The sequence below is a fragment of the Trachypithecus francoisi genome, unplaced genomic scaffold, assembly GCF_009764315.1.
Source record: "Trachypithecus francoisi isolate TF-2019V2 unplaced genomic scaffold, Tfra_2.0 Lachesis_group0, whole genome shotgun sequence".
NCBI classification, from domain to species: Eukaryota; Metazoa; Chordata; class Mammalia; order Primates; family Cercopithecidae; genus Trachypithecus; species Trachypithecus francoisi.
In genome coordinates, this window is record NW_022681453.1 from 195,732,447 (window position 1) to 195,799,643 (window position 67,197).

General features: G+C 49.6%; 1 protein-coding gene and 1 pseudogene across 1 annotated transcript; one reads left to right on the top strand and one right to left on the bottom strand.

Moving 5' to 3' along the window:
- Positions 1-326: 326 nt before the first annotated feature.
- On the bottom strand, positions 327-32,356 carry LOC117078956 (annotated as a pseudogene).
- A 4,522-nt stretch (positions 32,357-36,878) lies between these two features.
- Positions 36,879-39,576, top strand: LOC117084479 (RAF proto-oncogene serine/threonine-protein kinase-like). Its single transcript, XM_033213219.1, is given in 2 exon segments — positions 36,879-36,978; positions 37,083-39,576. Coding segments are annotated over 2 exon segments (1,713 nt in total). The 5' UTR covers positions 36,879-36,893; the 3' UTR covers positions 38,711-39,576.
- The last annotated feature ends 27,621 nt before the right edge of the window (positions 39,577-67,197 follow it).

Genomic DNA, 67,197 nt, shown 5'->3' on the forward strand with positions numbered 1-67,197 from the left:
CCTGGCCTCAAGTGATCTTCCCTCCTTGGCCTCCCAAAGTATTGGGATTACAGGCGTGATCCACTGCCCCCAGCCTGGTTAATATTTTTTAGTGATCATGGTGTATATTAGAAATTCTTAGAAAGTAAGAAATGCTACAAAATGTTTCTAAATGTAGTGCCATTTTCTTGAATACTGAATGAATTCATTTATAAGCCAGTTAGTAAACCACTAGCAACTTCAGATTGTCCATGTTAGCAGAACAGCAAACACGTGGATGAATCAGTGTGGCCAGTCACAGCACCAGCCCTGCCCCAGCTGACTTACTCCTAATCACTGGGAAATTATTTGTTTTTTTCCTTTAATCTCTGGGTGACTCAAGTGTGTAGTCACCAATCTGGAAGAAGGTCAGGATCTTGAGTCCACTGAGATAGGCCCCAGCAGGGACCATGGCTGAAAAGGAACCCAGACTCAGTTGCATCTGCAAGGAGGACTCACTACAGGAAAGAGGGAGTGCTTCTGAGGGAGGGAGGTGCTCCCTGCCTCCGGCCTCCGGCCTTGTTCCCGTGAGCGGTCGTTTAGAGCAGGGGTTTCATCCCTTTAAGGTCTTTGTATTTGCACAGGAGTCAGTTTGTTTACTGCTGCCACTTTAGTCAGTAACCTTTAGCCTACTAATGGTGCTTATTTTATTTTTCTTTTCATCTTTTAGTGTTACTAGGCCCTGCTGGCAAACAGAATTGAGGGGAGCCTGCCCAGCAGGGAGGAACGAGGAGCCACAGCAAGGATCCAGCGTCTGGGACTCAGCTGAGCCTTTCCTGCCCCAAGGCAGGTGGCCTGGGGAAGTCCTTGATCTTGAACCAGCCGGTGATGGTCTGCGGGGAGCCCCACCTTCAAAGTCAGAAATCCCCACGATTCCTCTGGGGCCTCTTCAGCCGGAGGAAGTTGATGAGCCTAAGAGGCTTCCTGGAAAAGCTGCCCGGGGCTCCCCAGCCAAGGCTCCAGCTCTGAAAGGCAGGGTGAAACGGGCTAGAGCGTGGAGTTGCCCACGGGGGCAGTGGAGCGTGGCACACTCAGCGTGGACTACAAGGAACTGAAGGACAAATGAGGGAACTCTCAAAACAAGCTATGGAGTGAAAAAAAGAAAGTCACCAAACCACGTGTAGCACACACTGCCATTTATTAGAACGCACTCGCATAAAAACACTGAACCAGTGCTTTGGGAGGCCGAGGCAGGAGGATTGCTTGAGGCCGGGAATTCCAGACCGGCCTGGGCAACAAAGTGAGACCCTGTCTCTAGCACCCGTAGTCCCAGCTATTCTGGCAGTTGAAGCAGGAGGATCACTTGAGCTCAGGAGTTTGAGGCTGCAGTGAGCTATGATGGCCCCACTGCACTCTGGCCTGGGCCACTGAGTGAGACCCTGTCTCTTTAAAAAAAAAAAAAAAAAAAAAAAAGCAAACAGGCTGGGCCTGGTGGCTCACACCTGTAATCCCAGCACTTTGGGAGGCCAAGGTGGGTGGATCACCTGGGGTCGGGAGTTTGAGAACAGCCTGGCCAATATGGTGAAACCTGTCTCTGCCAAAAATACAACAATTAGCTGGGTATGGTGGCGTGCACCTGTAATCCCAGCTACTTGGGAGGCTGAGGCAGAAGAATCGCTTGAACCTGGGAGGCAGAGGTTGCAGTGAGCTGAGATCACGCCACTACACTCCAGCCTGGGTGACAAGTGCAAAACTCTGTCTTAAAAAAGAAAACAAGACAAAAACAATAGCAAAACTAGTAACTGGAGAGGGTTTCTAAAGAATAAACTGACCTGATGGACAAAGATATACATGTATATATATATGCACCATATATAAACACAATTGAGAGTCTTTTTTTTTTTTTTTTTTTGAGACGGAGTCTTACTGTCACCCAGGCTGGAGTGCAGGTGCGTGATTTTGGCTCACTACAATCTCCACTTTCCAGATTCAAGCGGTTCTCCTGCCTCAGCCTCCTGACTGGCTGGGATTACAGGTGTGTGCCACCACGCCCAGCTAATTTTTTGTATTTTTAGTAGAGCCGGGGCTTCACCGTGTTGGCCAGGCTGGTCTCGAACTCCTGACCTCCACCCGCCTTGGCTTCCCAAAGTGCTCAGATTACAGGCATGAGCCACTATGCCCGGCCACAATTTAGAGTCTTTATAAAGATAGGCTCCAAATAAAATTCAATGTCTCTCCCCAAGGACATAGAAAAGAGAGTGGTCACGGCCAGGCATGGTGGCTCACGCCTGCAATCCCAGCATTTTGGGAGGCCAAGGCAGGCAGATCACAAGGTCAGGAGTTCAAGACCAGCCTGGTCAATATGATGAAACCCCATCTCTACTAAAAATACAAAAATTAGCCAGGCGTGGTGGCAGGCACCTGTAATCCCAGCTACTCGGGAGGCTGAGGCAGGAGAATCTCTTGAACCTGGGAGGCAGAGGTTGTAGTGAGCCAAGATCGTGCCACTGCACTCCAGCCTGGGCGACAGAGTAAGACTCTTGTCTCAAAAAAAAAAAAAGAGGCACCTTGAGTTTCCTAAGGGTAGAGGCCATGTCAGGTGAACATCCCTTTTATTCACAGGAAGAGGGAAGGGAAGAAGCAAGCATCTGTAGCAGGTGTCTCGTTCCAGGCTCCGTGCTGGGCGGCCTGAGAGCTCACAGCAGCCTGGGGGTTAGCTCGGTGTCTTGTTTTACAGATGCCGAAACTGATGGGCTGCAGTGAGTGATATGAGAAACTTCTTTCAGAATTACGTGCTGTGTGAAACATTACGGGACTTAGTTACTTAAATATGTTTGGAAATTCAAGACCACAGATTAAGAATGTAGACATTATGTCATCACACTTGGTTTTTAATCACAGCTCCTCCGCCTATTAGCTTAAGGACTTTAAACGTATTATTTAATGTCTCTAAGCCTAGGTTTTCATATTTTTAAACTAGTGCTGATTATAAGCTGCCTCTTAGGTTGTTGTGAGGATTGAATAAAATAAAATGAGTAAAGTAGAAAAAAAATAGGAAATTTGCTTCAGGGGACAGTTGAAAATCTGGGTTGAGGCTGTGTGTGGTGGCTCACGCCTGTAATAACAGCACTTTGGGAGGTTGAGGAGGGCAGATCACCTGAGGTCAGAAGTTCGAGACCAGCCTGGCCAACATAGCAATGTCCTGTCTCTACAAAAAATAGAAAAATTAGCCAGGCATGGTGGCACACACCTGTAATCCCAGCTACTTGGGAAGCTGTGGCAGGAGAATCGCTTGAATCCAGGAGGCAGAGGTTGCAGTGAGCTGAGATTGTTCCACTGCACTCCAGCCTGGGCAACAGAGCAAGACTTTGTCTCAATAATAATAATAATAATAATAGTAAAAAAATAATAAATAGGGAGTTACAGGGATCATGCGGACGGGAGGCAGGACGGGATTGCAGCTGTGACACAGATGGACAGAGCAGCTACGGAGGCCCACAGAGTGAGTTTTTGCTCCAGAATGATTGCAGGAATAAAGCAGGAAAGCTGAGAGGACCCACAGACCCCCTGAAGGAAGCAGATTGCTCCTGCAGGACCCAGGAGACACCCCAAATACTGTGCTGGTATCCATGGCTGAGAGACTCTCAGACAGTTCACATCACAGGACTCTGTGCAGAGAACCCCCAGTACCAGCCTGGAGCCTGGTAGACCTGCTGGGTGGCTACATCCCAAAGACAGATGACAATCACTATAGCTCAGCTCTCAGGAAGCCACATCCATAGGAAAAGGAGGAGAGTAGTATGTCAACGGAACACCCTGTGGGACAAAAGAATCTGAACCACAGCCTGGAGCCCTAGACCTTCCCTCTGACAGAGCCCACCCAAATGAGAAGGAACCAGAAAACCAACCCTGGTAATACGACAAGACAAGGTTCTTTAACACTCCACAAAATCACACTAGCTCACCAGCAATGGACCCAAACCAAGAAAAAAATCCCTGGTTTACCTGAAAAAGAATTTAGGAAGTAAGTTATTAAGCTAATCAGGGAGGCACCAGAGAAAGGCGAAGCCCAATGTAAGGAAAAAAATGATACAAGCAGTGAAGGAAGAGATGTTCACGGACGCAGCATAAACACAAAAACAATCAACTTCAGGAAACACTGGACACGCTTAGAGAAATGCGAAACACTCTGGAAAGTCTCAGCAACAGAGTTGAACAAGTAGAAGAAAGAAATTCGGGGCTCAAAGACAAGGTCTTTGAATTAACGAAATCCAACACAGACAAAGAAAAAAGAACAAGAAAATATGAACAAAGCCTCCAAGGAGTCTGGGATTATGCTAAACACCCAAACCTAAGAATAATCAGTGTTCCCGAGGAAGAAGAGAAATCTAACAGTTTGGAAGACATATTTGAGGAAATAATGGAGGAAAACTTTCCTGGCCTTGCTAGAGATCTAGACATCCAAATATAAGAAGCTCAAAGAACATCTGGGAAATTCGTCGCAAAAAGATCATCGCCTAGGCACACAGTCTATCTAAAGTCAAGACAAAGGAAATAATCCTAAGAGCTGTGAGGCAAAAGCACTGGGTAACCTATGAAGGAAAATCTACCAGATTAACAGCAGATTTCTCAGCAGAAACCCTACAAGCTAGAAGGGATTGGGGTCCTATCTTTAGTCTCCTCAAACAAAACAATGATCAGTCAAGAATTTTGTGTCCGGCGAAACTAAGCTCCATATACGAAAGAGAGAGGTTTTTTTTTTTGAGACAGAGTCTCGCTCTGTTGCCCGCCCAGGCTGGGGTGCAGTGGCACAATCTCGGCTCACTGCAAGCTCCGCCTCCTGGGTTCAGGTCATTCTCCTGCCTCAGCCTCCCGAGTAGCTGGGACGACAGGCGCCCACCACCAGGCCCAAATAATTTTTTGTATTTTTAGTAGAGATGGGGTTTCACTGTATTAGCCAAGATGTTCTTGATCTCCTGACCTTGTGATCTGCCCGCCTCAGCCTCCCAAAATGCTGGGACTGCAGGCTTGAGCCACCGCACCCTGCCTAAGAGACAGTCTTTTTCAGGCAAACAAAGGCTGAGAGAATTTGCCACTACCAAGCCAGCACTACAAGAACTGCTAAAAGGAGCTCTAAACTTTGAAACAAATCCCGGAAACACATCAAAACAGAACCTCTTTAAAGCATAAACCTCACAGGCCCTATAAAACAAAAACACAATTTAAAAAACAGAAACAAAACACAAAGTCATATAGACAACAAATAGCATGATGAATGGAATAGTCCCGCACATCTCTTTTTATTTTTTTTTTGAGACGGAGTCTCGCTCTGTCGCCCAGGCTGGAGTGCAGTGGCCGGATCTCGGCTCACTGCAAGCTCCGCCTCCCGGGTTCCCGCCATTCTCCTGCCTCAGCCTCCCGAGTAGCTGGGACTACAGGTGCCACCACCGCACCCGGCTAGTTTTTTGTATTTTTTAGTAGAGACGGGGTTTCACCATGTTAGCCAGGATGGTCTCGATCTGCTGACCTCGTGATCCACCCGCCTCGGCCTCCCAAAGCCTCGGCTGGGATTACAGGCTTGAGCCACTGCGCCCAGCCTCACACATCTCAATACTCACATTGAATGTCAATGACCTAAATGCTCCATTTAAAAGATATCGAATTGCAGAATGGGTAAGAATTCACCAACCAACGATCTGCTGCCTTCAGGATACTCGCCTAACACATAAGGACTCGCACAAGCTTAAGGTCAAGGGGTGGAAAAAGACATTTCAGGCAAATGGACACCAAAAGTGAGGTGGGATAGCTATTCTTTAATCAGACAAAACAAACTTTATTTTATTTATTTATTTATTTATTTATTTATTTATTTATTTATTTTGAGACGGAGTCTTGCTCTGCCACCCAGGCTGGAGTGCAGTGGCCGGCTCTCAGCTCACTGCAAGCTCCGCCTCCCGGGTTCACGCCATTCTCCTGTCTCAGCCTCCCGAGTAGCTGGGACTACAGGCGCCCGCCTCGTCGCCCGCTAGTTTTTTGTATTTTTTAGTAGAGACGGGGTTTCACCGTATTAGCCAGGATGGTCTCGATCTCCTGACCTCGTGATCCGCCCGTCTCGGCCTCCCAAAGTGCTGGGATTACAGGCTTGAGCCACCGCGCCCGGCCAAAACAAACTTTAAAGCAACAGCCGTGGAAAAAGACAAAGAGGGACATTATATAATGTAAAAGGTCTTGTCCAACAGGAAAGTACCACAGTCCTAAACATACATGCACGTATCCCTGAAGCTCCCAAATTTATACAACAATTACTAATAGACCTAAGAAATGAGATAGCAACCCAGTAATAGTGGGGGACTTCAATACTCCACCGACAGCACTAGACAGGTCATCAAGACAGAGAGTCAACAAAGAAACAATGGATTTAAACTATACCCTGAAACAAACGGACTTAGTATATACACAGAACATTTCATCCAACAGCCACAGAACACACATTCTGTTCAACAGCCCACGGAACTGTCTCCAAGACAGACCATACAATAGGCCAGAAAACGAGCCTCAATGAATATAAGAAAATTGAAATTCTGTCAAGCACTCTCTCAGGGCCACAGTGGAATGAAACTGGAAATCAACTCCAAAAGGAACCTTCAAAACCATGCAAATACATGGAAATTAAATAACCTGCTCCTGGATGATCATTGAGTCAAAAATGAATTCAAGATGGAAATTAAAAAATTCTTCAAACTGAACAATAGTGACACAACCTATCAAAACTTCTGGAACACAGCAAAGGCAGCGCTAAGAGAAGAGTTCACGCTCTGGAACACGGCAAAGACAGCGCTAAGAGGAGAGTTCACGCTCTGGAACACGGCAAAGGCAGCGCTAAGAGGAGAGTTCACGCTCTGGAACACGGCAAAGGCAGCGCTAAGAGGAGAGTTCACGCTCTGGAACACGGCAAAGGCAGCGCTAAGAGAGAGTTCACGCTCTGGAACACGGCAAAGGCAGCGCTAAGAGGAGAGTTCACGCTCTGGAACACGGCAAAGGCAGCGCTAAGAGGAGAGTTCACGCTCTGGAACACGGCAAAGGCAGCGCTAAGAGGAGAGTTCACGCTCTGGAACACGGCAAAGGCAGCGCTAAGAGGAGAGTTCACGCTCTGGAACACGGCAAAGGCAGCGCTAAGAGGAGAGTTCATGCTCTGGAACACAGCAAAGGCAGTGCTAAGAGGAGAGTTCATGCTCTAAATACCTACATCAAAAAGTCTGAGGCTGGGCATGGTGGCTCAGGCCTGTAATCCCAGCACTGTGGGAGGCTGAAGTGGGCAGATCACGAGGTCAGGAGATCCAGACCATCCTGGCTAACACGGTGAAACCCCGTCTCTACTAAAAATACAAAAAATTAGCCAGGTGTGGTGGTGGCACCTGTAGTCCCAGCTACTTGGGAGGCTGAGGCAGGAGAATGGCGTGAACCCAGGAGGTAGAGCTTGCAGTGAGCTGAAATGGCGCCACTCACTCCAGCCTGGGTGACAGAGCCAGACTCCGTCTCAAAAAAAGAAAAGCCTGAAAGAACACAAACAATCTAAGGTCACACCTCAAGGAACCATAGAAACAAGAACAAACCAAACCCAAACCCAGCAGAATAAAGGAAATAACCAAGATCAGAGCAGAACTAAATAAAATGGAAACCAATAAACAAAACAACACAAAAGATAAATGAAACCAAAAGCTGGTTCCTTGAAAAGACAAAAAAAATGGATAGACCATGAGCAAGATTAATCAAGAAAAGAAGAGAGGGCCGGGTGCGGCGGCTCATGCTTGTCATCCCAGCACTGTGGGAGGCCGAGGCAGGTGGGTCGCCTGAGGTCAGGAGTTTGAGACCAGCCTGGCCAACATGGTGAAACCCCGGCTCTACTCAAAATACAAAAATTAGAGGAGAGTGGTGGCGGGCGCCTGTAATCCCAGCTACATGGGAAGCTGAGATGGGGCAATCACTTGAACCCGGGAGGCGGAAGTTGCAGTGAGCAGAGATCACGCCATTGCACTCCAGCCTGGGCAACAAGAGGGAAACTCCATCTCAAAAAGAAAAAAAAGAAAAAGTAAGAAGAGAAAAAATTCAGATAACCTCACTAAGAAACAAAACAGGAGATACTACAACTGACACCACAGAAATGCCAAAGATCGTTCAAGGCTACTGTGAACACCTTTATATGCATAAACTAGAAAACCAAGAAGAGATGGATAAATTCCCGGAAAAATACATCCTCCTAGCTTAAATCAGGAGGAATTAGATACCCCAAACAGACCAAAAACAAGCAGAAAGATTGAAATGGTAATTAAAAAATTACCAACAAAAAAATAGTCCAGGACCAGATGGATTCACAGCAGAATTCTATCCGACATTCAAAGAAGAATTGGTACCAATCCTACTGAAACGATTCCACAAGAGAGAGAAAGAGGGAACGCTCCCTAAATCATTCTGTAAAGCCAGCATCACCCTAATACCAAAGCCAGGAAGATTAAAAGAAAACTAACCAAAAAGGAAAACTACAGACCAACATCCCTGATGAACACAGATGCTAAAATCCTTCACAAAATATTAGCCAACTGAGGCCGGGCGCAGTGGCTCAAGCCTGTAATCCCAGCACTTTGGGAGGCCGAGACGGGCGGATCACGAGGTCAGGAGATCGAGACCATCCTGGCTAACACGGTGAAACCCCGTCTCTACTAAAAAAATACAAAAAACTAGCCAGGTGAGGTGGCGGGCGCCTGTAGTCCCAGTTACTCGGGAGGCTGAGGCAGGAGAATGGCCTAAACCTGGGAGGCGGAGCTTGCAGTGAGCTGAGATCCGGCCACTGCACTCCAGCCCGGGCGACAGAGCGAGACTCCATCTCAAAAAAAAAAAAAAAAAACAAAAAAATTAGCCAACCGAATCCAACAACATATCAAAAAGAGAATCCACCATGATCGAGTGGGTTTCATACCAGGGATGCAGGGACGGTTTAATATACGTAAGTCAATAAATGTGATACACCAATTAAAAACAAAAATCACACGATCATCTCAATAGTTGCAGAAAAAGTATTTGACAAAACCCAGCATCGCTTTATGATTAAAAGTCTCAGTAAAATTGGCATACAAAGGACATACCTCAATATAATATAAGCCACCTAGGCAAGGTGCGGTGGCTCCCCCCTGTAATCCCAGCACTTTGGGAGGCTGAGGCGGGCAGATCACCTGAGGTCAGGAGTTTGAGACCAGCCTGACCAACATGGTGAAATGCCGGCCCTACTAAAAATCCAGAAATTAGCTGGGCGTGGTGGTGGGCACCTGTAATCCCCGTTACATGGCAGGCTGAGGCAGGAGAATTGCTTGAACCTGGGAGGCAGAGGTTGCAATGAGCCAAGGTTGCACCCCTGCACTCCAACCTGGGTGACAGAGCGAGACTCTGTCTAAAAAACAAAACAAAAACAAAAAATAACAACAACAACGAAAAAGAATGACACAACGGACTTTGGGGACTTGGGGGGAAGAGTGGGAGGGGAGTGAGGGATAAAATACTATGAATAGGGTTCAGTGTGTATTGCTCGGGTGATGGGTGCACCCAAATCTCACAAATCACCACTAAAGAACTTACTCATGTGACCAACACCACCTCTTCCCTAATAACCTATGGGGAAAAAGATAAGAATATATAGAAAGTTAAAAAACAATTTTGAAAAAGAAAATCTGGGTTCACAGTTGGTGGGCCAGTGGCACACGCCTGTAGTCGCAGCTACTTGAGAGGCTGAGGCGGGAGGATCACTTGAGCCCAGGAGTTTGAGGCTGCAGTGAGCTATGGTGGTGCCACTGCACTGTAGCCTGGGTAACAAAGCAAGACTCCATCCCTCAAAAGAAAAAAAAGATCTGATTCAAATCTAGCATTATCTGGCTCCCAAGCAACTAACAGCAGCAACGACTAGCAATGGCCGCTGCTACTCATGGCTACCTGGGCTAAGCACTTTACAAATGTGATGTCGTTTAATCCTCATAAAGATGACAGGTTTTTTGTTTTTTGGGTTTTTTTAGATGAAGTCTCACTCTGTCGCCCAGGCTGGAGTGCAGTGGTGCCATCTCAGCTCACTGCAACCTCCGCCTTCCGGGTTTCAGCAATTCTCCTGCCTCAGCCTCCCAAGTAGCTGAGACTACAGGTTCCTGTCACTATGCCTGGCTAATTTTTGTATTTTTGTAGAGATGGAGTTTCACTATGTTGCAGGCTTGTCTTGAACTCCTGGCCTTGTGATCTGCCCGCCTCGGCCTCCCAAGGTGTTGGGATTACAGGCGTGAGCCACTGTGCCCAGCTGGATAGGTTTTATTATTTACATTTTACAGCTGAAGAAAATGAGTTGCAAGGGAGGCCGAGTAAGCCCAAAGTCACCTAGGTCTGTCTCATTCCATTCTCTTCACCATGTCACTCTATGGCCAGTCTCCTCCACACCCAGGAGTCTCTAGCCTACTCCCGCAGGGGAGATGCTGTCTGAACCTCAAAGAATTGGAAAGGGAGAGGGCAGCCACACAGAGCTCCCGCTGACATCCACCACTCTAGACTGGGTTAGTGGATCAGGCTGACTGGTGTTGGGGGCCAGGGGTACATGGAATCCTATGGCCATCTGGATGTCAGCAAGCGCAGGGCACAGTGGCTCACACCTGTAATCCCAGCCAGAGGAGGAGGATCACTTGAGACAAGGACTTCAAGATCAGTCTGGGCAACATAGTGAGACCCCATCTCTACAAAAGTTAAACATTAGCTGAATGTGGTGGCCTGGACCTGTAGTCACAGCCACTTGGGAGGCTGAGGTGGGAGGATCGCTTGATCCCAGGAGGTGGAGGCTGCGGCAAGTTTTCTGATAGAGATGCTCTTCAGAGTCTGGAGGTCAAAGAGACAGAAAGACGGACAGGGATCCTACTTGTGTTGTGGGATGAATTGTGCTCTCCAAAAAGTTATGTTCAAGTTCTAACTCCTAGTACCTGTGCACGTGACCTTGTTTGGAAATAGGGGTCTTTGCAGATGTAATCAAGGAAGATAAATTCATAATGGATTAGGGTGGGCCCTATACTCAACGACTTACAGGAGGAGGGACCCCTATGTGGAGATAGAGGTAGGGATGGAGCGATGAGCTACAGCCCAGAGCATATCAAGGATACACAGCAACCCTGAAAAGCTAGAAGGAGGCTAGGAAGGACTCTTCCCTAGAGCCTTCAGAAGGAGCATGGCCCTGCTGACTTAGGACCTCTGACTGCAGAACTGTGAGAGAATGAATTTCTGTCGTTGTAAGCCATCTGGTTTGTGACTACGTGTTACGAAAAGCTGGAAAACGAATACAGTTTGGTCGTTCCATAGGGATTGGATAATCACACCCAGAACATGCTAATTATTGTCAACATGTCATGTGGGCTTGGGTAGTGGGACAGAGTTTTATCCTTTTCTTTCTTTTGTTTTTGAGATGGAGTCTTGATCTGTCCCCCAGGCTGGAGTGCAGTGGCACGATCTCGGCTCACTGTAACCTCCGTCTCCCTGGTTCAAGCGATTCTCCTGCCTCAGGCTCCTGAGTAGCTGGGACTACAGGTGCATGCCGGCACACTCAACTAATTTTTGTAGTTTTAGTAGAGATTGAGGGCAGGTTCCACCATGTTGGGCAGCCTGGTTTCGAACTCCTGACCTCAAATGATCTACCCGTCTTGGACTCCCAAAAGTGCTAGGGTTACAGGCATGAGCCACCATGCCTGATTGTGAGTTTCATCCTTGACCCTAATTTATTTTATTATCCTCTTGGATGAAAATGAAGAACGTCTACCATTCAAATGGGTAGATTGTGCAAAACCTGGAGAGATGGTTAGTACGGAAGACAGGATCTATATTCAAAAACACCTCAAAGAACAGCAAAAATGCACTAAGACCTACAACGTGAAATGCAACTGGACAAAGTTCTTGATGTAGGTTCAAGAGTCAGTTGCACGAATGGAGGATGAGGAATCCCTGGCTTGATGATGGCTCACGTAATACAAGGTGTTGGCTGCAAGCTGAGTATGAGTCAACAATGCATTCAGTCATTTGAAAAGCCAGTGCATCTGTAAGTGACTTCACTGCCAAGCAGAACTGAGCTGAGCATGCCACCGGCCTCTGGGCGGATCGGATCACACCTGGAGCTTCATTCAGCCCTTGGTGCCGAATGTTAGTGCCACATGTAGGACACTGCTCAGCATCCAGGAAAGACAGCCAGAAAAGTGAGGGGTCTGGAAACTGTCATGAAAGACGATCAGGAGAATTCGTGTTGTTCTGAGGCAGAAATTTAAAGAAAAATAAGTACTGCATTTATTGACTTGAAGGATAGTAACAGGCTGGGCTATAAAAAGGGTGTGGTGACCTAGTCTGAGAACAGGCTCCAGACACCCGCGAGCATGGTGAAAAAACAAAAAAACCCCAAGACCAGATTCCTTGGCTGTCTCTCCTTCTCTAAACTAGTAATTGTGACTATGTTTGCCAATGCTTGTACTTAGTAAGATTTGTAAGTTTCTGTTTTCTTCGGACTCAGCTGCAAGGTCACCCGCTACGCAAGGCCACAAGTCGTGCCAAGTCAGTAGTTATGCCACAGATTAGAGAGCCTGCCACCGCATGGTTGGCTGCCTTCGTGCTGGCCTCTGTAAGCTAAACCCTGTCTTTGTTCAATGCTCAGCTTTTTGGATACGAATCCTCTGAGCGGGTGCACCTTAAATAAATACCCTCCTGTTTCCCTTATCGGTCTCTCCAGTCTTCTGCTCCCCACAGCAGTTTCCCCTGAAGATGAGAAGACGTGGGAAGAGGGGACATCTGTACACGCTGGCCTGCTGTCGTGAAGCACAAGGAGTGGGTGTTCTAGAAGAATGGTTCTTAACTAGCGGCTCCTGTGCTGGTGAGGACAAGCAGTAGTCTCAGTCTTTTTTTTGAGACAGGGTCTTGTTCTGTTGCCCAGGCTGGAGTGCAGTGGCACAATCTCAGCTCACTGCAACCTTCACCCCCCAGGTTCAAACAAGCACGTCTGGCTAATTCTTGTATCTTTAGTAGAGACGGGGTTTCACTAAAACCCGAGGCCAGGCTGGTCTCGAACTCCTGACCTCAAGTGAGTCGCCTGCCTTGGCCCCCCAAAGTGCTGGGATTACAGGGGTGAGCCATCGTGCCTGGCCTAGCCTCAGTCTTCAGACACAAGGAGAACTGTTGGTTTTGCAGCATCTTCTCTCTTTCTAATGAAAGCACCCATATTTTTCTTTGTGAGACCACTCTGCCCCCACTTTGTCCATGGTTCCAGGGGTCGGCATAGGACTGGGATTTAGCCAATCTGAGTGCTCTGTTCCTTTGGCCACAGCGATCTATTCAAGGGTGGGTACGTGACCCAAGCCAGACTGAGTGTCTGTGTTAGTCTGTTCTCACACTGCTGTAAAAAGATACCTGAGGCTGGATGAGTGCAGTGGCTCACGCCTATAATCCCAGCACTTTGGGAGGCTGAGGCAGGTGGATCACCTGAGGTCAGGAGTTTGAGACCATCCTGGCCAACATGGTGAGACCCGTCTCTACTAAAAATACAAAATTAGCCAGGTGTGGTGGTGCGTGACTGTGGTCCCAGTTACTCAGGAGGCTGAGGCGGGAGAATTGCTTGAATCCAGGAGGTGGAGGTTGCAGTGAGCTGAGTTCACACCACTGCACTCCAGCCTCAGTGACAGATCAAGACTCCATCTAAAACCCTGAGACTGTGTAATTCATAAAGAAAAGAAGAAAGAATTTTAATTGGCCAGATGTGGTGGCTCACACCTGTAATCCCAGCATTTTGGGAGGCAGAGGCTGGTGGATCACCTGAGGTTGGGAGTTCGAGACCAGCCTGACCAACATGGTGAAACCTCATCTCTACTAAAAATTCAAAAATTAGCCAGGCGTCTTGTTAGGTGCCTGTAATCCCAACCACTGCACTCCAGCCTGGGCGACAAGGGCAAAACTCCATTTCAAAAAAAAAGAAAGAAGAAGTTTAATTGGTTCACAGTTCTGCAGGCTGCACAGGAAGCACGATGCTAGCCTCTTCCTGGCTTCTGGGGAGGCCTCAGGAAGCTTCCAATCATGGCAGAAGGCGAAGGGGGAGCAGGCACATCACATGGCAGGAGTAGGAGTAAGAGAGAGAGACCGAGGGACGGTGCCACACACTTTCAAACGGCCAGATCTCTCGAGAGCTCACTATGGAGAACAGCACCAAGAAGTTGGTGCCAAACCACTCATGAGAAATTCATCCCTATGATCCAACCTCCTCCCACCAGGCCCCACTTCCAACACTGGGGATTATGGTTCAACAGGAGATTTGGGTGGGGACACAGATCCAAACCATGTCAGTGTCTATCTGAGGCATTTGGTTGCAACTACCAGGTAGAGACACTCTTTTTCCCTTGGGAGCACTAAGCTGGCAGTATAGAATCCTGCAACTGCTGGAGGCCAGTGTGCTCAGGTCTGAGAGGAGTCTGTTTAAGAGTGAAGTTAACACAGGGAATGGAGCCAAGAAATGTAGACAGCAAGATCTCTGTTGGTGCCATGTGAACACCTGGATCCAGCCATGCCTGAATTCCATCTGTGAACCTCTTGGACATGACACATTATGATCCCCACTGATTCTTTCCCCATCTGAGTTCAGGCTTTGTTGTTTGCAAGCACGTGTCCTAGTTCCTCACATCCACCTGCAAGTATAGCAAAAGCTGTAGGATGAAAACATCATTCGGTAGGAATTCTAATGGCTCACACTTTTTGAGCACCGTCCATATGTAGACATTGTGGTAGATTTTTTTTTTTTTTTTCCCCGAGGCAGAGTCTTCCTCTGTCGCCCAGGCTGGAGTGCAGTGGCACAATCTCAGCTCACTACAATCTCCGCCTCCCGGGTTCAAGCGATTCTCCTGCCTCGGCCTCCTGAGTAACTGGGATTACAGGTGCCCGCCACCACGCCCGGCTAATTTTTGTATTTTTAGTAGAGACGGGGGTTTCTCCATGTTGTTCAGGCTGGTCTCAAACTCCTGACCTCAGATGATCCTCCCGCCTCGGCCTCCCGAAATGCTGGGATGACAGGCGTGAGCCATCACGCCTGGCCGTGGTAGATTTGTATAATTTGTAATACAGTTATACTTGAACATAGTTTTATGAGTTTACTTGGTGTGAAAACCCCTGTCCTTTGCAACTCAGACTCCTTTTTCTACTCCTCAGAGGAGTAGAAACCAATACCCCAAAATATGGTGCTTTGACATAGGGCACTGGAGAAGCCTCGAGGTCTCTCTGACCTTTCCCCAAAGAAGCTGAAGTTTTTTAATTGGTCAAGATCCAGACCCACAGGGAACAATTATTTGTAAAGCCAGGAACGTAACCAAACCTGAACAGAACTCTCCACAAAATAGTGTGTAAACTGACCTCTCTTCCTAGATCCATTTACTTTCCCTAGTAATCCTTTATCCCCCTCTTTTCCTGCATCCCATAAACTGTGTTGCCAGGATGCTGTGTGAGCTTCTGAACCCCACTGGGGCGTGGGTGCTCTGACTCTCCCCATCTGCATGTAAATCAATTTTATGCCTTTTTTCTATTAATTAACTGGCCTCATGGCAATGATTTTCAGGGAACCTCTATGGAGCCTTGGCCCCTACAGTGGCAACCACTGTCATTTTTTCCAGGTGATTCATTTTTTCAGACAGGTCTCTCTCTGTCGCCCAGCCTGGAGTGCAGTGGTGTGATCTTAGCTCACTGCAGCCTCAACCTCCAGGAGCTCAGGTATGCTCCTGCCTCAGTCTTCTGAGTAGCTGGGCCCGCAGGCATGCACCACCACACTTGGCTAATTTTTAAAATTATCTGTAGAGACGGGGGTCTTCCTGTGTTGCCCTGGCTGGTCTTGAACTCCTGGGCTCAAGTGATCCGCCCACCTCAGCCCCCCAAAGTGCTGGGATTACAGGTTTGAGCCACTGCGCCCAGTCTCAGATAAATCTATTGAGTTTTCACTGCGAATGATTAGGATGTAGCTCATTTTGGCTCTCTCTGTCTCCGCCACGCAGAACACTTTCCATCCTCCTCTTCCTCCTGATTTAGTTACTTTGCGATTTTGTTTAGATGCACATTCACTGCTTATGCTTTTTTTTTTTTTTTTTTGAGATGGAGGCTCGCTCTGTCACCCAGGCTGGAGTGCAGTGGTGTGATCTCGGCTCACTGCAACCTCCACGTCCCAAGTTCAAGCAATTCTCCTGCCTCAGCCTCCCGAGTAGCTGGGATTACAGGTGCCCAACACCATGCCCAGCTAATTTTTGTATTATCAGTAGAGACGGGGTTTCACCATGTTGGTCAGGCTGGTGCCCTTGGACATTCAAAGGTGTGGGCCAAGCTAAGTTTGGGAGAAATGTAGTTCATAGTTTAAATGATAATAGCCCTTTCGGAAACTAAATTGCCTTTGTAAAACTAATCAAAGGCCCCCGGGTTAGGAGGAGGAAAGGGGCATGGATTCCACCAAGATGTGGGTGCTGAGAGCTGACTCCCAGCAGAAGTCACAAGATTTGCAACTTCCCCAATTGCTCCTGAAATAACATCACTATTGTTAAGACCTAAGATTGGCCTTTTGAGATCTCTTCTCAGGGTTTCACGTTACTGATGACCGGAAGGCCCCACCCAAACCAGCAACCCCTCTATGGCCACTACCCAGAGGCTGACTCAGAACACCAGGGCCAATTTCCACGCCCTTGTGATTTTGCCCCCACAACTGACCAGCAGCCCACACCCCCCAGTCCCCTGCCCACCAAACTCTCCATACCAGTCCCCAGCCTTCGAATTTTGGGGCAGGCTGATTTGAGTAATAACAAAACTCTGGTCTCCCGTTTCGCTGGCTCTACGTGTATTAAATTCTTTCTCTATTGCAATTCCCCTGTCTTAATAAATCAGCTCTAACTGGGCAGTGGCAAGAAGAGCACCCTGTGCAGTTACAGATTCTCGTGGTTTGAGGAGTCAGTCAGAGGCAGGCGTGGTGGTGAGCACCTGGATTCCTGGCTACTCGGGAGGCTGAGGTGCGAGAGTCACTTGAGCCCAGGAGTTTGAGGCCGCACTGAGCTGTGACTGTGCCACTGCACTCCAGCCCGGGCGATAGAATGAAAAATAAACTAAAAACTATCTCTGAAAAATAAATTAAAAAGTGAGTCAATGATCCCAGCCCACATTCATGGGGAGGGTATTACACAGGAAATACCTGGAGGCAGGGATAGCTGAGCGTCCTCTTAGAGGCTGCCTCCCAAAACAGGCGAATGAATTATTAGAACATGTTCGGTAGCGAGTGTGGAGAGGGCCAGAGGCAGCGGCTCATGCCTGTCATCCCAGCGCTTTGGGAGGCCAAGGCAGGAGGGTCACTTGAGGCTAGGAGTTTGTGACCAGCACGGGTAACATAGTGAGATCCTGTCTCCCCGCCAAAACGTTTTTAATTTAAAAAAAAAAAGAAGTGCTGAGAGAGGAAATCCCAGGCTGCTGCAGGCACAGGCCAGAAGAAATGCCAGCCTCTGCCTGTGGAGACCAGAGAGGGCTTCGCAGAGGAAGAAGCTCTGGGTTGAGACTTAGGCGATGAGAAGATGTCCCAGGAGACCAGAGGGTGTAAGAACATCCCAGGCAAAGGGAAAGCAGTGCAAAGACAAGTGTGGAGAAGCTTGGCGGGTTCAGAGGGCACAGCATGGGCACAGCCTGGGGCAGAGGGTGACAGGAGGGTGGGGGCAAGGCTAGCTCCCGGAGGACTCACCTGCTGTCCTCAGGTGTTGCTGCTTTATCTTGGAGGCGCTGGGGAGCCATGGCCAGGGTTAAGGGAGTGAGACACCAGGCCTGTGCTTTAGTGCGCTCTGTAGTTACTGGCTGTGTAGAGGAGCCTGAGGAACAGAGGTGGGAGGCCGGAGACCAGGGAGGAGGCTGTGGCAGGTATCCAGGTGAATGTTGGGGGCTGGTCTGGGGCAGGAGCAGAGGGAGAGGGAAAGAGGAGATGACTGGGAGGTCAACGTGACCAGTGGGGCGTCTACAGTGCCAGTCCAAAGGGCTGAAGTGGTTTGTGGGGCAGGTAAAGGGAGGCAGGGAGAGGAAGGGCCAAGTGTGAATGGAGGGAGACGAGGCCCGTTGGCTGCAACTGTGAATGGAGGGAGACGAGGCCCGTTGGCTGCAACTGTGAATGGAGGGAGACGAGGCCCGTTGGCTGCAACTGTGAATGGAGGCTCAGCGAGGTCCGTTGGCTGCACAGGCAGACGGCGAGCAGGCCAGGTCTTGCTCTGGCGTGGTGGGAAAGTTGGCAGGGTTGGGTGGTGACCTTGGGAACCCGAGAAGAGAGGTCAGGGTGGAGATGTCAGGCGCCATTTTGGCCCCAGGAGGTCCATCCCTACGCCCAGTTGATCACTCTGCTCTGTGAACGCAACCATGGCTCAGCCGCAGACCCAGGATTAGAACTCCACAAAAAGGGCTTCTTCGCTTACTGAGGTGGCTCAGGCCTATACTCCCAACACTTTGGGAGGCTGAGGCAGGTGGGTCACCTGAGGTCAAGAGTTTGAGACTAGCCTGTCCGACATGGTGAAATCCCATCTCTACTAAAAATGCAATTAGCTGGGTATGGTGGCAGGTGTCTGTAATCCCAGCTACTTGGGAGGCTGAGGCACGAGAATTGCTTGAACCCGGGAGGCAGGAGTTGCAGTGAGCTGAGATCACGCCACTGTACTCCAGCCTTGGTGACAGAGCAAGACTCCACCTCAAAAAAAAAAAAAAAAAAAAAAAAAAAAAACAAAAAAAAACCACTTGAACACTCCCTTCAAACCTACCCCAGCGGCCTCCGGAGCTCGGCCCATCCTCACTCTTCAAAGTTCGTGGAAGCCCTCAGGCCTTGGGCTCACTGCTCATTGCTGACCGACCAGCCTTGTTGTCCTCCTTCGCTATGTGACCGTGGGCAGGTGACTCATTTCTTGGTCTTCCCTCTTGGAAAACAGGAGGCTGGACCAGCTGCTCCCGGTGGTCCCTGCTAGTGATGACTTGCCGGGATTTCATCTCCCCCGGACTCTGGGTTCTCTGGGCTCTGGGCTGTGGCTGCAGCATGGATGGTAATGCAGGTAATGCAATGTGACGTGCATCCCAGCACCCCGATGGCCGTCTGCTCTCCCTCTGCTCAGGCCCGCCCTGGGGAGCCGCGGAGGCTGTGTTGAGCTCAGCTCCTCATCTTAATTCTGCAAACCTGTTTTGAGGTCTGGTCTGGCTCCCAGCTGAGCACTGAGTACTGTGGGTGGGGTCTCTTGGCCTGGGGTCTGCCCAGCACACCATGAATCATCAGCCAGACAGGGTCTTTCAGATGCTGGGCTGCCCACCCTGTTCTCCAGGCGTGATCATTTCTGCTCCTCAGAGGTCATCTTTAAGGAGGTACAGAGAAGAGCGTCCCGTCTTCAGGGTCACGTGTTGTACTTTGTACATCCTCCGTGGTGAGGTTCTTTTCTAGATCTAGCCCGAATCCTTCAGGAAGGCTTAAAACAAAACTGCACTTTAAGGGCTTCTGAGTGGAAGAATCAGATTAGATCCACTCCTCTCAGCTTTCCCTCACCGGAAGTGGGGGCTCAGCCCTCCAGGGGGGCAGGGGACCCGTTCCTTTCACCTCCTGCCCTGCCTGGCTAGGTCAGCCCACACCTGCCTTGGGCCAGAGCTGTAGTTGCTGTTGGCAGCCAAATGGTCTGAGGCTGTTAGGTAACAGGTCTTGGCCAGACATTCTGGTTCCGCAGGTACAGCCTACAAGTTAAAAATTGTTCTAAAAATGTAGGGCAGCTGTTTAAACACACACAGCCCTGGGGAGGGGGGAGGTTGTGGGACAGAGGCCACAGTCAGTGGAAGGATGTGTTTTCCGCAGGGACTCTGGGCTCAGAGCTCTGACTCCAAACCAAGCATCTGACACTGCAGGGACGAGTGGCCCAGACCTGCTGCCCAGAGATAGGATTTGCAGCCCAATGCCTCCCTTCCTTCCTTCCTCCCTCTCTCTCTCTCTCTCTTTCTTTCTTTCTTTCCCTTTCTCTCTCTCTCTTTTTTCTCTCCCTTTCCTCCTTTCTCTCTCTCTCTCTCTCTCTTTCTCTCTTTCCTTCTTTCCTTCTTTCTTTCTTTCATCTCTCTGTCACCCAGGCTGGATACAGTGATGTGATCTCGGCTCACTGCAAACTCCGCCTCCTGGGTTCAAGTGATTTCTTCTCCTTGGCCTCCTAAGTAGCTGGGATTACAGGTGTTCACCGCCATGTCCAGCTAATTTTTGTATTTTTAGTAGAGACGAGGTTTCACCATATTGGTCATTCTGGTCTAGAACTCCTGACCTCGTGATCCGCCCACCTCAGCCTCCCAAGTGCTGGGATTACAGGCGTGAGCCACCGCACCTGGCCCCTCTTAGCCCTTTTCTCTGGAGTCAACTCCGTCTCCCTTTGTGGCCTGTGTGTAAGTGCCTGCCCTAGGAGCATGCTCTCTCAACCTGCATCTGCACTGGCCTCTTGCTTTTTTTTTTTTTTTTTTTGAGATGGAGTCTTGCTCTGTTGCCCAGACTGGAGTGCAATGGTGCAATCGCTGCTCACTGCAAGCTCCGCCTCCCGGGTTCAAGTGAATCTCCTGCCTCAGCCTCCTGAATAGCTGGGATTACAGGCACATGCGCCACTACACTCAGCTGATTTTTTTTGTATTGTTAGTAGAAACAAGGTTTCACCATGTTGGCCAGGCTGGTCTTGAACTCCTGACCTCAAATGATCTGCCCACCTCGGCCTCCCACAGTGCTGGGTTACAGGTGTGAGCCCCTGCGCCGGCCAGTCTCGCTCTTTGTTATTTTAATGTCTTCCTCCAGTTCCATGCTTTTAGGCATCTCTAACCTTCCCCTTCTTCTTTCCTCTTTCCCTTCTTCTTTCTTCTCCTCTTCTCTCTCCCTTGCCCCCACTCCTCTGTACCCACTAGGTAATGGGATGCGGTTTCCTTTCTCCCCTCCTTAAACTCAGCCCCCACCTTAAGCCTCTGGAAATCAGCCTGGTAGAGGGAGGCAGCCTCTGGCCCCTCCATCTGCGACCTTGGGGAATGCCTGTCAGCTCTCCGGGCCTCTGGCAATGGGGACCATAGTACCCATTTGATCCTCTGCCTCACAAAATGGCTGGGAACATCACAAGAGGTCAGTTGGTTCATTTGTTCCATATTTATTTAAGCACGTGCAATTTAGCCAGGCACTGTGGTGGGTTCCGGGGTCCATAGGAGGAGCAGAAGAGTACAGTGTCCCTAACTCCGCTCATCCGAAAACCACAGAGGCCTTCGGAAAAGATAAACTCGTCCCTCCTCCAGATCTTCAGGGTTGGAGTCTGCAGAGGCGGGCAGAGGGGGTGGGGGTGACGTCTGTATTTTGTTGGTTTTTTTGTGACTTGGAGTCTCACTCTGTCGCCGAGGCTGGAGTGCAGTGGTGTGATCTCAGCTCGCTGCAACCTCTGTCCGCTTTCTGGGCTCAAGCGATCCTCCCACCTCAGCCTCCCAAGTAGCTGGGACCGCAGGAAAGCACCACCCCACCTAGCTAATTTTTTTCTATTTTTAGTAGAGACGGGGCCTTGCCACGTTGTCTATGCTGATCTCGAACTCCTGGCCTCAAGGGATCCTCCCTGCCTTGGCCTCCCAAAGTGCTGGGATTATAGGCATGAGCCATGGCAGCCAGCCTGATGTCTGTGTGTGTGTTTTTGTTTTGTTTTGTTTTGTTTTGTGTTTTGAGATAGAGTTTCACTCTTGTTGCCCAGGCTGGAGTGCAATGGTGCGATCTTGGTTCACTGCAACCTCCGCCTCCCGGGTTCAAGCGATACTCCTGCCTCAGCCTCCCGAGTATCTGGGATTGCAGGAACCAGCCACCACGTCTGGCTAGTTTTTTGTATTTTTAATAGAAATGGGGTTTCACCATGTTGGCAAGGCTGGTCTCGAACTCCTAACCTCAGGTGATCCTCCCGTCTTGGCCTCCCAAAGGGCTGGGATTATAGGTGTGAGCCACCGCGCCCAGCGGACGTCTGCTTTTATAGCTCTGCAAGTGAGCCAGGCTCCTGGGCGTGGAAACAGCGTGTGCCTGAGTGAAGGAGGACGGGCTGGTGGGCGACCGAGTCGGCCCAGGGAACCACTAGACGGGCCAAGGCTGGGGACGGGGGAGTAAGTGGGAGAAGCTGGAGACAGGAAGCAGAGGGGTTTTCCTCCTGCTCCTTGCTGGGTGGGCCATGCACATCTGTGTCCAGGCTGGCCAGAGATCGAAGGCCTGTGATGGATTCTCTTAAAAAGTGATGAAAGTACCACAGAGGAAATACAATAGCGCTAACCGTTTCTTCATGATAGGGGCTTTCTTCCCTCAGGTATATTTTATAGGATATTTTCCTCAAAGATTAGCCTTTTCCTTATTTGTGTTGTGTAGAGGGCGATCCTAAAAGTGGGCCTAGGTTTTCCACGTCGTTTTTCGGTGTGTGTAAATTTTTAAAAACAAGGATTGCTCATTTCTTTAAATATTGGTGTGCTATTTGACGTTTGTGAAGCAGTCATAAGTGTGACTGCCTGGAAATTTAAATGTATGCTCGTTAAGAAATGATGGTCGGCCAGGCGCGGTGGCTCAAGCCTGTAATCCCAGCACTTGGGGAGGCTGAGATGGGCGGATCACGAGGTCAGGAGATCGAGACCATCCTGGCTAACACGGTGAAACCCCGTCTCTACTAAAAAAATACAAAAAGCTAGCCGGGCGCGGTGGCGGGTGCCTGTAGTCCCAGCTACTCAGAGGCTGAGGCAGGAGAATGGCGTAAACCGGGAGGCGGAGCTTGCAGTGAGCTGAGATCCGGCCACTGCACTCCAGCCTGGGCGACAGAGCGAGACTCCGTCTCAAAAAAAAAAAAAAAAAAAAAAAAGGAAATGATGGTTGGGTGCCTGTAATCCCTGCACTTTGGGAGGTTGAGGCAGGTGGATCACCTGAGGTTGGGAGTTCAAGACCAGCCTGGCCAACATGGTGACATGCTGTCTCTACCAAAAATACAAACATTAGCCGGGGATGGTGATGGGCGCCTGTAGTCCCAGCTACTCGGGAGGCTGAGGCAGAAGAATCACTGGAACCCAGGAAGCAGAGGTTGCAGTGAGCTGAGATGGCTCTACTGTATTCCAGCCTGGGGGGCAGGGTGAGATCCCTGTCTCAAAAAAAAAAAAAAGAAAAAAGAAATGAGTAGTAACAACAAAAATCCCTAATGCCTCCAACTTTGATGGTTTAGAAAGATCTTTTAAAGTTTTTATTGGCCGGGCATGGTGGCTCATGACTATAGTCTGAGGTGGGAGGCTGGGGTGGAAGGATCGCTTAAGCCTGTGAGGCTGAGGCTGCAGTGAGCCGAGATCACGCCGTTGTACTCCAGCCTGGGTGACAGCGTGGGAGCCGGCCTCAGAAAGAAACAAAAAACAACGGAAGAAACATGTTAACAGTGAGTTTGTTTATCACGTGATAATTATTTGAATATGCAGGCACTGTTGATAGCAAGGGCGGAGAAGAAAACAGAGTAAAATTCCTTCCTGATGGAGTTCACATTCCAGCTGGGGAGAGGTAAGAAGCCAGCATGACCAGATACATAAGAATGCGTTTAGAATGGCAGGTCGTGAAGAAACGCTAAGAAGGAAAAACAAAACAGGAGTGAGGAGTGTGAACGTCAGCCAAGGAGATGGGATTGGCTAAGCTTGGGAGTCCTCCTGAGAAGATAACTTCAAATATGCATAAAAGTAGAGAGAACAACGAAATGAATACCCGTATATCCATGATCTAGTATCAACAAATACTGCCAATTTGATTTTATCTGATTTTCCCCAATCTTTTATGTATGTATGTATGTATGTATTTATGTGCTGGAGTTTTTAAAAGCAAATCCAAGACATCACATGAATTTTCCTGTAAATACTCCAGTAAGCATGTAAACTGATAAGGGATTTTGAAAACATACATCGACCCTGCTGTTACACCCCCAACAAAACTAACAAAAATTACTCAGCATCATCCAACAACCAGTCCATATCTTCATTTCCCAATAGAGTCAAATTATCTTTTCACAGTTGGTTTTGCAAGGGGGAAATAAGCCAGGCACAGTGGCCCATGCCAGAGGAACGCTTCAGCCCGGGAGATGGAGGCTGCGGTGAGCCACGCTCACACCACTCCAGCTTGGGGGACGCAGCAAGACCCTGTCTCAAAAACAGGCAGACAAACAGGTTAATACAGGTTAATTTTAAGTGGTGCCATATATTTTATGACTTTTTCTCTATTTTTCAGATTTTCTACCATAAACATGTATTGCTTTTATAACTTTTTCAAAATGTAATCTTGAAAAAGGAAAAGATAGACTGGAGGAAAAGCTTGCAGCAAATATGACAAAAGACAAGGTTCACAAATAGCTAATAAGACTGATAAGCAGGCCAGGTATGGTAGCTCAGACCTGTCATCCCAGCACTTTGGGAGGCTGAAGTGGGAGGATCACTTGAGCTCAGGAGTTTGAGGCCAGACTGGGCAACATAATGAGACCTTGTCTCTACTGAACTTTTTTTTTTTTTTTTTGAGACAGAGTCTCGCTGTGTCGCCCAGGCTGGAGCGCAGTGGCGCAATCTCGGCTCACTGCAAGCTCCGCCTCCTGGGTTCACGCCATTCTCCTGCCTCAGCCTCCAGGGTAGCTGGGACTACAGGCACCCACCACCATGCCCGGCTAATTTTTTGTGTTTTTAGTAGAGACAGGATTTCACCGTTTTAGCCAGGATGGTCTCATCTTCTGACCTTGTGATCCACCTGCCTCGGCCTCCCAAAGTGCTGGGATTACAGGTGTGAGACACCGTGCCTGGCTAAACTTTTTTTTTTTTTTTTGAGATGGAGTCTTGCTCTGTCACCAGGCAGGAGTGCAGTAGTGTGATCTCGGCTCACTGCAACCTCTGCCTCCTGGGTTCAAGCAACTCTCCTGCCTCAGCCTCCCAAGTAGCTGGGACTACAGGCATGTGCCACCATGCTCAGCTAATTTTTGTATTTTTAGTAGAAACGGGGTTTCATCATGTTGACCAGGATGGTCTCGATCTCCTGACCTTGTGATCTGCCCGCCTCAGCCTCCCAAGGTGCTAGGATCACAGGTGTGAGCCACCACACCTGGCCACATTTTTTATTTTTTATTTTTTATTTTTTTTAGCTAGGCCTGGTGACACAGGCCTGTAGTCCTAGTTACCCAGGAAGCTAAGGTAGAAGGATTACTTGAGCCTGAGAGAACAAGGCTGCAGTGAGCTGAGATCGCACCATAGCACTCCATCCTGGGCAACAGAGCCAGACCCTGTCTCAAACAAAAACAAAAACCGATAATCAGCAAAAAATATGAGCTAAATTTTATTCGAGAGGAAGTTCAACAGTGAATAACACCACGCTGCCACGCTGCGCCAGATGAAACTGACAAGATGCAATCATGTTAACAGCACAAAAGTCCACGCGGAGTTGGTTGGAGGGTGCTCACATGCTGCTAGAAAAGTGTAAGTTATTCCACTCTTGGGAGCAATGTAGCCATAAAGAATTTTGGGCCGGGTGGGTGGCTCATGCCCACAATCCCAGCACTTTGGGAGGCTAAGACAGGTGTATCGCTTGAGGCTGGGAGTTCGAGACCAGCCTGGCCAACATGGTGAAACCTTTTATCTGGTAAAAATACAAAAATTAGCTGGGTGTGGTGGCACATGCCTGTAGTCACAGCTGCTCAGGAGGCTGAAGCACAAGAATCGCTTGAACCCAGGAGGTGGAGGTTGCAGTGAGCCGAGATCACCACACTGCACTCCTGCCTGGGCAATACAGTGAGACTCCGTCTCAAAATAAATAAATAAATAACATAAATTAAAACTATGTACACATACGTTGTTCTTCAACAGCAAAGAGAAGAAAATATCCAGCAAGAGAATAATGAAGAAATAACTGATGGCACATTGGGTTGGTGGCATATCAGGCTGCCATTAAAAATTCTCCTTATGGGCCAGGCGCGGTGGCTCACGCCTGTCATCCCAGCACTTTGGGAGGCTGAGGCAGGCAGATCACCTGAGGTCAGGAGTTTGAGACCAGCCTGGCCAACATGGCGAAACCCTGTCTCTACTAAAAATACAAAAACTAGACGGGCGTGGTGGTGCACACCTGTAGTCCCAGCTACTGGGAGGCTGAGGCAAGAGAATCACTTGAACCTGGGAGGCGGAGGTTGCAGTGAGCCGAGATTGCACCACTGCACTCCAGCCTGGGTGACAAGAGCAAAACTCTGTCCCAAAGGGAGAAAGAAGAAATTCTACTTATGAAGACTACAGGATTGTGAACGAACATTTATGATAAAAATATTCCACAAGCAAAAAATAAATAATGACCGTGACTACAGCAAAACAAAATATGTACACGCCTGGACAAACTGGAAAAACTAGACAGGAAAAAACAACCTTGTTGGGCTAGAATGCTGAGGTCATAGGTGATTTGTTTTTCCTTTAAAGTTTTTTTTAATGCCTTTATATTGTTTATACAATAATTCTTTTGAAGAAGTCAGGATGTGGGTGAAGACTTGGAGTAAGGTGGAAACTGTACCAGCATGCCTCGTCTGCTCCTTCCTGGAAGCCTGTGCCTGCAGCCTCCTGCTCGGGGCTGTCACTGCGCCACACCCTGGGAGATGGGAAGGGAGCCGGGAGGTCAACTCCATTTCCATGCGCCACTGGCAGGCCCTGGTGCCTGGGGCGCTGCAGAAACAGACATGCTGGCTGCTCCCTTTTTCTCAGTCCACCTCCCTGCTGAGTTCTTTACATATTTTATCTCAATGTAATCCTCACAGAGCTCCATGAGGTAGGTGCCCAGTGAGAGTCGGGCAAGTTACCCAACTCTCAAAGCTGGAGAGCTGGGTGAGTTGCCCGAGGTCACACAGTGGGTAGAGAACACAGCCACGTTCAAGGCCCTGCCCTTCACCTGTTTCCCACTGCTGTGCTGAGCTCGCCAGGAGCTGTGCCGCCCGGCTGGCAGTGCAGTGGGGCAAGTTCTTCAGCCTCTCCGGTCTCCTGTGCACTCTTAGGTGATAAGTTGAGGGGCCCTGGGAGGAATCTGCCTCCCTGGACTTGGACTCTGAGCCCCTCATGGGTCTGAACAGTGCAGAGGACGGTGGGACCATCCCCTCCCCGGTCTCACTGCCCAGCCATGCATTCAGTGCACGTCTGCAAGCTCTGTCTACGTACCAGGCGCTACGTGACCTCTGAGATCTGCGTACGGAGACACAGTCCCCTCGGATCAACAGAGAAGTATCACGAAATATCCTTCTTTTTTTTTTTTTTTGGAGACAGAGTCTCACTGTTACCCAGGTTGGGGTGCAGTGGTGTGATCACAGCTCGCTGCAGCCTCAACCTCCTGGGCTCAGGGGATCCTCCCACCTCAGCCTCAGGAGTAGCAGGGAGTACAGTGCAAACTACCAAACCCGGCTAATTTTTTTTTTTTAGACGGAGTCTCCTTCTTGTCCCCCAGGCTGGAGTGCAGCCGTGTGATCTCAGCTCACTGCAACTTCCGACTCCCAGGTTCAAGTGATTCTCCTGCCTCAGCCTCCTGAGTATCTGGGATTACAGACATGCGCCACCACACCCAACTAATTTTTGAATTTTTAGTAGAGACGGGTTTTCACCACGTTGGCCAGGTTTGTCTCAAACTCCTGACTTCAGGCGATCCACCCACTTTGGCCTCACAAAGTGCTGGGATTATAGGCACGAGCCATTGTACCCAGCCTAATTTTTGTATCTTTTGTAGAGACAAAGTTTCTCCACGTTGCCCGGGCTTGTTTGGAACTCCTGGGCTCAAGTGATCCTCCCACCTCAGCCTCCCAAAGTGCTAGGATTACAGGTGTGGGCCACCATGCTCAGCAAATGAAATTCTTTATTCCAATGTCACCTGCTCAGAGAGGATGAGCTGGGCCAGGTACGTAGAGGCCACTCACTGTCCGATCTCCCCAGTGCTTCGCATACAGTTTTCACCGTTTGAAATTCTCCTCGTTGTGAGTAAGTTCCATGAGGACGGGGACCTCGTCTTGCCCGGCTCTACTTCCCAGGGCTTAGTGCTGCCTAAGTGCTTCCTGCTTCCTGGGTTATTGGGATGAAGCGGAGCACAGTAGGGCTGCACAGGACTGTTCCACGAGAAGAGGGCGGAGAACTCTCCCCTGGGACAGTCTGGGAAAGGGAAGAAAATATACTTCTATTGACAGGAGGCCATGAAAACACTCAAGACGCTTCAAACCCAGAAGAGCAGTGACGGGGCAGTTGGGACACAGTCACAGGATCTGGAGGGAGAGATCCTGGCCGCAGCCCTGACTCCACAGGGAAACCAGAACCAGACGGTCCACGCTGGAGGGGCCTCCGAGCTTGTTCCAGCCGACTCTTCACAGCTTCAGTGTCTGGAATTTGCAGGGAAGGGACAGTGAGTGGCTCCTGGTTCTGGGTTTCCCCAGTCATAGACATACTTTGCTGGGCGTGGTGGCTCATGCCTCTAATCTCAGCACTTTGGGAGGCCAAGGCAGGAGGGTCACTTGAGCCCAGAAGTTTGAGACCAGCCTGGGCAACACAGTGAGACCCTGACTCTATAAAAACATTTAAAAATGGCCGGGCCCAGTGGCTCATGCCTGTCTTCCCAGCACTTTGGGAGGCCAAGGCAGGTGAATCACCTGAGGTCAGGAGTTTGAGACCAGCCTGGTCAATATGGTAAAACCCCGTCTCTACTAAAAATATAAAAATTAGCTGGGCGTAGGGGCGCCTGTAATCCCAGCTACTCCGGAGGCTGAGGCAGGAGAATCCATGGACCCAGGAGGTGGGGGCTGCAGTGAGCCGAGGTCGGCGCCATTGCCCTCCAGCCTGGGCATCTGGAGCAAAGGTTGATCTCAATAAATAAATAAATTTATTTATTGCTCAAAGCAATAAATAAAAATAATAAATAAATTTATTTATTTATTTATTGCTCAAAGCAAAGAGCAAAGGTCCATCTCAATAAATAAATAAATAATGACAAGAAAAATAGGCCGGGCGTGGTGGCTCAAGCCTGTAATCCCAGCACTTTGGGAGGCCGAGACGGGCGGATCACGAGGTCAGGAGATCAAGACCATCCTGGCTAACACAGTGAAACCCTGTCTCTACTAAAAAATACAAAAAACTAGCCGGGCGAGGTGGCGGGCGCCTGTAGTCCCAGCTACTCGGGAGGCTGAGGCAGGAGAATGGCGTAAACCCGGGAGGCGGAGCTTGCAGTGAGCTGAGATCCGGCCACTGCACTCCAGCCTGGGCAACAGAGCGAGACTCCGTCTCAAAAATAAATAAATAAGGCCGGGCGCGGTGGCTCAAGCCTGTAATCCCAGCACTTTGGGAGGCCGAGACGGGCAGATCACGAGGTCAGGAGATCGAGACCATCCTGGCGAACACTGTGAAACCCCGTCTCTACTAAAAAATACAAAAAACTAGCCGGGCGAGGTGGTGGGCGTCTGTAGTCCCAGCTACTCGGGAGGCTGAGGCAGGAGAATGGCGTGAACCCGGGAGGCGGAGCTTGCAGTGAGCTGAGATCCGGCCACTGCACTCCAGCCCCGGCGACAGAGCAAGACTCCGTCTCAAAAAAAATAATAATAAAAATTAAAAAAAAAAAAAAAATAAATAAATAAAAATAATAATAATAATGACAAGAAAAATAAATAAATAAATAGATAAAAATGGGCCAGGCACAGTGTCTCATGCCTGTAATCCCAGCACTCAGGGAGGCTGAGGTGGATGGATCTCTTGAGCCCAAGAGTTCGAGACCAGCCTTGGCAACATAGTGAGACCTTATCTCTAAAAAAATAAAATAAAGGCCGGGTGCAGTGGCTCAAGCCTGTAATCCCAGCACTTTGGGAGGCCGAGGCGGGCGGATCACGAGGTCAGGAGATCGAGACCCTCCTGGCTAACACGGTGAAACCCCGTCTCTACTAAAAATACAAAAAACTAGCCGGGCGAGGTGGCGGGCGCCTGTAGTCCCAGCTACTCGGAGGCTGAGGCGGGAGAATGGCGGGAACCCGGGAGGCGGAGCTTGCAGTGAGCTGAGATTGCACCACTGCACTCCAGCCCGTGCGACACAGCGAGACTCCATCTCAAAAAAAAAATAAAAAATAAAAAAAAATAAAAATAATAAAAATAAATAAATAAATAAAATAAAATAGTAAAATAATTTTAAAAAGAGATCAACCACTCTACCCCCAGGCCTCTAAGCACGCGCCAGTCCTCCCAGGCACTGCAGTGTGTGTCCCTCTTGAGGATGGAGAGGTGGCAGAGCCTCCTCACTGAAGACTCCTTTAAAAAAAAAAAAAATTATAGAGACATGGTCTGGGCCAGGCACGGTGGCTCACGCCTGTAATCGCAGCACTTTGGGAGGCCAAGGCAGGCAGATCACTTGAGGTCAAGAGTTCAAGACCAGTCTGGCCAACATGGTGAAACCCCATCTCTACTAAAAATACCAAAATCAGCCAGACGTGGTGGCGGCGCCTGTACTTCCAGCTACTCGGGAGGCTGAGGCACGAGAATCACTTGATCCTGGCAGGTGGAGGTTGCAGTGAACCGAGATCGTGCCACTGCACTCAAGCCTGGGTAATAAAGAGAGACTCCATTAAAAAAAGAGAGAGAAAGGAGAGAGAGTCTACTGTGTTGTCCTGGCTGGTTTCCAACTCCTGGCCTCAGGCAATCCTCTCATCTCAGCTTTCCAAAGGGCTGGGATCACAGGCGTGAGCCACCACGCCTGGCCAGTGACTCCTTTTTTATCAGTCCCCATTCAGGGAGTTTTTCTTTACACCGGGTTACATTTTCTGCTGCTAAAATTATAAATAATTTCATTGTTTTCCTTTCATTACAGAGCACTTGAGAGATATGAAAAATATATACTTGGAAGACATATGAATTGTAAGGAAGGAAAAAGTATTACCAATAAGCCCCCCCCATGGAAATGTAACTTGCTCATGTTTTAGTATATTTTCTTCTGCGCTTTTCTCTCCGCACTTCAAGTCATATATGCAGGTGCCATTGGCATCGCCTGTTTCCTCCCTGTGAGGTTCTGATCTCTTCATTTACCATCAAGAATGCAGCTTCTCAGGAGGTTCATCTGTTGGGTCCAGCTCCTTGCTCCCCAGGCAGGGATTCAGCCCCGCCACACACCGCTGACTGGAGCCGCTGCCCAGTAGGACACAGGTTTCTTCTCCCCAGGGTGCTCTGTCCTGAAACCCTCAAGGAAGAAGAGCTTCTTATCGGTGGAGCACAAAAAGAGTTGCTCCCGGGGAAGGGTGCTTGGAGGGGCAAGACGGAAAGCTGGGGTTGAAACTCTGAGCGGGGCATGGTGGCTCACACCTGGAATCCCAGCACTTTGGGAGGCCAAGGTGGGAGGATCTCTCGAGCGCAAGAGTTGGAGACCAGCCTAGGCAATATGGCAAGACCCCGTCTCTACAAAAGAAAAAAAAAAAAAAGAAAGTCTGGAAGCCCCTGTAATCATGGTTTTTGTGGATCACCATAATCAAGACGGCATCTGGGACAAAGGGAACGGCAGCGCCTCCACCGCATCTTGCGCTAGACACAGCTGGCCCTGTGCCACTTCCATCCAGCAGGGCCTGTTCATGTCCAAAGTAATCTATACAACCCCTCAGGCTCTCCCTCACTTAAAGCTCCAACAGGACAACCATGACTTTGCTTGGCTTTGTAGCTGGTAACTTGTGCTGAAACCTGGCCGGTTCGCCTGGATGCCCTCATGAAGCTGGACTTGTTGCTGATTCTCTGATGTGAGAGCAGGTGGTTCCCATCTCCTGGCTGGGACGCCGGGTGCTTCTGTGGCTCAGCTTGTGAGATCCTGGAGAGCATCAATCTCTGTCCTCATCCAGTTGGCTTAAGGTATCAGGCCAATCAGCATGGCCCAGCAACCACTCCGGCATCCACGGAGCTGGCCCGAGGCCAGGGCCCACCTGCCTCAGCTTCCACATTTCTCCCAAGGCTACATTCCAGAAAGCCTCCACCCAGCCCAGCCAGCCATTCACCTTGCCTCTGGTTTATCAGCATAATCCCCAGGACCAGGATGTTCCCACTGCCCCCTGCATGAGCATTCCATGGAAACTCAAGAACTTTTTACAAGTCGTTCCTTCATTCAAAGCCCCACACGGGTTTCCTGTTCCACCCACACCAAGTCCTTACAGCGGCCATGCTCTCCAATGCCACTGGGCCACAGCGGCCATGCTCTCCAATGCCACTGGGCCACAGCGGCCATGCTCTCCAATGCCACTGGGCCACAGCGGCCATGCTCTCCAATGCCACTGGGCCACAGCGGCCATGCTCTCCAATGCCACTGGGTCACAGCGGCCATGCTCTCCAATGCCACTGGGCTCCTGGCTGTTCCTCCAATATGTCAGGCGCGCTTCTGCCTCAGGGACTTTGCATGGCCCCTCCATCTACGTGGAATGCTCCCACCTCAAGTATCCATTTCGCTACATCTCTCCTTCAAGTTTTTGTTCAAACCTCATCTCAGTGAAACCCACCTTGTCCCCCATATATACATATATATATTTTTTGAGACAGAGTCTCGCTCTTGTCACCCAGGCTGGAGTGCAGTGTCGTGATATTGGCTCACTGTAACCTCCACCTCCAGGGTTCAAGCGATTCTCCTGCCTCAGCCTCCTGAGTAGCTGGGATTACAGGTGCCCGCCACCACGCCCAGTGAATTTTTTGTATTTTTAGTAGAGATGGGGTTTCACCATGTTGGCCAGGCTGGTCTGAAACTCCTGACCTCAGGCAATCCGCCCGCCTCAGCCTCCCAAAGTGCTGGGACTACAGGCGTGAGCCACCATGCCCGGCTGTCCCCCATATTTACCACTGCAGTCTGCGTTCCCACCAGCACTCCTGATCCCCTTATCCTGTCATCCTCTTTTATTTTTAATAGCTCTTATTACCTTCTAACATATGACATAATGAACTCATATACTGTGGTTATTACTGTCAACCCCCACCCTGCCACAGCCAGAATGCAGGCTCCATGAGGCAGGGATTCCTGTCTCTTCTGTTCACTGATAGATCTGGAGTGTCTGGAATGTGCCGCACACAAAGCAGGGGTACAATCATGAGTGAATGAATCGTAAATGAATGAAAGGTATTTAGAATCCAATCTGCTTGTAGGGGAAATTCCTAATGGGAAAGAATAAGTATACTTTTACTGAGGACCAGAGTCAGACATTGGAGGGGTCATGTCTGCCTCAGTCAGGGATCCTGGTTTATTTTGGAATCTCCAGCTCATTCTTTCACTCTGCCCAGGCTGGAAGGGAGAGGAAGTGGGCTCCACGTGTGCACAGGACATCAGGACATCTACCGGCGACACGAGGCCTTCCTGGAGGCTTCTAGGACGGAAACAGGCAGAGACGCCTCGACTTGCCTTAGCCCCATCTTGTATCAATGAGTTTTGACTTTCAGAGAACTTCTGGGACAGTCGCAGGGGTGAGGAGCCAGTCGGGGTGAGCGAGGGCCTGCAGAAATACTCCGCGAGAGGGTCTTCTTCCTGGGCTCAGCTGGGATGGCGTGAACAATGGCCCAAAGCAGCAGGGGTGTGGTGGAAAGAGTTGAATAGCCAGAGGATCTTCGGCTTCCACCTCTGCCACTTACGAGCTCGGCGACAGGTTTGGAAGCCGCTCTGTGGTAGGCAGAATCATGGTCCCGGGGTGTCTGTGCCCTAATTCCCAGAACTTGTGACTGTGTCATACCACACAGCAAAGTGGACTTTGCAAATGTGAGTGAGGTTATATCCTTGGTTATCCCAGTGGACCCAGTCTAATCACAGGAGCCCTCAAAAGTGGAAAACTCGCTCTGGATAAAGGCAGAAGAGACATGAGATACAAAGGAGACCAGAGAGCTTGGAGGCATGAGCAGGAGCCACCATTGCTGGCTTTGAAGATGAAGGAATGGAGCCACAAGCCAAGGGCCGTAGGTGGCCTCTAGAAGCTGAGAAAGGCCCCCAGGTGGCAGCCAGCAGGAAGCAAGCCCTTCATCCCAAACTACATGCAACTGAATTTCACCAGTAGCCTGCACAGGACTGGAAGCAGATTCATGCCCAGAACCTCCAGAGAGGCAGGCAGCCTGGCCTATACCTTGATTTTGGTTTTGTAAAGCAGTGAGCCATGCTGTACCTGGACCTCCCGCTCACAGAACTGTGACCTAATACATTTGTGGGGTTTTTGTTTTGTTTTGTGTTTTTGAGATGGAGTTTTGCTCTTGTTGCCCAGGCTGGAGTGCAGGGGTGCGATCTCAGCTCACTGCAACCTCCGCCTCCCGGGTTCAAGCGATTTTCCTGCCTCAGCCTTACCACCACGCCCAGCTAATTTTTGTACTTTTAGTAGAGAAAGGATTTTTCCAGGTTGGCCAGGCCGGTCTTGAACTCCTGACCTCAAATGATCCACCAGACTCGGCCTCCCAAAGTGCTGGGACTACAGGCATGAGCCACTGTGCCCACTCCATTTGTGTGTGTTTTTTTGTTGTTGTTGTTGTTGTTTTTTGTTTTTTTGAGACGGAGTCTTGCTCTGTCGCCCAGGCTGGAGTGCAGTGGCTGGATCTCGGCTCACTGCAAGCTCCGCCTCCCGGGTTCACGCCATTCTCCTGCCTCAGCCTCCCGAGTAGCTGGGACTACAGGCGCCGCCACTGCGCCCGGCTAGTTTTTTGTATTTTTTTTTTTTAGTAGAGACGGGGTTTCACCATGTTAGCCAGGATGGTCTCGATCTCCTGACCTTGTGATCCGCCCGCCTCGGCCTCCCAAAGTGCTGGGATTACAGGCTTGAGCCACCGCGCCTGGCCTTGTGTAGTTTTAAGATGCTCGATTTGTGTTAAGTTGTTACAGCAACAACAGAAAATAGATCTCCCTGAGCCTTGGTTTTCTCGGATCTCCCGGAGCCTTGGTTTTGTCAGCTGTGACATGGAGATGATGATTATGGCATCCATCTTGCCGACTGGCAGCAACTAAATGAAATAAGCAGGAAGGGGCTTTGTAAACTGTTCTCTACAACACAAGGCTGTAAATGTTCTATAATTGAGCAATCTGCTCCTTATCAGGGCTCATGTCTCAGCCTGGAGAAAGGCAAAAAGAGAGGAAAATTCAGCCAACCACTCACTTCAGATCAGGATTCCAGGTACATTCAAGAAGAGTAATGGAGCTGGTGTGGGAGCTGGTGTGATGCTGGTGTGGGAGCTGGTGTGGGAGCTGGTGTGGGAGCTGGTGTGGGAGCTGGTGTGATGCTGATGTGGGAGCTGGTGTGGTTGCTGGTGTGGGAGCTGGTGTGGGAGCTGGTGTGGTGCTGGTGTGGGAGCTGGTGTGATGCTGGTGTGGGAGCTGGTGTGATGCTGGTGTGGGAGCTGGTGTGGTGCTGGTGTGGGAGCTGGTGTGGGAGCTGGTGTGATGCTGGTGTGGTAGCTGGTGTGGGAGCTGGTGTGGGTGCTGGTGTTGGTGCTGGTGTGGGAGCTGGTGTGATGCTGGTGTGGGAGCTGGTGTGGTGCTGGTGTGGGAGCTGGTGTGATGCTGGTGTGGGAGCTGGTGTGATGCTGGTGTGGGTGCTGGTGTGGGAGCTGGTGTGGGAGCTGGCGTGGTGCTGGTGTGGGAGCTGGTGTGATGCTGGTGTGGGAGCTGGTGTGATGCTGGTGTGGGAGCTGGTGTGATGCTGGTGTGGGAGCTGGTGTGATGCTGGTGTGGGAGCTGGTGTGGTGCTGGTGTGGGAGCTGGTGTGATGCTGGTGTGGGAGCTGGTGTGATGCTGGTGTGGGAGCTGGTGGGAGCTGGTGTGGGAGCTGGTGTGATGCTGGTGTGGGAGCTGGTGTGGTGCTGGTGTGGTTGCTGGTGTGGGAGCTGGTGTGGGAGCTGGTGGGAACTGGTGTGGGAGCTGGTGTGATGCTGGTATGGGTGCTGGTGTGGGAGCTGGTGTGGGAGCTGGTGTGGGAACTGGTGTGGTGCTGGTGTGGGAGCTGGTGTGGGAGCTGGTGTGAGCTGGTGTGGGAGCTGGTGTGGGTGCTGGTGTGGGAGCTGGTGTGGGAACTGGTGTGGTCGTGGGCACCTGTTGCCCCAACTCTTCAAGAGGCTGAGTGGGAGGATCTCTTGAGCCCAGGAGTTCGACGCCAGACAGGGTAACACAGTGAGATCCTCTCTCAAAAAAAAAAAAAAGGCCAGGCGCGGTGGCTCAAGCCTGTAATCCCAGCACTTTGGGAGGCCGAGACGGGTGGATCACGAGGTCAGGAGATCGAGACCATCCTGACTAACACGGTGAAACCCCGTCTCTACTAAAAAAATACAAAAAATTAGCCGGGCGAGGTGGCGGCGCCTGTAGTCCCAGCTACTCCGGAGGCTGAGGCAGGAGAATGGCGTGAACCCGGGAGGCGGAGCTTGCAGTGAGCTGAGACCCGGCCACTGCACTCCAGCCTGGGAGACAGAGTGAGACTCCGTCTCAAAAAAAAAAAAAAAAAAAAAAAGAGTCGCGGGTGCTTGGGCCGCCATCCTAGATGGTGGGAGTAAGAGGAGAACGGCTGTGAGGCGAGGAGGGTTTTCTGCTGCTTTCCCTGGGCCCCGAAAAGGGTCAGCTCCCGGGTTTTGAGGCACGTGCCCTGAGGCGTGTGCTCCGATGCGGGGGCTGCTCGGGGTCTGTCCCCTGGGCTGGGGACGCCGAATGTGACCACCTCCCGCTGCCTCACCCGTGCCGAGGACAGGACGTTGGGGCGGCCTGGCTCCCTGGGTTTAAGAATTGTTTAAGCTGCATCAATGGAGCACATCGTCTTGGAAGACGATCAGCCATGGTTTTGGATTCAAAGATGCCGTGTTTGATGGCTCCAGCTACATCTCTCCTGCAATAGTTCAGCAGTTCGGCTGTCAGCGCCGGGCATCAGATGATAGCAAACGCCCAGATCCTTCTAAGACAAGCAACACTATCCGTGTTTTCTTGCCGAACAAGCAAAGAACAGTGGTCCATGTGCGAAATGGAATGAGCTTGCATGACTGCCTTATGAAAGCCCTCAAGGTGAGGGGCCTGCCACCAGAGTGCAGTGCAGTGTCCAGACTTCTCCACCAACAGGAAGGTCAAAAAGCATGCTTAGACTGGAATACTGATGCTGCCTCTTTGATTGGAGAAAAACTTCAAGTAGATTTCCTGGATGGTGTTCCGCTGACAACACACAGCTTTGCTCGGACGACGTTCCTGAAGCTCGCCTTGTGTGACATCTGTCAGAAATTCCTGCTCAGTGGATTTTGGTGTCAGACTTGTGGCTACAGATTTCGTGAGCACTGTAGCACCAAAGTACCTACTATGTGTGTGGACTGGAGTCATATCGGACAACTCCTATTGTTTCCAAATTCCACTATTGGTGATAGTGGAGTCCCAGCACTACCTTCTTCGACTATGCGTCGTCTGCGAGCGTCTGTTTCCAGGATGCCTGTTAGTTCTCAGCACAGGTATTCTACACCTCACGCCTTCACCTTTAACACCTCCAGTTCCTCATCTGAAGGTTCCCTCTCCCAGAGGCAGAGGTCGACGTCCACACCTAATGTCCACATGGTCAGCACCACCCTGCCTGTGGACAGCAGGATGATTGAGGATGCAATTTGAAGTCACAGCGAATCAGCCTCACCTTCAGCCCTGTCCAGTAGCCCCAACAATCTGAGCCCAACAGGCTAGTCACAGCCGAAAACACCCATGCCAGCACAAAGAGAGCGAGCACCAGTATCTGAGACCCAGGCGAAAAACAAAATTAGGCCTCGTGGACAGAGAGGTTCAAGCTCTTACTGGGAAATAGAAGCCAGTGAAGTGATGCTGTCTACTCGGATTGGGTCAGGCTCTTTTGGAACTGTTTATAAGGGCAAATGGCACGGAGACGTTGCAGTAAAGATCCTAAAGGCTGTCGATCCAACCCCAGAGCAATTCCAGGCCTTCAGGAATGAGGTGGCTGTTCTGTGCAAAACACAGCATGTGAACATTCTGCTTCTCATGGGGTACGTGACAAAGGACACCCTGGCAATTGTGACCCAGTGGTGCGAGGGCAGCAGCCTCTACAAACACCTGCATGTCCAGGAGACCAAGTTTCAGATGTTCCAGCTAATTGACACTGCCCGGCAGACGGCTCAGGGAATGGACTATTTGCATGCAAAGAGCATCATCCTCAGTGGCATGAAATCCAACAATATATTTCCCCATGAAGGCCTAACAGTGAAAACTGGAGATTTTGGTTTGGCAACAGAAAAGTCACGCTGGAGTGGTTCTCAGCAGGTTGAACAACCTACTGGCTCTGTCCTGTGGATGGCCCCAGAGGTGATCCGAATGCAGGATAACAACCCATTCAGTTTCCAGTCGGATGTCTGCTCCTATGGCATCGTGTCGTATGAGCTGATGACGGGGGAGCTTCCTTACTCTCACACCAACAACGGAGATCAGATCATCTTCATGGTGGGCCGAGGGTGTGCCTCCCCAGATCTCAGTAAGCTATGTAAGAACTGCCCCAAAGCAATGAAGAGGCTGGTAGCTGACTGTGTGAAGAAAGTAAAGGAAGAGAGGCCTCTTTTTCCCCAGATCCTGTCTTCCATTGAGCTGCTCCAACACTGTCTACCGAAGATCAGCTGGAGCGCTTCCGAGCCATCCTTGCATCGGGCAGCTCACACTGAGGATATCAATGCTTGCACGCCAACCACGTCCCCGAGGCTGCCTGTCTTCTAGTTCACTTTGCACCTGCCCTCAGGCTGCCAGGGGAGGAAAAGAAGCCAGCAGGCACCACTTTTCTGCTCCCTTTCTCCAGAGGCAAAACACATGTTTTCAGAGAAGCTGCTGCTAAGGACCTTCTAGACTGCTCACAGGGCCTTAACTTCATGGTGCCTTCTTTTCTATTCCTTTGGGCCCTGGGAGAAGGAAGCCATTTGCAGTGCTGGTGCATCCTGCTCCTTCCCCACGTCCCCCATGCTCAAGGCCCAACCTTCTCTAGATGCGCAAGTAGATGTTGATGGTAGTACAAAAAGCAGGCGCCCAGCCCAGCTGTTGGCTACATGAGTATTTTGAGGAAGTAAGGTAGCAGGCAGTCCAGCCCTGATGTGGAGACTCATGAGATTTTGGAAATCAGCTTCTGGAGGAATGCATGTCACAGGCGAGACTTTCTTCAGAGAGTGGTGCAGTGCCAGACGTTTTGCACATAAGGCGCCAAACAGCCCAGGACTGCCGAGACTCTGGCCACCCGAAGGAGCCTGCTTTGGGACTTTTCTTAGGGGACACGTCCTCCTTTCACAGCTTCTGAGGTGTCCAGTGCATTGGGATGGTTTTCCAGGCAAGGCCCCCAGCCAGTCCCCATCCCCGCCCTCTCAGGGAGCCGTCTCCATCATGCTGAATTTTGTCTTCCAGGGGCTGCCCCCATGGGGCGGGGCCACAGGGCCAGCCTTGTTTCTCTAGTCACATCATGTGTATACAAGGAAGCCAGGAATACACGTTTTCTTGATGATTTGGGTTTTAATTTTGTTTTTATTGCACCTGACAAAACACAGTTATCTCATGGCCCCTCAATTTTATGTTATTTTAATAAAATAAATTTAGGTGGGGAAAAAAAGAAAGAAAGAAGTGAAGGGCCCTGACTCCTGGAGGCTAGTCCAAAGCATGTCTCCATCTTCCAGGACTGTGGCCACAAAGCCTCGGGGAAGGGAAAGGCTGGGTCCGAGGGGTGAGGAGCTTCCCTCTGGCTGATCTTCAGGCTTAGTCCTGAAAACTCACATGTCAAGCTGCTGCCCCAGGTGAGGCGAGGCAAGGCCAGGCCTGGGAGGTGAGGACGCAGAGCCTCATGATGGACGCTTCTCACAGCCCTTCCCTCCTCTTCTTGCTTTGGTTCAGTTCAGCAAACCTGGCCCTGCGACGCGTGACAGTGACACAGAAGCCAAGAGGGCCGCAGAGGACGGGGAGGGCAGGCAATGGCAGGCCCGAGCCACCGTGCTAATTACAGGCCGTCAGTCACCTGCATCCCTTGGATTGTTGCTCCCGTCTTCATTTTCTTTCTTTCTTTCTTTTTTTTTTTTTTTTTTGAGACGGAGTCTCGCTCTGTCACCCAGGCTGGAGTGCAGTGGCCGGATCTCAGCTCACTGCAAGCTCCGCCTCCCGAGTTCCCGCCATTCTCTCGCCTCAGCCTCCCGAGTAGCTGGGACCGCAGGCGCCCGCCACCTCGCCCGGCTAGTTTTTTGTATTTTTTAGTAGAGACGGGGTTTCACCATGTTAGCCAGGATGGTCTCGATCTCCTGACCTCGTGATCCGCCCGTCTCGGCCTCCCAAAGTGCTGGGATTACAGGCTTGAGCCACCGTGCCCGGCCTCCCGTCTTCATTTTCAAAGCCAGCAATGCTGCGGGCGTGGGGCTCATGCCTGTAATCCCAGCACTTTGGGAAGCTGAGGTTGGGGAATCGCTGGAGCCCAGGAGTTTGAGACCAGCCTGGGCAAGATAGCAAGACCCCATCTCCATTTAAAATAAAAATTAACCAGGCATCTTGGCACATGTCTGTAGTCCCAGCTACTCAGGAGGCTGAGGCTGGAGGATCACTTGAGTCTGGGAGATGGAGGCTGCAGTGAGCCGTGGTCACGCCACTGCACTGCAGCCTGGGCAGCAGAGCAAATGTGAGCCCCTCTTCTCCTCCACCAGGGCACTGTGGAGGGCCTCCCCTGCTGCTGTCTCATCACTTAGGATCCCCTCAGATCTCCCAGGCACCGGAGGGTTGTCTGTGCCCCAAGCACCCCACTTTGGCACCCTTTTCCTCCCTCCCTGCCTGCTCTGTCCTGGTTGGGGCCGGGTGGGGAAGAGGCTGGCCACTGAATCCACTTGGAGCATGGAGGGGACAGTCCCCCAAGCCAAAAGCACAGAGCAGGGGCGCCAGGGTCTCTCTGTTGCTGAGCCTCCTGCCCTGGAGAGAACAGCCTCAAGAATGGGAACCACATCCTTCTACAGCAGGGGGACCAGTGGGCCCTCCCCTCAGCTCCTTCCCAGCTCCTGTGAGAGGCCCACGGCCGCAGGTGGTTGAGAAGGAAGGTGGTGAGGGTGCCGTTGCCTGTCCCCTCTGCCCTACGTGGACAGCCCCACCCTCGCTTTGGGAAGCACCTCACAGACCCTCTCTCCCAAAACACACACACCAGCCAAGTTGAAAGGGCCTTTTGAGGCAAGCTAACCCGAATTCCTTGTTATGCACTTGGGGAAACTGAGGCCCAGGCAGAGGGATCCTTTCATCACACAGACAGTTGCTCTGATGGCAGTGATGAGGCCTTAGACCTTTTTCTCTCTGAAACTCACCTACTACACAACCAGCAAGCTGCACCAAAAAGGAAGGCCGAGTCCCAAACCAGCCCCTACCCCACCCGTCCTCTGTATCAGCCTGCAGCTTTTAGATTCTAGACAGGGGCCGGGCCATCCTGTTTACTCTTGGCCAGAGGGACTTATCGCAGAGGTAACCACACTCTCCCATGATTAAATAAAAACAGCCACACTTCCAGATATTCACTCATTTATTTATTATTTATACCACACCTACTTCCAAAAAAGCATTTGAGGCGGCTCACAACAAAAGCTACACAGACAACAGGACTGTCAACAGTGAGTACACGTCCACACCACCAGAACCTTCCAACAAAAGCTACACATACAACAGGACTGTCAAAGCGAGTACACGTCCACACTGCCAGATGCTTTCATGACTGCAGACTATGGGAGGAATTTTGTTTTCTAAGGACAAAGATGTCTTTGGCTTCAGGCACTTGAGAGTCAGGTTTTGAGTGTGGACATTTTAAGGTGCCTGGTCAGGTCAAGAAGTGAAAATTGGAGCATCTGGGCCAGGCGCGGTGACTCACACCTGTCATCCCAGCAGTTTGGGAGGCTGAGGTGGGCCGATCACGATGTCAGGAGTTCAAGACCAGCCTGGCCAACATGGTGAAACCTCGACTCTAGTAAAAATACAAAAATTAGCCCAGCATGTTGGCGGGCGTCTGTCGTCCCAGCTACTTGGGAGGCTGAGGCAGGAGAATGGCGTGAACCTGGGAGGTGGAGCTTGCAGTGAGCTGAGATCCGGCCACTGCACTCCAGCCGGGCGACAGAGCCAGACTCCGTCTCAAAAAAAAAAAAAAAAAAAATGCAAAAATACCCAGGCATGGTGGTGGGTGCCTCTAATCCCAGCTACTCGGGAGGCTGAGGCAGGAGAATGGCGTGAACCTGGGAGGCGGAGGTTGCAGTGAGCCAAGATCGCGCCATTGCACTCCAGCCTGGGGGACAGAAGGAGACTCCGTCTCAAAAAAAAAAAAAAAAACAAACAAACAGAAACTGTTCACTTCTGCTGAGTCAGTTCCTGCATGGGCCACAGAACTGGCTGGCAGGTCTACACGGTGCTATCTGGTTGTTAGAGACGCAAAAACCTGAGAAGACATCTCCAAAGGCCAATCTTCGGTTCCCAATAGTGAAGTTACCTTCAAGACTCCCTGGGGAGGCTGCAACTCTCATGGCCTCCGGAATAATGGCTGGGAATATTTAGCATTCCAGCCGCTCTCGTCTTGACTTGGTGGCTGGTGGCCTTTCATTTGTTTTGTGAGAACAGTTTAGCCTTCTAGGAAGGGCTCTCATATAAACTATACACTAAATCCCTTCCCAAAGAGAGTTCAGCCTGTGCCCAGGAATGAACAAAGACAGCTTCGAGGTTAGAAGCAAGATGAGTCAGCTGGGTCTGATCTTATTCACTGTCGTAATTTTCTCTTCTGATTTTTGCAAAGGTGGTTTCACAAGGAGGGTCTTGAAGGATGAGTCAGAATTTACTGGTCAAGCAAGGGAGGACAAGCACCCCAAGCAGTGGCCAGCTCACAGGGAAGCCCGGGGCAAGAAGAAAACTGCGGTTAGAGGCTGGGGGGCGAGGAGGCCTCTGGGGAGGTCCGCAGAACACGGGGGTTTGGTAAGGCCTGTGGACTCGGTGGTGGGCAGCGGGGAGACGGCGAGGGAATCTAGCAAGGGGTGGAAGTCGGAACTGGAAGAAGTCAAGCGGGTTATGAAATACCAAGGTGCTTGGGCCACATGAGGAAAGGTGAGTGCTGGGAACAAGTTGAAGGGACCCAGAACCACCGAGAGGAGGCCTGAATCTCTGTCAACACTTGTTCATCCATGAATTCCTCACCTTCTTTGGGCCTTCACTGGGCGCTCCCCGCTTTGCTGGAACCAGTCACCCTTCGGCAGGAAAATCATGCAGCAAATCAGCAGCTGTTGGGGGAACCCTGACAAAGATCGAGACCCCTCAGAAAGAATGCGCCACGCCCAGCCCTTCGGAGCTTCCAGCCAGACCTCTCATGGTACAGACGGGGAAACTGAGGCCCCTAGAAGGGCTATGAGCCGATCAGGCCGCACAGCTAACGGGAGACAGAGCAGGACTGGAACCTTCTTTTTTTAATTTTTCTGAGACGGAGTCTTGCTGTGTCGCCCAGGCTGGAGTGCAGTGGCCGGATCTCAGCTCACTGCAAGCTCCGCCTCCCAGGTTCACGCCATTCTCCTGCCTCAGCCTCCCGAGTAGCTGGGACTACAGGCGCTCGCCACCTCGCCTGGCTAGTTTTTGTATTTTTTAGTAGAGACGGGGTTTCACCGTGTTAGCCAGGATGGTCTCGATCTCCTGACCTCGTGATCCGCCCGTCTCGGCCTCCCAAAGTGCTGGGATTACAGGCTTGAGCCACCGCACCCGGCCGAACCTTCTTATTCTGATCCTTGAACCAGCGATCAGCCCCCACTACCAGGAGTTCCTCCCATGACCACACATGGCCGTGGATCAAACAGAACAAACGAGAGGTTGACACGGCCCCATTTCCCCACAAACGAGACAAGATGTTTGAAGCACATGAATACGGCCTGTCCCCCAGAGTGAGGAAGTTCAAGATAAAAATCATGAAGCCCACACTGATTATTTTAAACACGGTTTCAGAATTCCTAAGAAACTAAGCTTCTATTAAAATACAAACAAGCTTTGAAGTCGTTTGACGATAAAAGGTATTTTCTGGGCCAAGCCTGGCGAAGGGGAAGGCTTACAGTGTTTTGCAACAAACTTTGGAGAGCTCATCATGGTTTGAAAAGATTCTGATAATAGATCACAGACATATTTGTCTCAGCCCGGCCGAGACAACACACTCCATCCTCAGAGTCTTGTGCAATTGCTCACATCATACAGTCCCAAGGCACAGAAGTGCCGGCATCTGTCAAGACCCACGACCCCAGAGCCAGATGGCCTGGGTTCAAATCCCAGCTCGCTACTCACCAGCCTAGGTGAGTCTCCTGACCTCTCTGCTTGGTTTCCTCATCTGTAAATAGGGTAATATTAGTCACCTGTTCCTAGGGTGGATTTGAAGATTAAATGAGTTCGTGTAAAGGGTGTAGAGCAGCGGTTGTGCTTTCTTGGTGTTAGCTATCATTATTCGTTCCATGAATCTCGATGGGGAGAAATATCCCAGCTGCATCCGGCCTGACGGGTCCTCCTTAGTCACTGACCACTTACCTATGAGTAGATGGCTTGTTACTAAGTGTGGTGGCCCTAACTGTTGACTGGGACACAGGGAGGCTGAACCTGAGGCCCCACCCCAGAACTACTGAGGCAGACTGCATTTTAACAAGATTTCAAGGGGAGTCAGGCACACACTGAAGATGGAGGAGCACTGGACGAGGCTGCGGAAATGAGCACGAAAGGCGTCTCCAAGTAGAGGGGCTTTGGCCTCTTTACAGCCGGGACCCCAATGGCCCTCCTGCCTGCTGGAGAGATGGGGCCACCCGAATTCCTACCTTCCACAGGACTCGATGTCTGGATGCCACTTCCATGGCCCTGTCTTCCCTGTAGGTCTGACGGGTAGGGGGACATGGGAGATCCTGGCCTGGCCTTAAGTTTACCTGGAACAGGGAGTTGGTGCATCTTCTGTGGAGCCTCAAGTTTTGCTCTCGGGGTTTGCTTGGGAGCTGCTTCTACAAATCCTTGTGGCATGTAGAGCTAAAGGCAGTTTCCCCAAAAGCCACCCAAAGGCCAGCTCACCCCACTGCGGAGACGGTCACAGGCTGGCTGTGGGGATGACTGATCTTCAGAGCCAGGTTCTGAGAAGTTGGGGTCATCTAAAAACCCTCAGCAAAACACAGGATGAGCCATTCATTCATTCTCTCCAGTAACTTATTTTTATTTTTAGAGACGTGTTCTTGCTCTATTGCCCAGGCTGGTCTCGAACTCCTGGACACAAGCAGTGCTCCGGCCGTGGCATCCCGAGTGACTGGGATTACGGGGGTGCACCACCCCACTCAGCTCAGTAACCTTCTTCCTTTTTTTTGAGATAGGGTATGAGGATAATTCTTCAGGTCCTACTTTGGTCACCTGGCAGAAAGATAAAGATCTAAAGTAAAGAGACATGTTCATCCTGAGAATGATGTTGCGATACATTTTCCTGACACAGCAAATTCTTCCCTTGGCTTAGAAGGCAATGCTTGTGTGGCTCAGAGACTGCGAGAGTGGCAGAATGTTAGCAGCGGCTCACAGGAAGGCGGTCATTATGCCAGCCCATGATTCTGCGGGTCAGTTTCCTTTCGTGAAATTCCCTGCTGACGGCCTGCAGTTATTTTCCATGTGGGTTTGGGGAAACTGGGGTGTCTTCTTCTTGATCTTCGGTCTGGCTTCCTGTCAGCTGTCGGCATCGGAGACGCACCCTGGATGTTCCTTCTGTCTTGCACACATCCAGCCCTTATTCTGACCGGGCGCCTGCCTGGGCTGAGAGCCAAGGGGTTGAGGGTGGAGAGGGCAAGAGAGGGAGGCTATTTGCTTGACTTTCACCTCTGGGCCTCCCCTCGTCCCCGGGGAGGCCCCATGCCAGCCTATAGGCTGGGGGATCCAGCGTGGGCCCCACTTCTGGGTTCTGCTCTCTAGCCCTTGATTGTGAGAGGCGGACAAGGTGGATCAAGGTGGATACGGCGTCTGCCCCCATCCCTGGGACCCCTGCCCGGCCCCTGGCTCCGTGGGGTACTAGGACTGCGTGGCCTGTGTCCTTCGGGTCGGAGCTGCTTGGCCCAAATCTCGTCTACAGTAAGTCCACATTCCCTCAGTGTTTCGGAGAGGAACCAACGCTCCTGGCCCGAAGCACTCCTGACATAAACAAATCCTCAAAGTGTCTCAGAATGAAAGGGACACGGACATCACGCTTTTGGAATAAAAACCTAAGACACAAAATTCCCTAAGAATGGGTGTACTTACAGTGTGAACAGGGCTGACTCTGCTCATCCCATGAAGGTTTAACATTTTATTTTATTTTATATTTGAGATGGAGTCTCACTCTGTCGCCCGGGCTGGAGTGCAGTGGCGTGATCTCGGCCACCTCGTGGGTTCGTGATTCTCCTGCCTCAGCCTCCCGAATAGCTGGGATTACAGATGCACACCACCATGCCCAGCCAGTTTTTGGATTTTTAGTAGAGACGGGGTTTCACATGTTAGCCAGGCTGGTCTCGAACTCCTGATCTTAGGTGATGCACCCACCTCGGACTCCCAAGGTGCTGGAATTACAGGCGTGAGCCACCGTGCCCAGCCCATGAAGGTTTTTTTGCTCCAGCCTCCATGGGCACCAAGCACTGGGCCTGTTATGAAAAGCCTCCTGGTTCCACAGTCCCAGCAGGGAGGGGTATCAGGTTCAGTCCTTCCATGGAGAAGGGCCGCTGGAGCCCCCAGCATCTGGCCTGGACCTGCTTGATGGAATCCAGCCTCCTTCTAATCATTCTTTCTGTTGTTGTTCAGTCCCTTCCTTTTTATTTTTGTATTTTGTGTCTTAACATTCATAAACGTAATTATGATAAAATAGACAATTTGGCACAGTGCCTCACACCTGTAATCCCAGCACTTTGGGAGGCTGAGGTGGATGGATCATGAGGTCAGGAGTTCAAGACCAGCCTGGCCAATATGGTGAAACCATATCTCTACTAAAAATACAAAAATTAGCTGGGTGTGGAGGCACACGCCTGTAACTTGGGAGGCTGAGGCAGAAGAATCACTTGAATCCTGGAGGCGGAGGTTGCAGTGAGCCGAGATTGTGCCACTGCTCTCCAGCCTGGGCAACAGAGAATGACTCCATCTCAAAAAAAGAAAAAAATGAAAAAAAAAAGAAAGGCCAGTGCAGTGGCTTACAGCTGTAATCCCAGCACTTTGGGAGGCCGAGACAGGTGGATCACCTGAGGTCTGGAGTTCGAGACTAGCTTTGCCAACATGGTGAAACCCCATCTCTATTGAAAATACAAAAAAAATTAGCTGGTCGTGGTGGCGGGTGCCTGTAATCCCAGTTACTCGGGAGGCTAAGGCAGGAGAATTGCTTCAACCTGGGGGGCAGAGGTTGCAGTGAGCCGAGATCGCGCCATTGCACTCCAGCCTGGGCAACAAGAGTGAAACTCCGTCTCAAAAAAAAAGAATAGACAATTTACGAATGAGCCAATAATTTGGTGGAACTTATCTCATGAGCTAAACCTATTCAGAGTAAGAGTTCCTGGTTTCAGTGCACCTGAGTTACGGCCAAGGAAGTTTTGTAAGTTGGTTTCTCCTATCAAAAAATGTAAACTGGCCCAGCATGGTGGCTCTTGCCTATAATCTCAGCACTCTGTGAGGCTGAGGTGAGAGGGCCAGCCTGGGCAACATGGTAATACCTCATCTCTACTAAAACCCAAAGAAACAAACAAATTAGCTGGGCATTGCACCTGTAGTCCCAGCTACTTGGGAGGCTGAGGCAAGAGGATCACTCGAGCCCCGGAGGTTGAGGCTGCAGAGAGCAGTGATCATGCCTCTGTATTCCAGCTTAGGTGACAGAAAGGGAACCTGTCTCAAAAACAATAATTAATTAAGAAAACAAAAACGTAAGTTGGAGTATCTTTGCTGACGAGAGAGGACAGTGTCTTAGTTGAGATGGTTTCTCCTCCCGAGAATGTCCACCCCCAGAATCCTGTGGATACCCTGAGGCTGAGCCCTGCTGGATATCTGTGGGAGACTCTGGAGTAAACAGCTCCTGCCTCAGGGACAGAGAGAGGGAGGAACAGGAGAAACAACTTGGGAATTCTTCCCTTCATTGTCAAGGCCCCTTAACCTCTGCCACACGGTCTGGAACAATCCTGTTTAGGTCATGGAGGACTTAGGAAGCTGAGGTTGATTCCCACTGGGCTCTGACATGATTATTTATTTATAGTTCCAACCATTCGCCATTGGTTAAGCTCTTGCCACGTGCCAGGCCCTGGGCAAGGTGTTTTAGACACACTGTGGTTTATAGCTCCGAAAGCCTTAGGAGGAAGGAGCTATTATTATGCACATGTGTCACACCACAAAACAGGTTGGAGACAGTCAGTAACTTTGTTGCAACTTTAATTTCCCGCCTCAACTTAGCCACACTAGCTCCACATGCTTTGTCTGTCTTGGGTTCTGCTTTTTGTTTTCAGAATAGTATATATAACATATATAAATAGTTTAAAGAATTAGAACATATTTTGTATGCAAATAATTTTTTGATTATGTATGTTAAAATATGTTTGTAGCTTGATTTTTGCTTTCTTTATGGAATCTTTGAATAAATATCAATTCTGAGTTTTTTAATAGAATAGAATTTATCAATAATCTTCTTGTATGGCTTGCACATTTTATGTCTGATTTTGAAAATCACTTCCAGCCAGGCACGGTGGCTCACATCTGTAATCCCAGCACTTTGTGAGGCTGAGTTCTGTCTCTACTTAGAAACAGAAACAGGGCCGGGTGTAGTGGCTCACGTCTGTGATCCCAGCACCTTGGGAGGCGAGGGGATCCTGAGGTCGGGGGATCACAAGGTCAGGAGACTATCGAGACCAGCCTGGCCAACACGGTGAAACCCTGTCTCTACTAAAAATACAAAAAATTAGATGTGTGTGGTAGCGGGCACCTGTAATCCCAGCTACTTGGGAGGTCGAGACTGGAGAATTGCTTGAACCCACAAGGCGGAGGCTGCAGTGAGCCGAGATCACGCCACTTCACTCCAGCCCAGGTGACAGAGCAAGACTACGTCTCAAAAAAACAAACAAACAAAACACAAAAAAACTGGAGTCTCTGAGCCTACTGTGGCTCAGGAGGCTGTCCAACGTAAAAAAAAAAAAAAAAAGTGGGGGCTGGGAAAGGAAAAAATCATTTCCTATCCCAACGTAATAAGATATTTTTCTATATAGTTTTTTTCTAAAAGGCTTATAGTTTGGCCTTTCCCATTCACATCTTTAAATCCCCCGGCATTTTATTTTTCTGTTTGAGGTGATATAGGGAAGATGCTTGTGACATCTATTATACTAAGTTATGGGCAATGTTTGTACTCTCTAAACTCACCCGGGTACTACACAAACAAAGCTTACTTCCTTCAATTCAATTGTGTAAGATTTTATTTAGTATCTGTTTTGGGATTATCTAGAAACAGGGTAGGCCCTCATTAAGGAAAAAAAAAAGAAAATTATGGATTGCTAAAGTTTTGAATCATTAATTAGGAATGTGCTGTGAAGAGGATGATCACATGTTTTCTGGCATCCTGATCTATCGTTTTCACATAGAAAGAGGCGTATATAGGTTCTGGGGCGGATTTATCGTTTTCACATAGAAAGAGGTGTATATAGGTTCTGGGGGCCTTTGGGGGTTCCCATTCTCACTTCCTTTGTTATGAGTGTGGTAAGCATTGGTCGGGTGTGGGAGTGAGTCTCGGGTGAGTCTCAGGTTTTTGTTCACATTAAACTATGTTACTTTTCTTTCACTGCAGAGATATGCTATGGTCCAGAAATTTTTCTTAAGATCCCACAATGATCCTCTACTTTTTCACAAGTGGAGACTAGTACGGCACTGCGTGGCTAGTTGCTTCTACGATGGCTGTGAACACGGCTAAAATCAACTAGGCCGTGTTTGGGTTATGTCAAGCAATGGGCTTACCGCAAGCCTACCATTGCCACTCTTTTTTTTTTTTTTTTTTTTGAGACGGAGTCTCGCTCTGTCGCCCGGGCTGGAGTGCTGTGGCCGGATCTCAGCTCACTGCAAGCTCCGCCTCCCGGGTTCACGCCATTCGCCTGCCTCAGCCTCCCGAGTAGCTGGGACTACAGGCACCCGCCACCTCGCCCGGCTAGTTTTTGTATTTTTAGTAGAGACGGGGTTTCACCGTGTTAGCCAGGATGGGCTCGATCTCCTGACCTTGTGATCCGCCCGTCTCGGCCTCCCAAAGTGCTGGGATTACAGGCGTGAGCCATCGCGCCCAGTGAAAAGCCATTTTTTAAATATACTTAATAAACTGTAGTGTAAAAGGATGGTTCACATAATACGCTACTTAAGCAGTAATTGCATTTTAGAGCATAGACAAGAAAAGTGGGAAATATGTTATTCCAGTGGGAGGTAAAGCAAATAATAAAATTAAGTTATATCAACATAAAAGCAGTGTGATCTTGGTAACTAGAGTAGTTTTATGCTTGAAACTCAGCATCTATCATGCATGGTATAAGTTGGAAATCCAGAACATTTCTCATCTGACAATAGATTACCAGGATGTGCTTGGTCAACAGATTCAAGACCAGATTCCTTTAAAAATAAAGATGGAACTTCCAGTGGAGACCGGAGGACTGAGAGCTCTTTCCCCCGAAGAGGCAGCTCCTCTCACTTGCCCCACAGACCAAAACTATTCTAGAGAAAATTGTACCCAAGTAAATAGCTGTTACGACTACGGTTAAAAAAGAAAAGAAAGTAAAAGGTATATTTAAAGACACATTCATGCCTGGGCATGATGTCTCACGCCTGTCATCCCAGTGCTTTGGGAGGCCAAGGTGGGAGGATTGCTTGAGGCCAGGAGTTTGAGATTACCCTGAGCAACAGAGCGAGACTCCATCTCTACAAAAAATTTAAAAATTCAGCCAGCTGTGGTGGCTCAAGCCTGTAATCCCAGCACTTTGGGAGGCCAAGGCGGGCAGATCACGAGGTCAGGAGATTGAGACCATCCTGGCTAACATGGTGAAACTCTGTCCCTACTAAAAATACAAAAAATTAGCCAGGCGTGGTGGCGGGTGCCTGTAATCCCAGCTACTTGGGAGGCTGAGGCAGGAGAATCCCTTAAACCCGGGAGGCGGGGAGGTTGCAGTGAGCCGAGATCGCGCCACTGCACTCCTGCCTGGGTGACAGAGCAAGACTCCGTCTCAAAAAGAAAAAAGAAAAAAAAAAAAAGAAACTCATTATTGCGAACGTTTAAAATCTTGATCAGCTTTGAAGATTTTGCAGCTTTTCCTACCCAAGCCAGACACCGGGCTTTCCCCTCTTGTCTAACGTGAGGCCTCAGAGGGAAAACAAAAAAGCTCGGCTTTGGCAAAAATCCTTTCAGAGTGAGGAAAGTTCAGTGCCAAGTACTTCTGGGAAGTCTGATCTGGTTTGTTCCTCTTTAGTTGCTTGTGGATTTTTTTTTTTTTTTTTTTACGATAGGGTCTCGCTCTAGGCTGGAGTGCAGTGGCATGATCTTGGCTCACTGCAACCTCTGCCTCCCACCTCAGCCTCCTGAGTAGCTGGGACCACAGGCACCCACCACCACGCCAGGCTAATTTCTGTGTTTTTGTCAAGACAGGGTTTCACCATGTTGCCCAGGCTGGTCTTGGAGTTGTAATCTTCTTTTTTTTGAGACGGAGTTTTGCCGTTTGTTGCCCAGGCTGGGCTGCGGGGGCGCGATCTCGGCTCACTGCAACCTCTGCCTCCAGGGTTCAAATGATTTTCCTGTCTCAGCCTTCTGAGTAGCTGGGACTACAGGTGTGCACCACCACACCTGGCTAATTTTTGTTTTTTTCATTTGGGCAGGGCTGAAGTAGGAAGCAAGGATGGGAACTGGTACAGAAACGATTAGGATTTCCGTATTTTCTCCCAGTCTCTAACTTCGATCAGTTTCTAGAAATTACCAGGTCTAGATGCATCCCGGAGAAGACAGTGTCCTGTCAGGGGAACTAGGAGGGTATAAGCCATTGTGGAGAGAAATACATTAGATTGTCAGAGACAGGGCCATTTAACAACCTTGCCGTACAACTCACAGAGGTTGGGTGTCCGGGAAGCAGACCAAGAGGGAGATTTGTGACCGGGAAGTTTATTAAAGATGCCTTCAGGAGGCTGGGCACCATGGCTCATGCCTATAATCCCAGCACTTTGGGAGACCGAGGTAGGTGAATCACCTGAGGTCAGCTGTTCAAGACCAGCGTGACCAACATGGTGAAACCCTGTCTCTACTAAAAATACAAAATTAGCCGGGTGTGGTGGCGGCGCCTGTAATCCCAGCTACTCGGGAGGCTGAGGCTGGAGAATCGCTTGAACCCGGGAGTTGGAGGTTGCAGTGAGCGAAGATTGTGCCACTGCACTCCAGCCTGGGCAGTAAGAGCGAAACTCCGTCCCCCTCCCCTCTCCAAAAGAAAGAAAGAAAGAAGAAAAATGCCCTCAGGATTAACACCTGTGAGGAGGCAGGGCTGCAGGATTAGGGGACTTTGGCCTGGAGCTCAGGAAACAAAGGCCTCAGCGTCTCTCAACAGGAGTGACTCTGGCGCTGGGATGGCCCTGTCAGGAATGCAGCTGTCCCTGGGGGGAGTGTGATCTTGGGTGACGCAGCCTCTTTAGCCTCAGGTGATCCTGGAGAGGGACTTCCTTTGTCCGGATATGGTTCATAATCATATGTCCATAACATATGTCTATAATCCCAGCACTTTGGGAGGCCAAGGCGGGAGGATTGCTTGAGCCCAGGAATTTAAGACCAGCCTGGGCAACGTCTCAAAAAAAACAAACAAAAAAATCCCATAATTGTTATACTAGCTACCATTTACTGAGCATTGCTATAGGCTGTGTGGCTAATTATTTTACATAGATCATCTTAATCCTCAGAACAACCCTGTGAAGTAGGTATTGTTTTATGGATAAGAAAATAGGCTCAGCCGGGCGCGGTGGCTCACGCCTGTAATCCCAGCACTTTGGGAGGCCAAGGCGGGTGGATCACGAGGTCAAGAGATTGAGACCATCCTGGCTAACACAGTGAAACCCTGTCGCTACTAAAAAATATAAAAAACTAGCCGTGCGTGGTGGCGGGCGCCTGTAGTCCCAGCTACTCAGGAGGCTGAGACAGGACAATGGCGTGAACCTGGGAGGAGGAGCTTGCAATGAGCCGAGATCGTGCCACTGTGCTCCAGCCTGGGCGACAGAGCGACACTCTGTCTCAAAAAAAAAAAAAAAGTTATTACAAATTGTGTCAAAAATAAGATGACCATTAATCAGGAGAAGCCAGCCTTTTCTTGTACTGAAACTCTAGGCAAGTTCTCAGGATCACTAGCTTCCAATAATAGCCCCTACAATAAGTGCAATATTGAGTTCCATGTGGCTTTTCACGATAACTTTTCTCAATGAAGGCAGATTGCATGATGCTAAAGAACAATTTAGGCCAGGCACAGTGGCTCACACCTGTAATCCCAGCACTTTGGGAGGCCAAGGTGGGTGAATTACTTGAGGCCACGAGTTTGAGACCAGCCTGGCCAACACGGCAAAACCCCATCTCTACTAAAAATACAAATTTTTTTTTTGTAAGGTATATAGTGATATCCTCTCTTTCATTCTTGATGTTCATATATTGAACTTTTTCTCTTTTTTTGAGACGGAGTCTCACTCTGTTGCCCAGGCTGGAGTGCAGTGGTGCGATCTCGGCTCACTGAAAGCTCGGCCTCCCGGGTTCACGCCATTCTCCTGCCTCAGCCTCCCGAGTAGCTGGAACTACAAGCGCCACCACCATGCTAGGTAATTTTTTTTGTATTTTTAGTAGAGATGGGATTTCACTGTGTTAGCCAGGATGATCTCGATCTCCTGACTTTGTGATCCACCCGCCTCGGCCTCCCAAAGTGCTAAGTGCTGGGATTACAGGCGTGAGCCACCACTCCTGGCCACTTTTTCTCTTTTTAAAATGGTCAGTTTAGCAAAACCTTTGTCAATTTTTAAAAAAATTGAGACAGGGTCTCACTCTGCCACTCAGGCAGAGTGAGTACAGTGGCTTGACCATCGGTTACTCCTTGGCGCAAGCAATCCTGCTTCAGCCTCCCAAGCAGCGAGGACTACAGGTTTCCTCTATGCCTGACTAATTTTTTAAAATTTTCAGCTGGGCACAGTGGCTCAGGCCTGTAATCCCAGCACTTTGTGAGGCTGAGGCGGGCGGATCACGAGGTCAGGAGATCGAGACCATCCTGGCTAACACGGAGAAACCCCATCTCTATTAAAAATACAAAAAATTGGCCGGGCGCGGTGGCTCAAGCCTGTAATTCCAGCACTTTGGGAGGCCGAGACGGGCGGATCACGAGGTCAGGAGATCGAGACCATCCTGGCTAACACGGTGAAACCCCGTCTCTACTAAAAATACAAAAAACTAGCCGGGCGAGGTGGCGGGCGCCTGTGGTCCCAGCTACTCGGGAGGCTGAGGCAGGAGAATGGCATAAACCCGGGAGGCGGAGCTTGCAGTGAGCCGAGATCCGGCCACTGCACTCCAGACCGGACGACAGAGCAAGACTCCGTCTCAAAAAAAAAAAAAAAAAAAAAAAAATACAAAAATTACCTGGGCGCGGTGTCGGGCGCCTGTAGTCCCAGCTACTCGGGAGGGTGAGGCAGGAGAATGGCGGGAACCCGGGAGGCGGAGGTTGCAGTGAGCCGAGATTGCACCACTGCACTCCAGCCTGGGCGACAGAGCAACACTCCATCTCAAAAATATATATAATAATAATTTCCTGTAGAGACTTGGGGGTTAGGAGTCTTGCTGTGTTGCCCAGGCTGGTGTCTAATTCCTGGCCTCAAGTGATCCTCCCACCCTGGCCTCCCAAAGTGCTAGGATGACACGTGTGAGCGCCAGGCTGCTTTGTCAATTTTGTTGGTCTTTTCAAAGACACAACTCCGTTTTCTTGATTTTCTCTGTACTTGTTGCGTTTTCTTTTTAATACTTTTGGGTTTTTTTTTGAGACAGGGTCTCACGCTGTCACACAGGTTGGATGGAGTGCAGTAGTGTGATCATAGCTCACTGCAGCCTTGACCTTCCAGGCTCACGTGATCCTCCTACCTCAGCCTCCTCGGTAGCTGGGATTATGGGCACATGCCACTACACCTGGCTAATTTTTGTATTTTTTGTAGACACAGGGTTTTGTCAAGTTGCCCAAGCTGGTCTCGAACTCATAGGCTCAAGCGATCTTCCTGCTTTGGTCTCCCAAAGTGCTAGGATTACAGGCATAAACCACCATGTCTGGCCGACTTGCTTTAGAGTTTTTATAAGTGTGTACTAACCTGTGCACACATATAAATATATAAACATTAACCATCATGTATGTAACACACATACGTGATTCTTGTATAATACATACACACACATAAACACATACAGGATAATTAGTGTATATATATTATATGAGTGTATATATATACACACACAGTTGTTAATGTATATATATTTATATACATATTAATATAAGCAAGAGAGAAGCGTGTGTGTGTGTAGACAACGATGAGCTGCCTGGCTCCCTCTGCTTGCCATCCACTCAATCCCAGCGTACATGTAGAGTAGTTTCACGGTTGTTAACCCATATCCCCATGGGAAAAAATTTCCCTGTTAGAGCTCAGTGCTTATGTACAGTTCCTTTTATCTTTAGTCTTACAGTCATCACTCATTTCCAAAGTCACATACACCAGCACCTCCTTCCATCCCCTTCAATACTCGGCACTTCCCTTCCTTCCCCTTCAATGCCCAGCACTTCCCTTCCTTCCCCTTCAATGCCCAGCACTTCCCTTCCTTCCCCTTCAATACTCAGCACTTCCCTTCCACCCCCATCAATACCCAGCACTTCCCTTCCTTCCCCTTCAATACTCAGCACTTCCCTTCCTTCCCCTTCAATGCCCAGCACTTCCCTTCCTCCCCTTCAATACTCAGCACTTCCCTTCCACCCCCATCAATACCCAGCACTTCCCTTCCTTCCCCTTCAATACCCAGCACTTCCCTTCCTTCCCCTTCAATGCCCAGCACTTCCCTTCCTTCCCCTTCAATACCCAGCACTTCCCTTCCTTCCCCTTCAATGCCCAGCACTTCCCTTCCTTCCCCTTCAATGCCCAGCACTTCCCTTCCTTCCCCTTCAATACCGAGCACTTCCCTTCCACCCCCATCAATACCAGCACTTCCTTCCTTCCCCATCAATACTCAGCACTTCCCTTCCTTCCCCTTCAATGCCCAGCACTTCCCTTCTTCCCCTTCAATGCCCAGCACTTCCCTTCCTTCCCTTCAATACCCAGCACTTCCTTCCTTCCCCTTCAATACCCAGCACTTCCCTTCCTTCCCCTTCAATACCAGCACTTCCCTTCCTTCCCCTTCAATACCCAGCACTTCCCTTCCACCCCCATCAATACCCAGCACTTCCTTCCTTCCCCATCAATACTCAGCACTTCCCTTCCTTCCCCTTCAATGCCCAGCACTTCCCTTCCTTCCCCTTCAATGCCCAGCACTTCCCTTCCTTCCCCTTCAATACCAGCACTTCCCTTCCTTCCCTTCAATGCCCAGCACTTCCCTTCCTTCCCCATCAATACTCAGCACTTCCCTTCCTTCCCCTTCAATGCCCAGCACTTCCCTTCTTCCCCTTCAATACCCAGCACTTCCCTTCCTTCCCCTTCACTACCCAGCACTTCCCTTCCTTCCCCTTCAATACCCAGCACTTCCCTTCCTTCCCCTTCAATACCCAGCACTTCCCTTCCTTCCCCATCAATGCCCAGCACTTCCCTTCCTTCCCCTTCACTACCCAGCACTTCCCTTCCTTCCCCTTCAATACCCAGCACTTCCCTTCCTTCCCCATCAATGCCCAGCACTTCCCTTCCTTCCCCTTCAATGCCCAGCACTTCCCTTCCTTCCCCTTCAATACCCAGCACTTCCCTTCCTTCCCCTTCAATGCCCAGCACTTCCCTTCCTTCCCCTTCAATACCCAGCACTTCCCTTCCTTCCCCTTCACTACCCAGCACTTCCCTTCCTTCCCCTTCAATGCCCAGCACTTCCCTTCCTTCCCCTTCAATACCCAGCACTTCCCTTCCTTCCCCTTCAATACCCAGCACTTCCCTTCCACCCCCTTGAATGTTAGGTCATGATTGTAACATGGTGAAATTCTTTTTCACAGTCTGCATTCCATTCTGGGACCCCTCCCACTCCCACTTTAACATTTGCATATATTAAGGTTGAAATTTGTGCTGTAGAGAAGTTTGTACTCTATGGGTTTTGTTTGTTTGTTTGTTTTGTTTTAGAGACAGGGTTTTGCTCTGTCACAGAGGCTGGAGTGCCATGGGAGAATCATAGCTCATGAACTTCTGGACTCAAGGGATCCTCCTGCTTCACCCTCCTGAGTAGCTGGGACTATAGGCACATGCCGCTCGGCCAGCTAATGTTTTCTTTTTTTGTTTGTTTGTTTGTTTTTTGGTTTTTTGAGATGAAGTCTTGCTCTGTTGCCCAGGCTGGAGTGCAGTGGTGCGATCTTGGCTCACTCCATCTTCTGCCTCCCAGGTTCAAGTGATTCTCCTGCCTAAGTAGCTGGGACAGGCACCCCCCCAACCACGCCCGGCTAGTTTTTGTATTTTCAGTAGAGATGGGGTTTCACCATGTTGGCCAGGCTGGTCTCGAACTCCTGACCTCAAGTGATCTGCTTGCCTTGGTCTCACAAAGTGCTGGGATTGCAGGCGTGAGCCACCGTGCCCAGCCAGTTCTATGGGTTTGACAAATGCAGAGTCTCGTGTACCAAACAGAAGAGTTTCACTGCCCTGAAATATCATATATGGTTTACCTATTCAGCCTACCTCACTTTCTAAGCCTCTGGCAACCAGTGATGTATTTTAAGTCTCTATAATTTCACCTTTTCCAGAATGTCATATAAATAGAATCATTACAGTATATAGTCTTTTAAGATTGGTTTCTGGCTGGGCACGATGGTTCATGCCTGTAATCCCAGTATTTTGGGAGGCCAAGGTGGGTGGATCACTGCAGCCCAGGAGTTTGAGACCAGCCCTAGGAATACAGAAAGATCCTATCTCTACAAAAATTACAAAACAAGTAGCCGAGGGTGGAGGCTTTTGTCGTTCCAGCTGCAAGCTGAGGCAGGAGGATGGCTGGAGCCTGGGACATAGAGGCTGCAGTAAGCCATGGCCACTCCACTGCACTCCAGCCTGGGCGACAGAGTGAGACCCTATCTCAAGAAAAGAGAAAAGAACAAAAAGACTTATCAGGTAAAATGGCCCAGAATCTAAATTTCTGGCTCTCTACTAATCTTGCTGTTTCTTGCTCTACTGGATTTATGGCCGTGAGAAACAGTAGCAAAGTAAAGGTGTGCCTGGAAGGGACAGATGGACTCTGATTAATTCTATCAGTCTCCTGGCAATAGATAACCTTATATACATAAGCATTAAAACCAAATCCAAGTCCCATTTTGCTGACATTGAAGTGTTGTTGTCACAGAAAGGGAGGAGTCCTTCCTCTCTAAATTTATAATCTGAATCATTCGAGAGTTTTCGCTGGCCCTTTGTATTTTGCACCTGTTCCCAATAATCCAGATGGTACTGTGGGGGCCAAGGTCCTTGACTCCCTGAAGTTTCACTAAAAAATCAATTCACAGCCTGGCACGGAGCCTCATCTCTATAATCCCAGCACTTTGGGAGGCCGAGGCGGGTGGATCACTCGAAGTCAGGAGTTTGAGACCAGCCTGACCAACATAGTGAAACCCCATCTCTACTGAAATTACAAAAATCAGCCGGGCGTGGTGGCAGGCGCCTGTAATCCCAGCTACTTAGGAGGCTGAGGCAGGAGAATCGCTTGAACCCGGGAGGCAGAGGTTGCAGTGAGCCGAGATCACACCACTGCACTCCAGCCTGGGCGAGAAGAGCAAAAACTTTGTCTCAAAAAAAAAAAAAAAAATCAATTCACAAAAGGCAGATTGGTCTAATGTGGTGGCTCACGCCTGTAATCGCAGTACTTTGGGAGGCCGAGACAGACAGATCATTTGAGGCCAGGAGTTTGAGACCAGCCTGGCCAAATTGGTGAAACCTCGTCGCTACTAAAAATACAAAAATTAGCCAGGCATGGTGGTATGCACCTGTAGTCCCAGCTACTTGGGAGGTTGAGGCAGGAGAATTGCTGGGAGGTGGAGGTTACAGTGAGCTGAGATTGTGCTACTGCACTCCAACCTGGGTGACAAAAGACTGTCTCAAAAAAAAAGGAGGGGGGTAGATTGACGGGAAAAGGCATACAAGCTCATTTAATATGCATACATGGGGAGAATCACAGAGTAATCCAGAGTAATCCTCCATCTCCCAACAGGGCACAGAATTTTATTCTGGCAAAACAGAGTATGGGGGAGGCGAGAAGAGGAATTCTGTTATTCCTAGGGGGAATTAATGGATCTGGGAACAGAGATTAACTTGTAAATAGTTATCTTTGACACTGAAAGGGTCAGTTCAGGTGTGTTTACATTCTTGGTACTACAGGGAGGAGAAGGAGGGTCTGGATCATAGGCAGATAAGAAGCTTCAACTTGGGTCAGAAGGTGGAGAAGACCTGGAAGCTTCCTCGGTTCAGTGTGTCAAAGTGCCATATAGTACTAAGTGGTAGGGCACTAAAGATATTCTATTTCTTAGAACATGCTTTAACTACCTCTTTTAATTTTGTTGTTTTTACTAAGAAAAGTATGCGTTTGGGTTGAAGTGCCAGAGGACAAGACAGTCCCTTGGATTTTGGCTTTTGTATTTATTATGTAACTCCTGAACTTTTTTTTTTTTTTTTTTTTTTTTTTTTGAGACGGAGTCTCGCTCTGTCGCCCAGGCTGGAGTACAGTGGCCGGATCTCAGCTCACTGCAAGCTCCGCCTCCGGGCTTACGCCATTCTCTGCCTCAGCCTCCCAAGTAGCTGGGACTACAGGCGCCTGCCACCTCGCCCGGCTAGTTTTTTGTATTTTTTTTTTAGTAGAGACGGGGTTTCACCGTGTTAGCCAGGATGGTCTCGATCTCCTGACGTCGTGATCCGCCCGTCTCGGCCTCCCAAAGTGCTGGGATTACAGGCTTGAGCCACCGCGCCCGGCCACTCCTGAACTTTTAACAAGTCACTTTTTCACCTTATTTTTCTATTTTTTTCCTTTTAAGTAGGCCACATTTTTTAGAACAATTTTACAGAAAAATTGAGAAAATAGTACAGAGTCCCCTATGCTCAGTTACCTATTTTTTGTTTGTTTGTTTGTTTTTTTGAGATGGAGTTTCGCTCTTATTGCCCAGGCTGGAGTGCAATGGCACAATCTCAGCTCACTGCAACCTCCGCCCCCCGGATTCAAGTGATTCTCTTGCCTCAGCCTCCTGAGTAGCTGGGACTACAGGCACACGCCACCACGCCCAGCTGAGTTTGTATTTTTAGTAGAGACGAGGTTTCTCCATGTTGGTCAGGCTGGTCTTGAACTCACCACCTCAGGTGATCCACCCGCCTCAGCCTCCCCGAGTGCTGGGATTCCAGGCGTGGGCCGCCGCGCCGGCCTCAGTTCCCCTGTCGCTAACATGTCAGTGTACTGTGTCCTTCTCGGTTATTTTTTATGCACTTATGTACATGTCAGTGTACCTCTAGAAACAGTTTTGTTTGCTGTGTCTAGCCTCCTTCAAAGCCTTACCTGGTGCCCTGCAGAGCAAAATCATTGCCCAGCACAGGCCAAGTGACATGGAGCTGGGCTGAGCTGAAGACTCACTCTTTTTCCAGAAGGACATGATTTGGGTGACGTCCTGAGGGGCTGAAGCAGGACGTGTCAATATCTCATTTCCTTCCTTGTGGAAACCTGAAACTCTCCTCAGGAGTGAGCTCTCAACTCAACATTTGAAATGGAAATGCTGGGATTTGCTAGATGCTAATCACCAGCGGTACCCAGCTTTGTGATTAACCCCAGGACAGCTGGTTTGAAGAAGTTATCTCCTGATAAATAAGCTGGTTTCATCTGTGTCCAGGCACCAACTGAGGCCAAAGGAGCTCCACTGCATAAACATTTATTAAATATTTCCAGGTGGCCCCAGGGAGGGACCCCCCCCCCGCAAGACTGCCAGGACTGTCCCTGAATCTGTGGGCATGGTGCTGCAGGGGCAGGGAACGGAGGAGGCAGGAGCACCAGCTTTGGGAGGTGGGATGTTGCGTTCTCTCTGGGCAGCTTGCATTTGAGTAGGTCCTCCAGATGGAAGTGTCCAGCAGCACCTGAGAATAAAGATCTGGCATTTAGAGAGAGAAGTCATGCCCAGGCGCCGTGGCTCATGCCTGTAATCCCAGCACTTGTGGAGGCCCAGGCAGGAGGATTGCTTGAGGCTAGGAGTTGGAGACCAGTTTGGGAAACCTAGCAAGACCCGAAGAGAATTAGCTGGAGCAGCCGAGTGCAGTGGCTGACGCCTGTAATCCCAGCTCTTGGGGAGGCTGAGGTGGGAGGATCACCTGAGGCTGGGAATTCAAGACCAGCCTGACCAACATGGAGAAACCCCATCTCTACTAAAAATACAAAATTAGCCAGGTGTGGTGGCGCACACCTGTAATCCCAGCTACTCAGGAAGGTGAGGCAGGAGAATTGCTTGAACTCACGAGACGGAGGTTGTGGTGAGCCAAGATCATGCCATTGCACTCCAGCTTGGGCAACAAGAGCGAGACTCTGTCTCAAAAAAAAAAAAAAAGAAAAAATTAGCTAGGGTGGTGGCATCTGTAGTCCCAGCTCCTTAGGAGGCTGTGGTGGGTGGATCGCCTGAGCCCTGGAGTTCGAAGTTACAGTGAGCTATGATCACACCACTGCGCTCCAGTCTGGGTGACAGAGTGAGACCCTGTCTCTAAATAAATAAAAAATTAAATTAAAAGAGATAAATCACAAATTGGTATTTGTACAGTGAGCAGAAGGAGAGTCAGAAGGAATCCGACTGATGTTGCAGAGATCCAAACGGAAGTGTGTGGGTATCAGACCTTCAACGCATCACGTGCTGCCCTCACATAAGTCATGGCATTCTCATATTTTCTGCCTAGCTAGTTCTCACAAGAGTTCTTGGAAGTAGATAATGATGCAGCACTTTACTGGACCCTCCATGTCGGCCACTTGCCTGGATATCTAAATAGGAAGCAAGGATGCTTCTCTTCGTGTTTCCAAGGCCTTTGGTGCTGTACAAGTGGAATGGCAGGATTCTGGAAGACCCTCCCCTATGGGGCTGCTGATGGATCAGATGTCAGAGAGAACCTAGGGGACATTCTGAGGCAGGGCTTTATCACCAGGGCTGAAAACAGCCTGGCACACTGTAGAACCCTGGGTATATTCATCATATTTACCCATGAACAAGGTGAGGAGAAGGGGAACATGAACCGCTAAAGGCTCACCCACTCACAGATTCGGAGCCTCTCTCTTCTGTGAACAAATGGAAAATCAGACGTATCCAGCCGGGCGCGGCGGCTCACACCTGTCATCCCAGCACTTTGGGAGGCCGAGGCAGGTGGATCACCTGAGGTGAGGAGTTTAAGACCAGCCTGGCCAACATGGTGAAACCTCGTCTCTACTAAAAGTATAAAAATTAGCTGGGTGTGGTGGCGCAGTCCTGTAATCCCAGCTACGAGGCAGGAGAATAGCTTGAACCTGGGAGGCAGAGGTTGCAGTGTGCCGAAGTCACACCACTGCACTCCAGCCTGGGCGACACGAGCTAAACTCTGTCTCTCTCTTTCAAAAAAATTAAAAAATAAATAATAAAAATAAATAATATGTACGTATATGTATGTGTGTGTGTGTGTGTGTGTATATATATTTTTTTTTAAGAAACAAGGTCTCACTCTGTAGTCAAGGCTTGACTGTAGTGGCACAATCATAGCTCACTGTAACCTTGGACTCCTGGGCTCAAGCAATCCTCCTACCTTGGGCTCCGAAGTGCTGGGATTACAGATGTGACACTGCACGGGGCTCATAGGAATGTTTAAGAAGCACTAGGCTAGGCTGGGCACGGTGGCTCATGCCTGTGATCCCAGCACTTTGGGAGGCCGAGGCGGGTGGATCACGAGTTCAGAAGTTTGAGACCAGCCTGACCAACATGATGAAACCCCATCTCTACTAAAAATGCAAAAATTAGCCAGGCGCGAGGCAGGTGCCTGTAATCCCAGCTGCTCGGGAGGTTGGGGCAGGAGATTTGTGTGAATCCGGGAGGCAGAGGTTGCAGTGAGCGGAGATTGTGTCACTGCACTCCAGCCTGGGTGACAGGGCAAGACTCCGTTTCAAAAAAAAAAAAAGAAGCACTAGGCTAGAGTCTAGCCTCTACCTGGATCTCAAAACCAACCTAACCTTTATTCATCTTACCATCTTACCACCCTGTAGGGAAACCTGCCTGTACCTTAATAAAATCAAGGCTAGAGCCAGGCGTGCTGGCTTTCACCTGTAATCCCAGCACTTTGGGAGGCCGAGGAGGCTGGAAGATCCTTTGAGGTCAGGAGTTCAAGAATAGCCTGGGCAATATAGTGAGACTTCGTCTCTACAAAAAAATTAAAAATTAGCCCTGCGTGGTGGCTCATGCTTGTAATCCCAGCACTTTGGGAGGCCGAGGCTGGAGGATCCTTTGAGCTGGGGAGTTAAAAAATAGCCAGGGCAACACAGTGAGACTCCGTCTCTACAAAAAAAATTAAAATTTGACAGGTGTGGTGGCGCACACCTGTCGTTCCAGCTACTTGGGAGGCTGAGGCAGGAGGATCGCTTGAGCCCAGGAGCTTGAGGTTACAGTGAGCTATGATCATGTCACTGCATTCTGGCCCGTACAGCAGAGCTGTCTCAAAAAATACATAAATAAAATAAAGTCAAGGCTGGATTTCAGATCTTGACACAGAAGTGGTCAGCCTGAAATAGTGGGTTGGAGGGGCCCTGGCTAGCAGGATTGGCTCACGTGCCAGAACTGTCTCTCTCTTTGGAATTCTCTCTGCCATTGCCTACTTGGACTCAACCTTATTACAGAAGCCTACTCCCCTTCCTAGCATGTTGCTCAGGCTGGCCTCCGACTCCTGGGCTCAAATGATCCTCCCGCCTCAGCACCTCCAAGTAGCTGAGAGTATAAACCCGTGCCAGGGTGCCCAGATATGTTACTTCTGGGAAGCATTCTGGAGAATAGTTGCACCAGGCACACTGTACCTTATGACCTTGTCTTTATATATTGGGATCTTTTGTTTTGTGCTCCTGGCATCCAGTTCAGCTATAAAGTTGACTCAAACCTTCCAAGCATGGGTATTGTTGTAAGGTCCTGGTTGGAGCCTGGCAGTACGTCAGTCTACCCTGAGTGCAGAGCTTCAACTACCTGCCTGCTACAACATATTTTCATATTTCCATACCTGAGATAGAGTAAAAAGTGGTTTTAATACAGAAACCTGGCCGGACGTGGTGGCTCACACCTGTAATCCCAGCACTGTGGGAGGCTAATGCGGGAGGACTGCTTGAACACAGGAGTTTGAGAACAGCCTGGACAACGTGGTGAGATCCCCATCTCTATATCTCTTAACATTCATTTAAAAAAAAAATGCAGAGATACGAAGTTAGGGTCTTGCTATTTAAAAGCTGTGCCACTTCCAGCCAATTCTTTTGTATTCTTTGCACTTCTACTTGTTCATCTATAAAACAGGTATGATACCTATTTCACAGAATTGTTGGGGGCCAAAGTAAGATGCCACAAATATAAGCCCCCAGCTCAGTACCTGCACACCACGGCGCTCAGCGAACGTTAGTGCACTCTGACCCCGGGGCACCCCAGCCCTGGGATATGGCTCTCTCTACCACTCAGGGAACTGTGTGAGATGAACCAAGGGAAGCCGGTCCAGCTCTCACAAATGTAAGCACCGTACAGCTGCCTCCTTGACCACATTTCCATGTATAAGAAATCTAAGTTTTGGCAGGAACGTTTTCCAAACCAAAGGAAAATTTGTCTACTGTGTATACGAAGCTGAAGAAATCAAAGAGTTTTTGCCGATTTGGGATTTTTCCTGAATGCGAGATTTGCTGACTTGGGATTTAGATGTAGACGTCGGTTTGCAAATGTTTTCTTCACACATTTCTTCATTTTTCCCATTGACATCATCAGTCACCCCCACTTCACCGTGCCCTTTTCAAAGGCCTCTTGCTTAGTCATTTTTTTTAAGGCAATCTTTGGCCATCTGGCGCCCAGTTTATCAGAAATATTATTGTTTGAGGTCTCAGCCACAGAGGAAGGGAAACTCAGACATAAGTGAGAGTTGCAAGCTCAGATGTCAAAAGAAGGTACAAACAGAAAGCAGGGTACAGTGGCTGACGCCTGCAATCCCAGCACTTTGGGAGGCCAAGGTGGGAGGATTGCTTGAGGCCAGGAGTCCAAGACCAGCCTGGTCAACATAGCAAGGTCCTGTCTCTATAAAAACAGAAAGAAAGAGGCCAGGTACGGTGGTTCACACCTGTAATCTCAGCACTTTGGGAGGCCGAGGTGGGCGAATCACCTGAGGTCAGGAGATTAAGACCAGTCTGACCAACATAGTAAAACCTCGTTTCTACTAAAAATACAAATTAGCTGGGCATGGTGGTGCACGCCTGTAATCCCAGCTACTTGGGAGGCTGAAGCAGGAGAATTGCTTGAACCTGGGAGGCAGAGGTTGCAGTGAGCAAAGATAGCACCATTGCCCTCCAGCCTAGGTAATCAGAGCGAAACTCCATCCAGAAAAAGAAAGAAAGAAAGAAAGAAAGAAAGAAAGAAAGAAAGAAGATGCAAATAAGAAAAACCAAACTGACTAATTTATATTTTGGAAACAAGTTTTTTTTTTTTTAAACTTATCTATTTATTTGTTTATTTATTTATTTATTTATTTTTGAGACAGGCTCTCACTCTGTTGCCCAGTGTAGTATAGTGGCATGATTACAGTTCACTGCAGCCTCAAACTCTTGGGCTCAAGGGATCTTCCTGCCTCGGCCTCCCAAGTAGCTGGGACTTCAGGAGTGTGCCACCATGCCTGGCTAATTTTTTTTTTTGTATTTTTTGTAGAGACAGGGTTTTGCTGTATGGCCCAGAAACAACGTTTAATATATATACATTCATACTATAATTTTATCATTCAATAACTCTCCTTATCAAAGGTAGGTATGCATTCTGGAAACTTAAGCAAATCAGCTAGCTTGCAACGGCAATATGAATGCACTGCATTTCTGTCTAACGGTATCCAGAGATTTCTGGAGCATCAGTTGTGTAGCAGGATGAGCCACAGACAAAACTCCTCAGACACCAGATTAAAGAAGGAAGAGGTTTTTTTTGTTCGTCCGGGAGAGTCGGCAGACTCGTGTCTTAAGAGCCGAGCTCCTGGCTACAAACTCTTATTTTTAGAAATATCTGGGATTCTAGCCGGGCGTGATGGCTCATGCCTATAATCCCAGCACTTTGGGAGGCGAGGTGGGTGGATCAGGTCAGGAGTTTGAGGCCAGCCTGGCCAACATGGCGAAACCCTGTCTCTACCAAAAATACAAAAATTAGCCGGGCGTGGTCACACGCGCCTGTAATCCCAGCTACTCAGGAGGCTGAGGCAGGAGAATCGCTTGAACCCGGGTGTCGGAGGTTGCAATGAGCTGACATCACACCACTGCACTCCAGCCTCAGTGACAAAGTGAGACTCCGCTTCAAAAAACAAAACAAAACAAAACAAAAAAACAAAAGTTTCGCTTTTGTTGCCCAGGCTGGAGTGCAATGGCATGATCTCGGCTCACCTCCCAGGTTCAAGCGATTCTTCTGCCTCAGCCTCCCGAGTAGCTGGGATTACAGGCATCTTCTACCATGCCGGGCTAATTTTTGTGTTTTTGGTACAGACAGAATTTGGCCACATTGGCCAGGCTGGTTTTGAACTCTTGACCTCAGGTGATCCGCCCACCTCGGCCTCCCAAAGTGCTGGGATTATACACATGAGCCACGGTGACTAGCATTATTTATTTATTATTATGATTATTTGAGACAGGGTCTTGCTCTGTTGCCCAGACAGGAGTGCAGTGGTGCAATCACAGTTCATTGCAAACTTGAACTCCTGGGCTCTAGCCATCCTCCCACTTCAGCCCCCAGAGTAGCTGGGACTACAGGCAGCACCACCACACCTGGCAATTTTTAAGTTTTTTGGAGTGATAGAGGGTCTCACTGTGTTGC